At 44.3% G+C, this 72,089-nt stretch overlaps 2 protein-coding genes across 2 annotated transcripts; both read right to left on the minus strand.

The window, feature by feature from the left end:
• Window positions 1–19,485: 19,485 nt before the first annotated feature.
• LOC109783431 (uncharacterized) lies at window positions 19,486–37,598 on the minus strand. Its single transcript, XM_073506122.1, has 5 exons — window positions 37,450–37,598; window positions 22,820–22,942; window positions 22,041–22,119; window positions 20,402–20,466; window positions 19,486–19,940 (listed from the first exon to the last, which is right to left on the minus strand). The coding sequence occupies exons 1-5, from the start codon at window positions 37,596–37,598 to the stop codon at window positions 19,862–19,864; spliced, it is 495 nt and encodes a 164-aa protein (XP_073362223.1). The 3' UTR covers window positions 19,486–19,861.
• Window positions 37,599–40,353: 2,755 nt separating this feature from the next.
• LOC109766401 (heavy metal-associated isoprenylated plant protein 39) lies at window positions 40,354–41,626 on the minus strand. The gene is made up of 3 exons (XM_020325167.4): window positions 41,375–41,626; window positions 41,106–41,181; window positions 40,354–40,998 (listed from the first exon to the last, which is right to left on the minus strand). The coding sequence occupies exons 1-3, from the start codon at window positions 41,381–41,383 to the stop codon at window positions 40,586–40,588; spliced, it is 498 nt and encodes a 165-aa protein (XP_020180756.1). The 5' UTR covers window positions 41,384–41,626; the 3' UTR covers window positions 40,354–40,585.
• Window positions 41,627–72,089: the final 30,463 nt, after the last annotated feature.

The following is a 72,089-nucleotide window of genomic DNA, read 5'->3' on the forward strand; positions in this document are numbered from 1 at the left end:
AAGTGAGTGGGAGCTCTGTAGCATTTCTGATATTATATGTGGATGACATATTGTTGATTGGAAATGATATAGAATTTCTGGATAACATAAAATGATACTTGAATAAGAATGTTTCAATGAAAGACCTCGGTGAAGCTACTTATGTATTAAGCATCAAGATCTATAGGGATAGACCGAGACGCTTAATAAAGACTTTCACAAAACACATAACTTGGAAAAGTTTTGAAGAAGTTCAAAAATAGATCAGTCAAAGAAAGGGTTCTTGCCTGTGTTGCAAGGTGTGAAGTTGAGTAAGACTCAAAACCCGACCATGGCAGAAGATAGAGAGAGAATGAAAGTCATCCCTATGCCTCAGCCATAGGTTCTATAAAGTATGCCATGCTGTGTACCAGACCTGTTGTGTACCTTGCCATGAGTTTGGCAAGGGGGTACAATAGTGATCCAGGACTAGATCACTGGACAGCGGTCAAAATTATCCTTAGTTATCTAAGAGGACTAAGGAGATATTTCTCGGTTATGGAGGTAATAAAGAGTTCGTTTTAAAGGGTTACGTCGATGCAAGATTTGACACCAATTCGGATGACTCTGAGTCTCGATCTGGATACATATTGAAAGTGGGAGCAATTAGTTAGAGTAGCTCCATGCAGAGCATTGTAGACATAGAAATTTGCAAAATACATACAGATCTGAATGTGGCAGACCCATGGACTAAACCTCTCTCACAAGCAAAACATGATCACACCTTCGTACTCTTTGGGTATCAATCACATGGCGATGTGAACTAGATTATTGACTCTAGTAAACTCTTTGGGTATTATTGACATGACGATGTGAACTATGGGTATTAATCACATGGCAATGTGAACTAGATTATTGACTCTAGTGCAAGTGGGAGACTGAAGGAAATATGCCCTAGAGGCAATAATAAAGTTGTTGTTTTATATTTCCTTATTCATGATAAAGGTTTATTATTCATGCTAGAATTGTATTGATCGGAAACTTAAATACATTGTGAATACATAAACAAATACCGTGTCCCTAGTAAGCCTCTACTAGACTAGCTTGTTGATCAAAGATGGTTAAGGTTTCCTAACCATAAACATGTGTTGTCATTTGATAACGGGATCACATCATTAGGAGAATGATGTGATGGACGAGAGCCATCTGTTAGCTTAGCATATGATCGTTCAGTTTATTGCTATTGCTTTCCTCATGTCAAATACATATTCCTTCGACTATGAGATTATACAACTCCCGAATACCGGAGGAATACCTTGTGTGCTATCAAACATCACAACGTAACTGGGTGATCATAAAGATGCTCTGCAGGTATCTCCAAATGTGTTTGTTGAGTTGGCATAGATCGAGATTAGGATTTGTCACTCCGAGTATCGGAGAGGTATCTCTGGGCCCTCTCGGCAATACACATCATAAGAAGCCTTGTAAGCAAATGACTAATGAGTTAGTTATGAGATGATGTATTATGGAACGAGTAAAGAGACTTGCCGGTAACGAGATTGAACTAGGTATAGAGATACCGACGATCGAATCTCGGGCAAGTAACATGCAGATGGACAAAGGGAATTACGTATGTTGTCATAAGGTTCGACCGATAAATATCTTCGTAGAATATGTAGCAGCCAATATGGGCATCCAGGTTCCACCATTGGTTATTGACCAGAGAGGTGTCTCGGTCATGTCTACATAGTTCTCGAACCCGTAGGGTCCACACGCTTAACATTCGTTGACGATATAGTATTATATGAGTGTTGGTGACCGAATGTTGTTCGGAGTCCCGGATATGATCACGGACATGACGAGGAGCTTCGGAATAGTCCGGAGGTGAAGTTTGATAAATGAGATAATAGTGTTTTGTCTCCGGAAGAGTTCCGGAATTCACCAGAAGGGGTTTCAGATGTTTCCCGAAATGTTTTGGTGCGAGAGCAATTTATTTGGGCCAAGGGGTAAAGCCCACGGGGCTTTTGGTAAGTACAAAAGGCAGTTTTGCGAAGGCTAGGGGCCAGACGCCGGGAACCCTGGCGTCTGGCCCTGGAGTCCGAGAAGGACTCTTGCCTTTCGGTGAAATCCGAGTTTGAGGAGGCTTTTACTCCAAGTTTCGACCCTAGGGCTCAACATATAAATAGAGGGCAATGGCTAGCATCCAAGTCACATCAAGATTTGTTGGGGATCGTTGCAGAAAGTAAAAAATTTCTACGCATCACCAAGATCAATCTATGGAGTTTACTAGCAACGAGAGGGGAGTGCATCTTCATACCTTTGAAGATCGCGATGCGGAAGCGTTGCAAGAACGCGGTTGGAGGAGTCGTACACGTAGCGATTCAGATCACGGCAGAATCCGATCCAAGCACCGAACAACGGTGCCTCCACGTTCAACACACGTGCAACCCGGTGACGTCTCCCGCGCCTGATCCAGCAAGGAGGAGGGAGAGGTTGAGGAAGAAGGCTCCAACAGCAGCACGACGGCGTGGTGGTGGTGGAGTGGCAGTTCTCCGGCAGGGCTTCGCCAAGCTCACGCGGAGGAGGAGAGGTGTTGGGGAGGGGAGGGGCTGCACCTTGGATGTGGTGCTGCAGCCCTCCCTCCACCCCTCTATTTATAGGGAGAAGGGGGAAGGGGGCCGGCCCCTCTAGATGAGATCTAGAGGGGGGGCGGCGGCCAAGGGGGAGGGGGCTTGCCCCCCAAGCAAGGGGGGCGCCCCCCTTTAGGGTTCCCCCCAACCCTAGGCGCATGGGCCCTAGGGGGATGGCGCCCAGCCCACTTAGGGGCTGGTTCCCTTCCACCTACAGCCCATAAGGCCCTCCGGGGCAGGTGGACCCTCCCGGTGGACCCCCGGAACCCCTCCGGTGGTCCCGGTACAATACCGGTATACCCCCGAATATTTCCGGTGACCGTATGATGACTTCCCATATATAAATCTTCACCTCCGGACCAATCCGGAACTCCTCGTGACGTCCGAGATCTCATCCGGGACTCCGAACAACATTCGGTAATCACATACAAACCTTCCTTATAACCCTAGCGTCATCGAACCTTAAGTGTGTAGACCCTACGGGTTCGGGAATCATGCAGACATGACCGAGACACCTCTCTAGCCAATAACCAACAGCGGGATCTGGATACCCATGTTGGCTCCCACACGTTCCACGATGATCTCATCGGATGAACCACGATGTCGAGGATTCAAGCAATCCCGTATACAATTCCCTTTGTCAATCGGTACGTTACTTGCCCGAGATTCGATCGTCGGTATCCCAATACCTCGTTCAATCTTGTTACCGGCAAGTCACTTTACTCGTTCCGTAATGCATGATCCCATGACCAACTACTTGGTCACATTGAGCTCATTATGATGATGCATTACCGAGTGGGCCCAGAGATACCTCTCCGTCATACGGAGTGACAAATCCCAGTCTCGATCCGTGCCAACCCAACAGACACTTTCGGAGATACCTGTAGTGCACCTTTATAGCCACCCAGTTACGTTGTGACGTTTGGTACAGCCAAAGCATTCCTACGGCATCCGGGAGTTGCACGATCTCATGGTCTAAGGAAATGATACTTGACATTAGAAAAGCTTTAGCAAACGAACTACACGATCTAGTGCTATGCTTAGGATTGGGTCTTGTCCATCACATCATTCTCCTAATGATGTGATCCCGTTATCAATAACATCCAATGTCCATGGTCAGGAAACCGTAACCATCTATTGATCAATGAACTAGTCAACTAGAGGCTCACTAGGGACATGTTGTGGTCGATGTATTCACACATGTATTACGATTTCCGGATAACACAATTATAGCATGAACAATAGAAAATTATCATGAACAAGGAAATATAATAATAATCATTTTATTATTGCCTCTAGGGCATCTTTCCAACAGTCTCCCACTTGCACTAGAGTCAATAATCTAGTTACATTGTGATGAATCGAACACCCATAGAATTCTGGTGTTGATCATGTTTTGCTCATGGAAGAGGTTTAGTCAACGGATCTGCGACATTCAGGTCCGTATGCACTTTACAAATATCTATGTCTCCATCTTGAACATTTTCACGAATGGAGTTGAAGCGACGCTTGATATGCCTGGTCTTCTTGTGAAACCTGGGCTCCTTGGCCAGGGCAATAGCTCCAGTGTTGTCACAGAAGAGAGTCGTCGGGCCCGACGCATTGGGAATAACTCCTAGGTCGGTAATGAACCCCTTCATCCAGATTGCTTCATGCGCTGCCTCCGAGGCTGCCATGTACTCCGCATCACATGTAGATCCCGCCACGACGCTTTGCTTGCAACTGCACCAGCTGACTGCCCCACCATTCAAAATATACATGTATCCGGTTTGTGACTTAGAGTCATCCAGATCTGTGTCGAAGCTAGCGTCGACGTAACCCTTTACGACGAGCTCTTCGTCACCTCCATAAACGAGAAACATATCCTTAGTCCTCTTCAGGTACTTCAGGATATTCTTGACCGCTGTCCAGTGTTCCATGCCAGGATTACTTTGGTACCTTCCTACCAAACTTACGGCAAGGTTTACATCAGGTCTGGTACACAGCATGGCGTACATAATAGACCCTATGGCCGAGGCATAGGGGATGACACTCATCTTTTCTCTATCTTCTGCCGTGGTCGGGCATTGAGCCGTGCTCAATCTCACACCTTGCAATACAGGCAAGAACACCTTCTTGGACTGATCCATATTGAACTTCTTCAATATCTTGTCAAGGTACGTGCTTTGTGAAAGACCAATGAGGCGTCTCGATCCATCTCTATAGATCTTGATGCCTAATATATAAGCAGCTTCTCCAAGGTCCTTCATTGAAAAACACTTATTCAAGTAGGCCTTTATGCTTTCCAAGAATTCTATATCATTTCTCATCAATAGTATGTCATCCACATATAATATGAGAAACGCTACAGAGCTCCCACTCACTTTCTTGTAAACACAGGCTTCTCCATAAGTTTGCGTAAACCCAAACGCTTTGATCATCTCATCAAAGTGAATGTTCCAACTTCGAGATGCTTGCACCAGCCCATAGATTGAGAGTTGGAGCTTGCACACCTTGTCAGCATTCTTAGGATCGACAAAACCTTCTGGCTGCATCATATACAATTCTTCCTTAAGGAAACCATTAAGGAATGCCGTTTTGACGTCCATTTGCCATATCTCATAATCATAGAACGCGGCAATTGCTAACATGATTCGGACGGACTTCAGCTTCGCTACGGGTGAGAAAGTCTCATCGTAGTCAACCCCTTGAACTTGTCGATAACCCTTAGCAACAAGCCGAGCCTTATAGATGGTCACATTACCATCCGCGCCTGTCTTCTTCTTAAAGATCCATTTATTTTCTATGGCTCGCCGATCACCGGGCAAGTCAGTCAAAGTCCATACTTCATTTTCATACATGGATCCTATCTCGGATTTCATGGCTTCAAGCCATTTGTCGGAATCCGAGCCCGCCATCGCTTCTTCATAGTTCGAAGGTTCACCATTGTCTAACAACATGATTTCCAGGATAGGGTTGTCGTACCACTCTGGTGCGGAATGTGTCCTTGTGGACCTATGAAGTTCAGTAGTAACTTGATCCAAAGTTCCTTGATCATCATCATTAACTTCCTCTCTAATCGGTGCAGGCACCATAGAAACATTTTCTTGAGCTGCGCTACTTTCCGGTTCAAGAGGTAGTACCTCATCAAGTTCCACTTTCCTCCCACTTACTTCTTTCGAGAGAAACTCTTTCTCTAGAAAGGATCCATTCTTGGCAACAAAGATCTTGCCTTGGGATCTGAGGTAGAAGGTATACCCAATAGTTTCCTTAGGGTATCCTATGAAGACGCATTTTTCCGACTTGGGTTCTGAAGGAAATATGCCCTAGAGGCAATAATAAAGTATTATATATTTCCTTATATCATGATAAATGTTTATTATTCATGCTAGAATTGTATTAACCGGAAACATAATACATGTGTGAATACATAGACAAACAGAGTGTCACTAGTATGCCTCTACTTGACTAGCTCGTTAATCAAAGATGGTTATGTTTCCTAGCCATAGACATGAGTTGTCATTTGATTAACGGGATCACCTCATTAGGAGAATGACGTGATTGACTTGACCCATTCAGTTAGCTTAGCACCCGATCGTTTAGTATGTTGCTATTGCTTTCTTCATGACTTATACATGTTCCTATGACTATGAGATTATGCAACTCCCGTTTACCGGAGGAACACTTTGTGTGCTACCAAACATCACAACATAAATGGGTGATTATAAAGGTGCTCTACAGGTGTCTCCAAAGGAACTTGTTGGGTTGGCGTATTTCGAGATTAGGATTTGTCACTCCGATTGTCGGAGAGGTATCTCTGGGCCCACTCGGTAATGCACATCACTATAAGCCTTGCAAGCATTGTGACTAATGAGTTAGTTGCGGGATGATGTATTACGGAACGAGTAAAGAGACTTGCCGGTAACGAGATTGAACTAGGTATCGAGATACCGACGATCGAATCTCGGGCAAATAATATACCGATGACAAAGGGAACAACGTATGTTGTTATGCGGTTTGACCGATAAAGATCTTCGTAGAATATCTGGGAGCCAATATGAACATCCAGGTTCCGCTATTGGTTATTGACCGGAGAGGTGTCTCGGTCATGTCTACATAGTTCTCGAACTCGTAGGGTCCGCACGCTTAACGTTACGATAACAATTTTATTATGAGTTTATGTATGTTGATGTACCGAAGGAGTTCGGAGTCCCGGATGAGATCGGGGACATGACGAGGAGTCTCGAAATGGTCGAGACGTAAAGATCGATATATTGGACGACTATATTCGGACTTCGGAAAGGTTCCGAGTGATTCGGGTATTTTTCAGAGTACCAGAGAGTTACGGGAATTCGTATTGGGCCTTAATGGGCCATACGGGAAAGGAGAGAAAGACCCCAAAGGGTGGCCGCACCCCTCCCCATGGGCTAGTCCGAATTGGACTAGGGAGGGGGCGCGCCCCCTTCCTTCTTTTTCCTTCCCCCTTCCCTTCTCCTACTCCCACAAGGAAAGGAGGAGTCCTACTCCCACCGGGAGTAGGACTCCCCCCTTGGGCGCGCCACCTCCCCTTGGCCGGCCCTCTCCTCCTTGCTCCTTTATATAGGGGAGCAGGGGGTACCCCAAGGACACACAATTGATATACGATATTTTAGCCGTGTGCGGTGCCCCCCTCCACCATATTACACCTCGATAATACCGTTGCGGAGCTTAGGCGAAGCCCTGCGTCGGTGGAACATCATCATCGTCACCATGCTGTCGTGCTGACGAAACTCTGCCTCGACACTCGGCTGGATCGGAGTTCGAGGGACGTCATCGAGCTGAAGGTGTGCAGAACTCGGAGGTGCCGTGCGATCGGTACTTGATCGGTCGGATCGTGAAGACGTACGACTATATCAACCGCGTTGTGATAACGCTTCCGCTATCGGTCTACGAGGGTATGTGGACAATACTCTCCCCTCTCGTTGCTATGCATCACCATGATCTTGCGTGTTCGTAGGAATTTTTTTAAAATTACTACGTTCCCCAACAGTGGCATCCGAGCCTGGTTTTATGCGTTGATGCTATGCACGAGTAGAACACAAGTGAGTTGTGGGCGATATAAGTCATACTGCTTACCAGCATGTCATACTTTGGTTCAGCGGTATTGTGAGATGAAGCGGCCCGGACCGACATTACGCGTACGCTTACGCGAGACTGGTTTCACCGTTGGGAGCACTCGTTGCTTAAAGGTGACTGGCGGGTGTCTGTCTCTCTCACTTTAGTTGAACCGAGTGTGGCTACGCCCGGTCCTTGCGATGGTTAAAACAGCACCAACTTGACAAACTATCGTTGTGGTTTTGATGCGTAGGTAAGAACGGTTCTTGCTAAGCCCGTAGCAGCCACGTAAAACTTGCAACAACAAAGTAGAGGACGTCTAACTTGTTTTTGCAGGGCATGTTGTGATGTGATATGGTCAAGGCATGATGCTATATTTTATTGTATGAGATGATCATGTTTTGTAACCGAGTTATCGGCAACTGGCAAGAGCCATATGGTTGTCGCTTTATTGTATGCAATGCAATCGCCATGTAATTGTTTTACTTTATCACTAAGCGGTAGCGATAGTTGTAAAAGCAATAAGTTGGCGAGACGACAACGATACTACGATGGAGATCAAGGTGTCGCGCCGGTGACGATGGTGATCATGACGGTGCTTCGGAGATGGAGATCACGAGCACGGTGCTTCGGAGATGGAGATCACGAGCACGGTGCTTCGGAGATGGAGATCACAAGCACAAGATGATGATGGCCATATCATATCACTTATATTGATTATATGTGATGTTAATCTTTTATGCATCTTATCTTGCTTTGATTGACGGTAGCATTATAAGATGATCTCTCACTAAAATTTCAAGATAAAAGTGTTCTCCCTGAGTATGCACCGTTGCGAAAGTTCTTCGTGCTGAGACACCACGTGTTGATCGGGTGTGATAGGCTCTACGTTCAAATACAACGGGTGCAAAACAGTTGCACACGCGGAATACTCAGGTTAAACTTGACGAGCCTAGCATATGCAGATATGGCCTCGGAACACGGAGACCGAAAGGTCGAGCATGAATCATATAGTAGATATGATCAACATAGTGATGTTCACCATTGAAACTACTCCATCTCACGTGATGATCGGACATGGTTTAGTTGATTTGGATCACGTAATCACTTAGATTATTAGAGGGATATCTATCTAAGTGGGAGTTCCTAAGTAATATGATTAATTGAACTTAAATTTATCATGAACTTAGTCTTGATAGTATTTTTGCAAACTATGTTGTAGATCAATAGCTTGCGTTGTTGCTTCCCTGTGTTTATTTTTGATATGTTCCTAGAGAAAATTATGTTGAAAGATGTTAATAGCAAACATGCGGATTGGATCCGTGATCTGAGGATTATCCTCATTGCTGCACAGAAGAATTATGTCCTTAATGCACCGCTAGGTGACAGACCTATTGCAGGAGCAGATGCAGACGTTATGAACGTTTGACTAGCTCAATATAATGATTACTTGATAGTTTAGTGCACCATGCTTAACGGCTTAGAATCGGGACTTCAAAGACGTTTTGAACGTCATGGACCATATGAGATGTTCCAGGAGTTGAAGTTAATATTTCAAGCAAATACCCGAGTTGAGAGATATGAAGTCTCCAACAAGTTCTATAGCTAAAAGATGGAGGAGAATAGCTCAAGCAGTGAGCATGTGCTCAGATTGTCTGGGTACTACAATCGCTTGAATCAAGTGGGAGTTAATCTTCCAGATAAAATAGTGATTGACAGAATTCTCTAGTCACCATCACCAAGTTAGTAGAACTTCGTGATGAACTATAGCATGCAAGGGATGACGAAAGTAATTCCCGAGCTCTTCGTGATGCTGAAATCGACGAAGGTAGAAATCAAGAAAAACATCAAGTGTTGATGGTTGACGAGACCACTAGTTTCAAGAAAAGGGCAAAGGGAAGAAGGGGAACTTCAAGAAGAACAGCAAGCAAGTTGCTGCTCAAGTGAAGAAGCCTAAAGTCTGGTCCTAAGCCTGAGACTAAGTGCTTCTACTGCAAAGGGACTGGTCACTGGAAGCGGAACTACCCCAACTATTTGGTGGATAAGAAGGATGGCAAAGTGAACAAAGGTATATTGGATATACATGTTATTGATGTGTACTTTACTAGTGTTTATAGCAACCCCTCGGTATTTGATACTGGTTTAGTTGCTAAAGTAGTAACTCGAAACGGAAGTTGCAGAATAAACAGAGACTAGTAAAAGGCGAGGTGACGATGTGTGTTGGAAGTAGTTCCAAGATTGATATGATCATCATCGCACACTCCCTATACTTTCGGGATTAGTGTTGAAACTAAATAAGTGTTATTTGGTGTTTGCGTTGAGCATGAATATGATTTGATCATGTTTGTTGCAATATGGTTATTCATTTAAATTAGAGAATAATTGTTGTTCTGTTTACATGAATAAAACCTTCTATGGTCATAGACCCAATAAAATGGTTTGTTGGATCTCGATCGTAGTGATACACATATTCATAATAATGAAGCCAAAAGATGCAAAGTTAATAATGATAGTGCAACTTATTTGTGGCACTGCCGTATAGGTCATATTGGTGTAAAGCGCATGAAGAAACTCCATACTGATGGGATTTTGGAATCACTTGATTATGAATCACTTGATGCTTGCGAACCGTGCCTCATGGGCAAGATGACTAAAACGCCGTTCTCCAGAACTATGGAGAGAGCAACAGATTTGTTGGAAATCATACATACAGATGTATGTGGTCCGATGAAAATTGAGGCTCGTAGCAGGTATCATTATTTTCTGACCTTCACAGATGATTTGAGCAGATATGGGTATATCTACTTAATGAAACAGAAGTCTGAAACATTTGAAAAGTTCATATAATTTCAGAGTGAAGCGGAAAATCATTGTAACAAGAAAATAAAGTTTCTACGATCTGATCGTGGAGAAGAGTATTTGAGTTACGAGTTTGGCCTTCAGTTAAAACAATGTGAAATAGTTTCACTACTCACGCCACCTGGAACACCACAGTGTAATGGTGTGTCTGAACATCGTAACCGTACTTTATTAGATATGGTGCGATATATGATGTCTCTTACCGATCTACCACTATCGTTTTTGGGGTTATGCATTAGAGACAGCTGCATTCACGTTAAATAGGGTACCATCTAAATCTGTTGAGACATCTTATGAACTGTGGTTTGGCAAGAACCCAAAGTTGTCGTTTCTTAAAGTTTGGGGTTGCGAAGCTTATGTGAAAAGGTTTCATCCTGATAAGCTCAAACCCAAATCGGAGAAATGTGTCTTCATAGGATACCCAAAGGAGACATTTGGGTACACCTTCTATCACAGATCCGAAGGCAAGACATTCGTTGCTAAGAATGGATCCTTTCTAGAGAAGGAGTTTCTCTCGAAAGAAGTGAGTGGGAGGAAAGTAGAACTTCATGAGGTAACTGTACCTGCTCCCTTATTGGAAAGTAGTTCATCACAGAAATCTGTTCCTGTGACTCCTACACCAATTAGTGAGGAAGTTAATGATGATGATCATGTAACTTCAGATCAAGTTACTACCAAACCTCGTAGGTAAACCAGAGTGAGATCCACACCAGAGTGGTACGGTAATCCTGTTCTGGAGGTCATGTTATTTGACCATGACGAACCTACGAACTATGAGGAAGCAATGATGAGCCCAGATTCCACAAAATGGCTTGAGGCCATGAAATCTGAGATGGGATCCATGTATGAGAACAAAGTATGGACTTTGATTGACTTGCCCAATGATCGGCGAGCCATAAAAATAAATGGATCTTCAAGAGGAAGACAGACGCTGATAGTAGTGTTACTATCTACAAAGCTAGACTTGTCGGAAAAAGTTTTTTGACAAAGTTCAAGGTGTTGACTACGATGAGATTTTCTCACTCGCAGCGATGCTTAAGTCTGTCCGAATCATGTTAGCAATTGCCGCATTTTATGAAATCTGGCAAATGGATAAACAAAACTGCATTCCTTAATGGATTTATTAAAGAAGAGTTGTATATGATGCAACCGGAAGGTTTTGTCAATCCTAAAGGTGCTAACAAAATATGCAAGCTCCAGCGATCCATCTGTGGACTGGTGCAAGCATCTCGGAGTTGGAATACACGCTTTGATAAGTTGATCAAAGGATATAGTTTTATATAGACTTGCGATGAAGCCTGTATTTACAAGAAAGTGAGTGGGAGCACTACAGCATTTCTGATAAGTATATGTGAATGACATATTGTTGATCGGAAATAATGTAGAATTATTCTGCAAAGCATAAAGGAGTGTTTGAAAGGAGTTTTTCAAAGAAAGACCTCGGTGAAGCTGCTTACATATTGAGCATCAAGATCTATAGAGATAGATCGAGACGCTTGATAAGTTTTTTTCAATGAGTACATTCCTTAACAAGATTTTGAAGTAGTTCAAAATGGAACAGTCAAAGAAAGAGTTCTTGCCTGTGTTACAAGGTGTGAAATTGAGTAAGACTCAAAGCCCGACCACGGCAGAAGATAGAAAGAGAATGAAAGTCATTCCCTATGCCTCGGCCATAGGTTCTATAAAGTATGCCATGCTGTGTACCAGATCTATTGTATACCCTACACTGATTTTGGCAAGGGAGTACAATAGTGATCTAGGAGTAGATCACTGGACAGCGGTCAAAATTATCCTTAGTGGAATAAGGATATGTTTCTCGATTATGGAAGTGACAAAAGGTTCGTCGTAAAGGGTTACGTCGATGCAAGTTTTGACACTAAATCTAGATGACTCTAAGTCTCGGTCTAGATACATATTGAAAGAGGGAGCAATTAGCTAGAGTAGCTCCGTGCAGAGCATTGTAGACATAGAAATTTGCAAAATACTTACGGATCTGAATGTGACAGACCCGTTGACTAAAATTATCTCACAATCAAAACATGATCACACCTTAGTACTCTTTGGGTGTTAATCACATAGCGATGTGAACTAGATTATTGACTCTAGTAAACCCTTTGTGTGTTGGTCACATAGAGATGTGAACTATGGGTGTTAATCATATGGTGATGTGAATTATTGATGTTAAATCACATGGCGATGTGAACTAGATTATTGACTCTAGTGCAAGTGGGAGACTGAAGGAAATATGCCCTAGAGGCAATAATAAAGTATTATATATTTCCATATATCATGATAAATGTTTATTATTCATGCTAGAATTGTATTAACCAGAAACATAATACAAGTGTGAATACATAGACAAACAGAGTGTCACTAGTATGCCTCTACTTGACTAGCTCGTTAATCAAAGATGGTTATGTTTCCTAGCCATAGACATGAGTTGTCATTTGATTAATGGGATCACCTCATTAGGAGAATGACGTGATTGACTTGACCCATTCAGTTAGCTTAGCACCCGATCGTTTAGTATGTTGCTATTGCTTTCTTCATGACTTATACATGTTCCTATGACTATGAGATTATGCAACTCCCGTTTACCGGAGGAACACTTTGTGTGCTATCAAACGTCACAACGTAAATGGGTGATTATAAAGGTGCTCTACAGGTGTCTCCAAAGGTACTTGTTGGGTTGGCGTATTTCGAGATTAGGATTTGTCACTCCGATTGTCGGAGAGGTATCTCTGGGCCCACTCGGTAATGCACATCACTATAAGCCTTGCAAGCATTGTGACTAATGAGTTAGTTGCGGGATGATGTATTACGGAATGAGTAAAGAGACTTGTCGGTAACGAGATTGAACTAGGTATCGAGATACCGACGATCGAATCTCGGGCAAGTAACATACCGATGACAAAGGGAACAACGTATGTTGTTATGCGGTTTGACCGATAAAGATCTTCGTAGAATATGTGGGAGCCAATATGAACATCCAGGTTCCGCTATTGGTTATTGACCGGAGAGGTGTCTCGGTCATGTCTACATAGTTCTCGAACCCGTAGGGTCCGCACGCTTAACGTTACGATGACAGTTTTATTATGAGTTTATGTATGTTGATGTACCAAAGGAGTTCGGAGTCCCGGATGAGATCGGGGACATGACGAGGAGTCTCGAAATGGTCGAGACGTAAAGATCGATATATTGGACGACTATATTCGGACTTCGGAAAGGTTCCGAGTGATTCGGGTATTTTTCAGAGTACCAGAGAGTTACAGGAATTCGTATTGGGCCTTAATGGGCCACACGGGAAAGAAGAGAAAGACCCCAAAGGGTGGCCGCACCCCTCCCCATGGGCTAGTCCGAATTGGACTAGGGAGGGGGGGCGCCCCCTTCCTTCTTTTTCCTCCCCCCTTCCCTTCTCCTACTCCCACAAGGAAAGTAGGAGTCCTACTCCCGGTGGGAGTAGGACTCCCCCCTTGGGCACGCCACCTCCCCTTGGCCGGCCCTCTCCTCCTTGCTCCTTTATATACGGGGGCAGGGGGGCACCCCAAGGACACACAATTGATATACGATATTTTAGCCGTGTGCGGTGCCCCCCTTCACCATATTACACCTCGATAATACCGTTGCGGAGCTTAGGCGAAGCCCTGCGTCGGTGGAACATCATCATCGTCACCACACCGTCGTGCTGATGAAACTCCTCAACACTCGGTTGGATCGGAGTTCGAGGGACGTCATCGAGCTGAACGTGTGCAGAACTCGGAGGTGCCGTGCGTTCGGTACTTGATCGGTCGGATCGTGAAGACGTACGACTACATCAACCGCTTTGTGATAACGCTTCCGCTGTCGGTCTACGAGGGTACGTGGACAATACTCTCCCCTCTCGTTGCTATGCATCACCATGATCTTGCGTGTTCATAGGAATTTTTTTGAAATTACTACGTTCCCCAACAGGTTCGAGCTTTTCAGGTTGTAGTTTCTTGACATAAGCATCGCATCCCCAAACTTGCAGAAATGACAGCTTAGGTTTCTTCCCAAACCATAATTCATACGGTGTCGTCTCAACGGATTTCGACGGAGCCCTATTTAAAGTGAATGCGGCAGTCTCTAAAGCATATCCCCAAAATGATAGCGGTAGGTCGGTAAGAGACATCATAGATCGCACCGTGTCCAACAGAGTGCGATTACGACGTTCGGACACACCATTACGCTGAGGTGTTCCAGGCGGCGTCAGTTGTGAAACAATTCCACATTTCCTTAAGTGCGTGCCAAATTCGTGACTCAAATATTCTCCCCCACGATCTGATCGTAAGAACTTTATTTTCTTGTCACGTTGATTCTCAACCTCATTCTGAAATTCTTTGAACTTTTCAAAGGTCTCAGACTTGTGTTTCATTAAGTAGACATACCCATATCTACTTAAGTCATCAGTGAGGGTGAGAACATAACGATAACCACCGCGAGCCTCAACGCTCATTGGACCGCACACATCAGTATGTATGATTTCCAATAAGTTGGTTGCTCGCTCCATTGTTCCGGAGAACGGAGTCTTGGTCATTTTGCCCATGAGGCATGGTTCGCACGTGTCAAATGATTCATAATCAAGAGACTCCAAAAGTCCATCTGCATGGAGTTTCTTCATGTGTTCTAAACCAAGGTGACCAAGGCGGCAGTGCCACAAGTATGTGGGACTATCATTATCAACCTTACATCTTTTGGCATTCACACTATGAATATGTGTAACATCACGTTCGAGATTCAATAAGAATAAACCATTGACCAGCGGAGCATGACCATAAAACATATCTCTCATATAAATAGAACAACAATTATTCTCAGATTTAAATGAGTAGCCATCTCGCATTAAACAAGATCCAGATACAATGTTCATGCTCAAAGCTGGCACTAAATAACAATTATTGAGGTTTAAAACTAATCGCGTAGGTAAATGTAGAGGTAGCGTGCCAACAGCGATCACATCGACCTTGGAACCATTCCCGACGCGCATCGTCACCTCGTCCTTCGCCAGTCTCCGCTTATTCCGTAGCTCCTGTTTTGAGTTACAAATATGAGCAACCGACCGGTATCAAATACCCAGGAGCTACTACGAGCGCTGGTAAGGTACACATCAATAACATGTATATCACATATACCTTTGGTATTACCGCCTTCTTATCCGCTAAGTACTTGGGGTAGTTCCGCTTCCAGTGACCGTTCCCTTGCAATAAAAGCACTCAGTCTCAGGCTTGGGCCCATGCTTTGGCTTCTTCCCGGCAACTGGCTTACCGGGCGCGGCAACCCCCTTGCCGTCCTTCTTGAAGTTCTTCTTACCCTTGCCTTTCTTGAAACTAGTGGTTTTATTGACCATCAACACTTGATGTTCCTTTTTGATCTCCACCTCCGCTGATTTCAGCATTGAATATACCTCAGGAATGGTCTTTTCCATCCCCTGGATATTGAAGTTCATCACAAAGCTCTTGTAGCTAGGTGGGAGCGACTGAAGGATTCTGTCAACGACCGCGTCATCCGGAAGATTAACTCCCAGCTGAGATAAGCGATTGTGTAAGCCAGACATTTTGAGTATGTGCTCGGTGACAGAACTATTCTCCTCCATCTTACAACTGTAGAACTTGTCGGAGACTTCATATCTCTTGACCCGGGCATGAGCTTGGAAAACCATTTTCAGCTCTTGAAACATCTCATATGCTCCGTGCTGCTCAAAACGCTTTTGGAGCCCCGGTTCTAAGCTGTAAAGCATGCCGCACTAAACCAGGGAGTAATCATCAACACGTGCTTGCCAGGCGTTCATAATGTCTTGGTTTGCTGGTACGGGTGCTTCACCTAGCGGTGCTTTCAGGACATATGCTTTCCTGGCAGCTATGAGGATGATCCTCAAGTACCGGACCCAGTCCGTATAGTTGCTACCATCGTCTTTCAGCTTGGTTTTCTCTAGGAACGCGTTGAAGTTGAGGTTGACATTAGCGTGGGCCATTTGATCTACAAGACATATTGTAAAGGTTTTAGACTAAGTTCATGATATTTAAATTCATCTAATCAAATTATTAATGAACTCCCACTCAGACAGACATCCCTCTAGTCATCTAAGTGATACATGATCCGAGTCAACTAGGCCGTGTCCGATCATCACGTGAGACGGACTAGTCATCATCGGTGAACATCTTCATGTTGATCGTATCTGCTATACGACTCATGCTCGACCTTTCGGTCTCTTGTGTTCCGAGGCCATGTCTGTACATGCTAGGCTCGTCAAGTCAACCTAAGTGTATTGCGTGTGTAAATCTGGCTTACACCCGTTGTATGCGAACGTTAGAACCTATCACACCCGATCATCACGTGGTGCTTCGGAACAACGAACCTTCGCAACGGTGCATAGTTAGGGGGAACACTTTCTTGAAATTTTAGCGAGGGATCATCTTATTTATGCTACCGTCGTTCTAAGCAAATAAGATGTAAAACATGATAAACATCACATGCAATCAAATAGTGACATGATATGGCCAATATCATTTTGCTCCTTTTGATCTCCATCTTCGGGGCGCCATGATCATCATCGTCACCGGCATGACACCATGATCTCCATCATCATGATCTCCATCATCGTGTCTTCATGAAGTTGTCTCGCCAACTATTACTTCTACTACTATGGCTAACGGTTAGCAATAAAGTAAAGTAATTACATGACGTTCCAGTGGACACGCAGGTCATAAATAAATTAAGACAACTCCTATGGCTCCTGCCGGTTGTCATACTCATCGACATGCAAGTCGTGATTCCTATTACAAGAACATGATCAATCTCATACATCACATATATCATTCATCACATCCTTCTGGCCATATCACATCACATGACATTTGCTGCAAAAACAAGTTAGACGTCCTCTAATTGTTGTTGCAAATTTTTACGTGGCTGCTATAGGTTTCTAGCAAGAACGTTTCTTACCTATGACAAAACCACAACGTGATATGCCAATTTCTATTTACCCTTCATAAGGATCCTTTTCATCGAATCCGATCCGATTAAAGTGGGAGAGACAGACACCCGCTAGCCACCTTATGCAACTAGTGCATGTCAGTCGGTGGAACCTGTCTCACGTAAGCGTACATGTAAGGTCGGTCCAGGCCGCTTCAACCCACGATGCCGCCGAATCAAGATAAGACTAGTAACGACAAGTAAATTGACAAAATCGACGCCCACAACAACTTGTGTTCTACTCGTGCATAGAAACTACGCATAGACCTAGCTCATGATGCCACTGTTGGGGGTCGTTGCAGAAATTAAATTTTTTTCTACGCATCACCAAGATCAATCTATGGAGTTTACTAGCAACGAGAGGGGAGTGCATCTTCATACCTTTGAAGATCATGATGCGGAAGCGTTGCAAGAACGCGGTTGGAGGAGTCGTACACGTAGCGATTCAGATCGCGGCAGAATCCGATCCAAGCACCGAACAACGGTGCCTCCGCGTTCAACACACGTGCAGCCCGGTGACGTCCCCCGTGCCTTGATCCAGCAAGGAGGAGGGAGAGGTTGAGGAAGAAGGCTCCAACAGCAGCACGACGGCGTGGTGTTGGTGGAGTGGCAGTTCTCCGGCAGGGCTTTGCCAAGCTCACGCGGAGGAGGAGAGGTGTTGGGGAGGGGAGGGGCTGCGCCTTGGATGTGGTGCTGCAGCCCTCCCTCCACCCCTCTATTTATAGGGAGAAGGGGGAAGGGGGCCGGACCCTCTAGATGAGATCTAGAGGGGGGGCGGCGGCCAAGGGGGAGGGGGCTTGCCCCCCAAGCAAGGGGGGCGCCCCCCTTTAGGGTTCCCCCCAACCCTAGGCGCATGGGCCCTAGGGGGGATGGCGCCCAGCCCACTTAGGGTCTGGTTCCCTTCCACCTACAGCCCATAAGGCCCTCCGGGGCAGGTGGACCCTCCCGGTGGACCCCCGGAACCCCTCCGGTGGTCCCGGTACAATACCGGTATACCCCCGAATATTTCCGGTGACCGTATGATGACTTCCCATATATAAATCTTCACCTCCGGACCAATCCGGAACTCCTCATGACGTCCCGGATCTCATCCGGGACTCCGAACAACATTCGGTAATCACATACAAACCTTCCTTATAACCGTAGCGTCATCGAACCTTAAGTGTGTAGACCCTACGGGTTCGGGAATCATGCAGACATGACCGAGACACCTCTCTAGCCAATAACCAACAGCGGGATCTGGATACCCATGTTGGCTCCCACACGTTCCACGATGATCTCATCGGATGAACCACGATGTCGAGGATTCAAGCAATCCCTTATACAATTCCCTTTGTCAATCGGTACGTTACTTGCCCGAGATTCGATCGTTAGTATCCCAATACCTCGTTCAATCTCGTTACCGGCAAGTCACTTTACTCGTTCCGTAATGCATGATCTCGTGACCAACTACTTGGTCACATTGAGCTCATTATGATGATGCATTACCGAGTGGGCCCAGAGATACCTCTCCGTCATACGGAGTGACAAATCCCAGTCCACTACAAGAAATATGTCAACTTGTGACCCTCACTATTGGTCTCTGAAAGGTCATTGTTTTTCATTTGCGACCTTTTTTGACCAAAAACAGATGGTCAAAAGCTGGCGGTGGTAAACTGAAATTCACGACCTTCTTCGGGATAAGGTCGTATACGTTTACGACCAAAACAAAAGGTCGTGGAACCCATGACCTTCTGTTTTGGTCACTGGCTGTCTGCCTAGGCCACGTCGGATCCGACGTGGCAATCTGACGTGGAAAATTGTGACCAATTGAATTGGTCGTTGGTAAGATTCAGCCCAGTCCAATTCGGTGTTCTACGTGGGACAAGCCCATTAATTCAGTCTTTTATATATTTTTCCCTATTAATTTTGGTCAGCTACATGGGCCAGGCCCAACATTATAGCCTTTTTATTTTTGGGCTGTAGCCTTTGTTTTTCTTTTTTTATGCACCCCAATTGTCAAATTCTGGTAAATAGGTCCCAAATGTGGCGTTTTGGTTCGTGGGACCCTGCTATCAAGGTCATGTTCTTCAGATTTCAATATACCAATACAGAAAACTGACACAATACTTTAAGTAACAACAAGAAGCAATCTGCTACATCATATAACATACGTACAATGTGATTAGCATCAAGTTTACAATTGGATAACAACTCTACAAGTGTACAGTCTACCACATGATTATCACATGAGCCCTACAAGTGTACAGTCTACCACATGAGTCTACCACATGAGTCTACAAGTGTAGAGTCTACATCATATAACACACATACAAATAGGATCAGCCTAAAGGGCTTCATTACTCCCAGAACTAGCTCCAATGAGCTAGAACTATGCTTCTTCCAACTTCTTTGTCCCGATGCTCGCGAAGAAACATGAAAGGCCAGCATCTGCACGTTATAGAACAAAATGATTAGGAACAAAATAAGAGTAAATCTGACAGCATATTTACTTTGCAAGGAACCACAACATATTTCTGCAGAAAAAGAACATGTATGCAAACCAACCACCAAACAAATAACGAGCTGGTTCATCTTATACCAGAATAAAAAGAACACCGACAAGGAATAGAAGCATTCCTTGGTTTTCAAGCACACCAATTCATAGACATGATTTGGATATGGAAAAGAAAAACATAGCAACAAGATATAATCATAGAAAGTCGGCCATCCTACTATTCAATAAATGGTTCAGATTTCACCGTAACAAAACACTTAACAAGCTCAACACTTGTATTTTTGCTTGCTGCAATCTAAACAACATCACCACAAGTTCTATGATGCATCCAAACTAGTGAACTTTGTGCATAGATCAAATCGAATCGAAGAGAGAAGGGGAAGGGAAGGGCTACCTTGAGGATCGAATCGAATCAGCCTGCTTCTTCCTGCCATCTTCTTGTGAACAGCCTTCTTCTTCCTGCCATCAGCAGAAAGCTTTTTAAGAAGTACAACAGGAGAAACGTTTCATACAACGGAAAGTGGGACTTGATCAACATCCACTAACTTCACAAAAGAAAACACCTATCCAGGCAATAATTTCCCCCTGATTAAATAAGACAGCATGCCTGTTAAAAAAAACTAGGCTCATTTACTTCTTCATGGGATTCAGATAAAAAACGGTTCAAAAGGGACCTATCCAAGAACCACATGTTAAGATCTAGAGAATGGACGTAAATTATTTGACCATCGACATTCCCTGATCAAGGTAAACTGTAGCTAACTAGCTGATTGACCAATCAGAAAATGTATAAAGTAACCACCAATGCAACAGATTATGTTCTACTTCTAACGCATTCATTCATAAGCGAAACATGGTGAACTGGAATATAGAACTCATCGACATAGGGAGACTTGATCCACATCCAACAAATAGACACGAGCTAGATTTGAGGAAGTCAGTCAAACAAATCTGTAAAAGTAAGCATTCATGCCTGCTGGATTTGTAAGCAATTAGTTGATCCACCAAACGGGAAAGAGCATTGACAGCATTAAATTGCAGAAGCAAAACTACCAGCAACCCAAAATCACCCAAATCACTAGTTGATTAGCAACAAACAAGATGCGCGTGCGTGGTAATTCGAAGAAGAAACGGCCCTGCCGACAACGGCGCCGCCCATGACAAGGAGCTGCCCTGTACAATCCACCAATTAGTATACATTACATGACAGGTTATTTACTACTCCATAAGTACATAAGTAGTATTTGTATCAGTACAACTACACTGGCACGTAGTACAAACATGGTATCTCAGCATTCACTTGTAGGTGGCATCTGTATATACCTAGAGGTTAGCTCATCTTTTTATGTCAAGAATAGAAATCATATAGATTTCCTTGAATAACATAGGAGAAGAAAAATGTTCAGCAAATATGTATCACAAATTTAATGATGAGACAAGGCTAGATGAAGACATTTTCTAATTGACAAGCACCCAAATATATACAGGCACCAGTTCAGGAAATTCATGACTTGGACAGTGTATTAATAGTAGATATAACGAACTAATGTACTTGTACTTGATCTAGTTGAATACATGCAGAATAAGGTCATGGTATAATTTGAATAGGATCAATAAGCCATTTATGTTGCCTTTCATCCAAATTTGATGTATTTCCATGCTAAGGTGCATACGATTGTATTTCCGTGAGGGGGGTTATTTCATATCCCTTAATTTTAATACATTGGCATGATAACATGCTAGCTTTGGCAACATTAAGACAATCAATTAATCTGCACCGAGCAAACATGAATAGGATTGAAGGAATAAATTTTGTTCAGATTCAATTATGTATAACACATTCACAACAGATTTAATTGGAAGCAACTTAAACTGCTGCATGAAGGAAACGTCTGTGGACCGCTCCGCCATGTAAACAGCTGAATTTGAATAAATATAAACATGTAACAAAATGGAAATGTTATGATATCTCTATTGCATGAGTTTTTATCATCAATCGCATCTTGACTCGGCAGATCTACCCGACTTCGTACCCGAAAGTCCCCATCACCAGCGTAGACACATGGCTGTGTCGTCTTCGTGCTGGATCTCGGCCAGACCAAAGTCAGCAACCTGCACAAGACAGAAAAAGCCCCATCACGCTCTGAGATGAACATTCAGAATATATCTTCCAAGCACATGTACGCATGCATGTCCCAGTTGAATAAAAGACTTCATTTTAATAGTTGGATTCCGGAGACAATTCTTAGTGCTTCAAATCATTCAGTTATCTGAATTAACAGTACAGAAAAGAATTAAAGATCTCAATGACAGTAGTAATTGGAGGGATAAATCAACACTTGTTCTAAGGACAATAAGATGATTGGTGCCAGGCAGCGTGGGGTCTCATCAGTCACCAAGCCGAACATCAGTGGCTTATCTCCTCTAAAAGTGCAACCTTATTTTGCATCTACACTAGCCCCTAATCGTGCAACAATTTACAGTAATTTGAGGAGTATTTGCTAGGATCATGATGACAATTTTAGATTAAATTGCAGTGTTTGTCATCCACAGTTGTATGGTTCTATCTAGGATTACATAAAAACAGAGAAAACAGGGAGCTACCCAGCATCCATGACTAGAGCTAGTAGTAGGAACACATGGTACAGTAGTAGAGCCGCAGCACAACTACTGTCAGCCGGCAAGGCATGCATTGTACTACCTACTCATGGTTCAGAGAGCCATCTCGCTGAACCTGAACCTGAATGGTCTTGGCAATCCCTGACAGAACTTGAACTATCAGATGCGCATGATTGGGAGTAGTAGTACGTACAGGAGGATGTTGAGCGGTAGGCCCCTGTCAGCGAAGTCGGCTGCGAAGTTGCGGCCTGGCGCATGGTCTCGGCGGCGGTGAGGTTCCAAGCAGCTATGACGACGTGGGTGTTGGAAATATGCCCTAGAGGCAATAATAAATGGTTATTATTATATTTCTTTGTTCATGATAATAGTCTATTGTTCATGCTATAATTGTATTGTCCGGAAATCGTAATACATGTGTGAATACATAGAACACAATATGTCCCTAGTAAGCCTCTAGTTGACTAGTTCGTTGATCAACAGATAGTCATGGTTTCCTGACTATGGACATTGGATGTCATTGATAACGGGATCACATCATTAGGAGAATGATGTGATGGACAAGACCCAATCCTAAGCATAGCATAAAAGATCGTGTAGTTTCGTTTGCTAGAGCTTTTCCAAATGTCAAGTATCTTTTCCTTAGACCATGAGATCGTGCGACTCCCGGATACCGTAGGAGTGCTTTGGGTGTGCCAAACGTCACAACGTAACTGGGTGACTATAAAGGTGCACTACGGGTATCTCCGAAAGTGTCTGTTGGGTTGGCACGGATCGAGACTGGGATTTGTCACTCCGTGTGACGGAGAGGTATCTCTGGGCCCACTCGGTAATGCATCATCATAATGAGCTCAATGTGACTAAGGCGTTAGTCACGGGATCATGCATTGCGGTACGAGTAAAGAGACTTGCCGGTAACGAGATTGAACAAGGTATTGGGATACCGACGATCGAATCTCGGGCAAGTAACATACCGATTGACAAAGGGAATTGCATACGGATTGATTGAATCCTCGACACCGTGGTTCATCCGATGAGATCATCGTGGAACATGTGGGAGCCAATATGGGTATCCAGATCCCGCTGTTGGTTATTGACCGGAGAGGCGTCTCGGTCATGTCTGCATGTCTCCCGAACCCGTAGGGTCTACACACTTAAGGTTCGGTGACGCTAGGGTTGTAGAGATATATGTATGCGGAAACCCGAAAGTTGTTCGGAGTCCCGGATGAGATCCCGGACATCACGAGAGGTTCCGGAATGGTCCGAAGGTGAAGAATTATATATAGGAAGTCAAGTTTCGGCCACCGGGAAAGTTTCGGGGGTTACCGGTATTGTACCGGGACCACTGGAAGGGTCCCGGGGGTCCACCGGGTGGGGCCACCTATCCCAGAGGGCGCCGTGGGCTGAAAGTGGAAGGAAACCAGCCCTTAGTGGGCTGGGGCGCCCCCCTTGGGCCTCCCCCCATGCGCCTAGGGTTGGGAACCCTAGGGGGAGCTTCCCCCTTGCCTTGGGGGGCAAGGCACCCCTTCCCCCCTTTGGCCGCCGCCCCCCTTGGAGATCCCATCTCCCTGGGCCAGCGCCCCCCAGGGGGCCTATATAAAGGGAGGGGGGAGGTAGGGCAGCAACACACAGCCTTGGGCGCCTCCCTCCTCCCCTGCAACACCTCTCTCTCTCTTGCAGAAGCTCGACGAAGCCCTGCCGGAGACCCGCTACATCCACCACCACGCCGTCGTGCTGCTGGATCTCCATCAACCTCTCCTTCCCCCTTGCTGGATCAAGAAGGAGGAGACGTCGCTGCACCGTACGTGTGTTGAACGCGGAGGTGCCGTCCGTTCGGCACTCGGTCATCGGTGATTTGGATCACGGCGAGTACGACTCCGTCATCCACGTTCATTGGAACGCTTCCGCTCGCGATCTACAAGGGTATGTAGATGCACTCCTTTCCCCTCGTTGCTAGTATACTCCATAGATGCATCTTGGTGAGCGTAGGAAAATTTTAAATTATGCTACGATTCCCAACAGTGGCATCATGAGCCAGGCCTATGCGTAGTTACTATGCACGAGTAGAACACAAAGCAGTTGTGGGCGTTGAGTTTGCCAATTCTTCTTGCCGCTACTAGTCGTTTCTTGTTTCGGCGGCATTGTAGGATGAAGCGGCCCGGACCGACCTTACACGTACGCTTACGTGAGACTGGTTCCACCGACTGACATGCACTAGTTGCATAAGGTGGCTAGCGGGTGTCTGTCTCTCCTACTTTAGTCAGAACGGATTCGATGAAAAGGGTCCTTATGAAGGGTAAATAGAAATTGGCAAATCACGTTGTGGTCATACGTAGGTAAGAAACGTTCTAGCTAGAAACCTACAAACCACGTAAAAAACTTGCAACAACAATTAGAGGACGTCTAACTTGTTTTTGCAGCAAGTGCTATGTGATGTGATATGGCCAGAAGATGTGATGAATGATATATGTGATGTATGAGATTGATCATATTCTTGTAATAGGAATCACGACTTGCATGTCGATGAGTATGACAACCGGCAGGAGCCATAGGAGTTGTCTTTATTATTTTGCATGACCTGCGTGTCATTGAATAACGCCATGTAATTTACTTTACTTTGTTGCTAAACGCGTTAGCCATAGAAGTAGAAGTAATCGTTGGCGTGACGACTTCATGAAGACACAATGATGGAGATCATGATGATGGAGATCATGGTGTCATGCCGGTGACGAAGATGATCATGGTGCCCTGAAGATGGAGATCAAAGGAGCATAATGATATTGGCCATATCATGTCACTATTTGATTGCATGTGATGTTTATCATGTTTTTGCATCTTATTTGCTTAGAACGACGGTAGTAAGTAAGATGATCCCTTATAATAATTTCAAGAAAGTGTTCACCCTAACTGTGCACCGTTGTGAAGGTTCGTTGTTTCGAAGCACCACGTGATGATCGGGTGTGATAGATTCTAACGTTCGAATACAACGGGTGTTGACGAGCCTAGCATGTACAGACATGGCCTCGGAACACACGCAATACACTTAGGTTGACTTGACGAGCCTAGCATATACAGACATGGCCTCGGAACACGGAGGACCGAAAGGTCGAGCATGAGTCGTATAGAAGATACGATCAACATGGAGATGTTCACCGATCTTGACTAGTCCGTCTCACGTGATGATCGGACACGGCCTAGTTAAAGTCGGATCATGTATCACTTAGATGACTAGAGGGATGTCTATCTGAGTGGGAGTTCATTAAATAATTTGATTAGATGAACTCAATTATCATGAACTTAGTCTAAAATCTTTACACTATGTATTGTAGATCAAATGGCCAATGTTGTCCTCAATTTCAACGCGTTCCTAGAGAAAACCAAGCTGAAAGATGATGGCAGCAACTAGACGGACTGGGTCCGGAACCTGAGGCTCATCCTCATAGTAGCCAAGAAAGATTATGTCTTAGAAGCACCGCTAGGTGAAGCACCAATCCCAGAGAACCAAGACGTTATGAACGCTTGGCAATCACGTGCTGATGATTACTCCCTCGTTCAGTGCGGCATGCTTTACAGCCTAGAACCGGGTCTCCAAAAGCGTTTTGAGAAACATGGAGCATATGAGATGTTCGAGGAGCTAAAGTTAGTTTTTCAAGCTCATGCCCGGGTCGAGAGATATGATGTCTCCGACAAGTTCTTCAGCTGTAAAATGGAGGAGAACAGTTCTGTTAGTGAGCACATACTCAGAATGTCTGGGTTGCACAACCGCTTGTCTCAGCTGGGAGTTAATCTCCCGGATGACGCGGTCATTGACAGAATCCTCCAGTCGCTTCCACCAAGCTACAAGAGCTTTGTGATGAACTACAATATGCAGGGGATGGAAAAGACCATTCCTGAGGTATATTCAATGCTGAAATCAGCGGAAGGGGAGATCAGAAAAGAACATCAAGTGTTTATGGTGAATAAAACCACTAAGTTCAAGAAGGGCAAGGGTAAGAAGAACTTCAAGAAGGACGGCAAGGGAGTTGCCGCGCCCGGTAAACCAGTTACCGGGAGGAAGTCAAAGAATGGACCCAAGCCCGAGACTGAGTGCTTTTATTGCAAGGGAAGTGGTCACTGGAAGCGGAACTGCCCCAAATACTTAGCGGACAAGAAGAAGGCCGGCAACACCAAAGGTATATGTGATATACATGTAATTGATGTGTACCTTAGCAGTACTCGTAGTAGCTCCTGGGTATTTGATACCGGTGCGGTTGCTCATATTTGTAACTCAAAACAGGAACTACGGAATAAACGGAGACTGGCGAAGGACGAGGTGACGATGCGCGTCTGGAATGGTTCCAAGGTCGATGTGATCGCCGTCGGCACGCTACCTCTGCATCTACCTACGGGATTAGTTTTAAACCTCAATAATTGTTATTTAGTGCCAGCTTTGAGCATGAACATTGTATCTGGATCTCGTTTAATTCGAGATGGCTACTCATTTAAATCCGAGAATAATGGTTGTTCTATTTATTTGAGAGATATGTTTTATGGTCATGCCCGCTGGTCAATGGTTTATTTTTGATGAATCTCGAACGTGATGTTACACATGTTCATAGTGTGAATACCAAAAGATGTAAAGTTGATAACGATAGTCCCACATACTTGTGGCACTGCCGCCTTGGTCACATTGGTGTCAAGCGCATGAAGAAGCTCCATGCAGATGGACTTTTGGAGTCTCTTGATTACGAATCATTTGACACGTGCGAACCATGCCTCATGGGTAAGATGACCAAGACTCCGTTCTCCGGAACAATGGAGCGAGCAACAAACTTATTGGAAATCATACATACCGATGTGTGCGGTCCAATGAGTGTTGAGGCTCGCGGAGGATATCGTTATGTTCTCACTCTCACTGATGATTTAAGTAGATATGGGTATGTCTACCTAAACACAAGTCTGAAACCTTTGAAAAGTTCAATGAATTTCAGAGTGAAGTCGAGAATCAACGTGACAGGAAAATAAAATTCTTACGATCAGATCGTGGTGGAGAATATTTAAGTCACGAATTTGGTACACACTTAAGGAAATGTGGAATAGTTTCACAACTCACGCCGCCTGGAACACCTCAGAGAAATGGTGTGTCCGAACGTCGTAATCGCACTCTATTGGATATGGTGCGATCTATGATGTCTCTTACCGATTTACCGCTCTCATTTTGGGGTTATGCTTTAGAGACTGCCGCATTCACTTTAAATAGGGCACCGTCTAAATCCGTTGAGACGACACCGTATGAATTATGGTTTGGGAAGAAACCTAAGCTGTCGTTTCTAAAAGTTTGGGGATGCGATGCTTATGTCAAGAAACTTCAACCTGAAAAGCTCGAACCCAAGTCGGAAAAATGCGTCTTCATAGGATACCCTAAGGAAACTATTGGGTATACCTTCTACCTCAGATCCGAGGGCAGATCTTCATTGCCAAGAACGGGTCCTTTCTAGAGAAGGAGTTTCTCTCGAAAGAATTGAGTGGGAGGAAAGTGGAACTTGATGAGGTGATAGTCACCCCTTCCGAACCGGAAAGTAGCGCAGCGCGGGAAAATGTTCCTGTGGTGCCTACACCGACTGGGGAGGAAGTTAATGATGATGATCATGAAGCTTCGGATCAAGTTACTGAACTTCGTAGGTCCACAAGGACACGTTCCGCACCAGAGTGGTACGGCAACCCTGTCCTGGAAATCATGTTGTTAGACAACGGTGAACCTTCGAACTATGAAGAAGCGATAGAGGGCCCGGATTCCGACAAATGGCTAGAAGCCATGAAATCCGAGATAGAATCCATGTATGAAAACAAAGTATGGACTTTGACTGACTTGCCCGATGAGCGGCGAGCCATGGAAAACAAATGGATCTTTAAGAAGAAGACGGACGCAGATGGTAATGTGACCATCTACAAAGCTCGACTTGTCGCTAAGGGTTATCGACAAGTTCAAGGGGTTGACTACGATGAGACTTTCTCACCCGTAGCGAAGGTGAAGTCCGTCCGAATCATGTTAGCAATTGCCGCATACTATGATTATGAGATATGGTAGATGGACGTCAAAACGGCATTCCTTAACGGCTTCCTTAAGGAAGAGTTGTATATGATGCAGCCGGAAGGTTTTGTCGATCCTAAGAATGCTAACAAAGTATGCAAGCTCCAGCGCTCAATCTATGGGCTGGTGCAAGCATCTCGGAGTTGGAACATTCGCTTTGATGAGATGATCAAAGCGTTTGGGTTTACACAGACTTATGGAGAAGCCTGTGTTTACAAGAAAGTGAGTGGGAGCTCTGTAGCATTTCTCATATTGTATGTGGATGACATACTATTGATGGGAAATGATATAGAATTCTTGGAAAGTACAAAGGCCTACTTGAATAAGTGTTTTTCAATGAAGGACCTTGGAGAAGCTGCTTATATATTAGGCATCAAGATCTATAGAGATAGATCAAGACGCCTCATTGGTCTTTCACAGAGTACGTACCTTGACAAGATATTGAAGAAGTTCAATATGGATCAGTCCAAGAAGGGGTTCTTGCCTGTATTGCAAGGTGTGCAATTGAGCACGGCTCAATGCCCGACCACGGCAGAAGATATAGAAGAGATGAGTGTCATCCCCTATGCCTCGGCCATAGGGTCTATTATGTATGCCATGCTGTGTACCAGACCTGATGTAAATCTTGCCGTAAGTTTGGTAGGAAGGTACCAAAGTAATCCCGGCAAGGAACACTGGACAGCGGTCAAGAATATCCTGAAGTACCTGAAGAGGACTAAGGATATGTTTCTCGTTTATGGAGGTGACGAAGAGCTCGTCGTAAAGGGTTACGTCGACGCTAGCTTCGACACAGATCTGGATGACTCGAAGTCACAGACCGGATACGTGTATATATTGAATGGAGGAGCAGTAAGCTGGTGCAGTTGCAAGCAAAGCGTCGTGGCGGGATCTACATGTGAAGCGGAGTACATGGCAGCCTCGGAGGCAGCACAGGAAGCAGTCTGGATGAAGGAGTTCATTACCGACCTAGGGGTGATTCCCAATGCGTCGGGCCCGATGACTCTCTTCTGCGACAACACTGGAGCTATTGCCCTTGCGAAGGAGCCCAGGTTTCACAGGAAGACCAGGCATATCAAGCGTCGCTTCAACTCCATTCGTGAAAGTGTTCAAAATGGAGACATAGATATTTGTAAAGTACATACGGACCTGAATGTAGCAGATCCGTTGACTAAACCTCTCCCTAGGGCAAAACATGATCAACACCAGGACGCAATGGGTGTTCGATTCATCACAATGTAACTAGATTATTGACTCTAGTGCAAGTGGGAGACTGTTGGAAATATGCCCTAGAGGCAATAATAAATGGTTATTATTATATTTCTTTGTTCATGATAATAGTATATTGTTCATGCTATAATTGTATTGTCCGGAAATCGTAATACATGTGTGAATACATAGACCACAATATGCCCCTAGTAAGCCTCTAGTTGACTAGCTCGTTGATCAACAGATAGTCATGGTTTCCTGACTATGGACATTGGATGTCATTGATAACGGGATCACATCATTAGGAGAATGATGTGATGGACAAGACCCAATCCTAAGCATAGCATAAAAGATCGTGTAGTTTCGTTTGCTAGAGCTTTTCCAAATGTCAAGTATCTTTTCCTTAGACCATGAGATCGTGCGACTCCCGGATACCGTAGGAGTGCTTTGGGTGTGCCAAACGTCACAACGTAACTGGGTGACTATAAAGGTGCACTACGGGTATCTCCGAAAGTGTCTGTTGGGTTGGCACCGATCGAGACTGGGATTTGTCACTCCGTGTGACGGAGAGGTATCTCTGGGCCCACTCGGTAATGCATCATCATAATGAGCTCAATGTGACTAAGGCGTTAGTCACGGGATCATGCATTGCGGTACGAGTAAAGAGACTTGCCGGTAACAAGATTGAACAAGGTATTGGGATACCGACGATCGAATCTCGGGCAAGTAACATACCGATTGACAAAGGGAATTGCATACGGATTGATTGAATCCTCGACACCGTGGTTCATCCGATGAGATCATCGTGGAACATGTGGGAGCCAATATGGGTATCCAGATCCCGCTGTTGGTTATTGACCGGAGAGGCGTCTCGGTCATGTCTGCATGTCTCCCGAACCCGTAGGGTCTACACACTTAAGGTTCGGTGACGCTAGGGTTGTAGAGATATATGTATCCGGAAACCCGAAAGTTGTTCGGAGTCCCGGATGAGATCCCGGATGTCACGAGAGGTTCCGGAATGGTCCGGAGGTGAAGAATTATATATAGGAAGTCAAGTTTCGGCCACTGGGAAAGTTTCGGGGGTTACCGGTATTGTACCGGGACCACCGAAAGGGTCCCGGGGGTCCACCGGGTGGGGCCACCTATCCCGAAGGGCCCCGTGGGCTGAAAGTGGAAGGGAACCAGCCCTTAGTGGGCTGGGGCGCCCCCCTTGGGCCTCCCCCCATGCGCCTAGGGTTGGGAACCCTAGGGGGGAGCTTCCCCCTTGCCTTGGGGGGCAAGGCACCCCTTCCCCCCTTTGGCCGCCGCCCCCCCTTGGAGATCCCATCTCCCTGGGCCGGCGCCCCCCCAGGGGGCCTATATAAAGGGGGGGAGGGAGGGCAGCAACACACAGCCTTGGGCGCCTCCCTCCTCCCCTGCAACACCTCTCTCTCTCTCTCGCAGAAGCTCGACGAAGCCCTGCCGGAGACCCGCTACATCCACCACCACGCCGTCGTGCTGCTGGATCTCCATCAACCTCTCCTTCCCCCTTGCTGGATCAAGAAGGAGGAGACGTCGCTGGACCGTACGTGTGTTGAACGCGGAGGTGCCGTCCGTTCAGCACTCGGTCATCGGTGATTTGGATCACGGCGAGTACGACTCCGTCATCCACGTTCATTGGAACGCTTCCGCTCGCGATCTACAAGGGTATGTAGATGCACTCCTTTCCCCTCGTTGCTAGTATACTCCATAGATGCATCTTGGTGAGCGTAGGAAAATTTTAAATTATGCTACGATTCCCAACAGTGGGTGCCGCGCCCCGCGTGCCGCCAGCACCCGCGCCATCTCCACGCAGATCCCACTCGATGCACCTCCCAGTAGTAGCGAATCCAGTGAGTCAAAGCCAAACGGGTGAGAGAGAGCAGAGAGGAGAGGACCAAGAAAGGGAGAAGGGTGAGGAAAAGTACCTGTGACTATGGCGGTGAGGCCGGCTGCGGAGACCGAGCGCGTTGTCGGGAGCGGGAGGGAGGAGGACGTCAACGTGGGACGCCGGCCAGCCCAAGCCCCGTCGATGGAGAGCGCCTGCTCGATCCAGATCGAGGTCCTGATTGGCGTGGGGTTGCCTACGAATCTTGGGGGCGGCTCTGGGCATGGGCTCGATCTTGGGTCGGCCTCGACCTCGTCTACGGTGAGGGTCGTCGATGGTGGCGGTGGGGTGGGGTTGGGGGCGGCGGCAGATCGAGATCTGAGGGAAGGAGAAGGGGGGTGGGGTTGGGGGCGTGGGCGCAGGGCGCAGGGCGTGGGTGGGAGGGAGAAGGGGGCAGCGGCGGCTGGAGTGGGAGGGGAGTTAGGGCGGGACGAGCGCGGCGAGTGAGGCACCAGGGACGGGGTGGGTCGGCGGGCGGAGGAAGAGCGGCGTGGGGTTTACGTCCTACGGGCGCGGGCAGCGGAGTGTGGTGGCGCGCGGGCGTGGGCGGCGGGATCTGAATCGGGGGCGGGAGGTAGGTGGCGGCTGCGAGTGGATCTGAATCGGGGGAGAGAGGGGAGAGGAGTGGAGTTAGGGTTTGGGTTGGCCTGCTGAGAGGTGAGCGAGAGACGTTGGATTCGCCTAGTGTGGACGGTTCAGATCACATAGAGTGGGGTGATCCGTGAGAAGTGTTCTGATTGGTCTGAGAATCTGTGATTTAAAATAATTTCCAAGTACTAAAGATAGAGCTATTTTGTGAAGCAACTATCAAAAATATTTTGCAAAAGGGCATTATACAAATTTTCACTCAAGTTAGACCACATTTTATGGATGAGCACCAATTTGTATGCATTTCTGATCTTTCTAACTATTTTTAATCATTTTTCGAGTGTCCAAACTGAGTTTTTTTGTGAAGGACCTATAATATATTTGTTGCAAAATTGGACCAAATCATTTTTCTGAAATACTAGGACATATTTAATGCACAATTGACCAAATTATTGGGTGTAAAAGGTTTTGATACACCTCTGGTGAAAAAGACAAATTTTCGCTGTTGAAGTTGGAAGCGGGTCAAATTTGAACTGCGGCTGCCTCATAGTTTGCTATTTATTTTTTCCAAAAATCATTTCTAGGTACAAAAGTATCTATTTAATCAGAGAAACACCAAAAAAATTCCAAGATTCAACCACTAGCTAGGAACGGTCATTCCTGTCGTTTTGACCGCATTTTGAAACGGGCATAAAATATTCAAAAAAAATCAAAAAATTGGAAACCTTCGCATTGTGTCATCATATGTGACCAAGTTACCAGGAAAAATAATAAACTTGTAAGACGGTAATTCTTTTAAAAAAATGTTCTCACAAACGAGCTATCATCTGTGGAGATCAATGGCTTTCAAGCTAGTTGATCAATCTTATGGCCACATTCATTGCCTAGTTTGTTCAAATGATCTCATATTGTGCACAAGGGTGCATATTGGAATGGCAAACAATGTTGCCTAAGGAAATTTTCATTTTCTTTGGACGAAAAAGTCATTTTCCATTTTTCAAGTGCCCCAAGTGAGGTTTTTTTGTGAAGAACCTACCAAATAATTGTTGCAAAATTGTACCAAATCATTTTTCTAAAATACTAGGCCATATTTAATGCACAATCGACCAAATTATTGGGTGTAAAAAGTTTTGATCCACCTCTGATGAAAAAGACAAATTTTCGCCGTTTCAGCTGGAAGCGGGTCAAATTTGAACTGCGGCTGCCTCATAGTTTGCTATTTATTTTTTCCAAAAATCATTTATAGGTACAAAAGAATCTATTTAATCAGAGAAACAACAAAAAAATTCCAAGATTCAACCACTAGCTAGGAACGGTCATTCCCGCCGTTTTGACCGCATTTTGAAACGGGTATAAAAAATTCAAAAAACTCAAAAAATTGGAAAACCTTCGCATTGTGTCATCATATGTGACCAAGTTACCAGGAAAAATAATAAACTTGTAATACGACAATTCTTTTAAAAACGTGTTCTCAGAAATGAGCTATCATCTGTGGAGATCAATGGCTTTCAAGTCAAATGGTCAATCTTATGGCCACATTCATTGCCTAGTTTGTTCAAATGATCTCATATTGTGCACAAGGGTGCATATTGGAATGGCAAACAATGTTGCTTAAGGAAATTTTCATTTTCTTTGGACGAAAAAGTCATTTTCCATTTTTCGAGTGCCCCAAATGAGGTTTTTTTGTGAAGAACCTACCAAATAATTGTTGCAAAATTGGACCAAATCATTTTTCTAAAATACTAGGCCATATTTAAAGCACAATTGACCAAATTATTGGGTGTAAAAAGTTTTGATCCACCTCTGATGAAAAAGACAAATTTCCGCCGATTCAGTTGGAAGCGGGTCAAATTTGAACTGCGGCTGCCTCATAGTTTGCTATTTATTTTTTCCAAAAATCATTTCTAGGTACATAAGTATCTATTTAATCAGAGAAACACCAAAAAAATTCCAAGATTCAACCACTAGCTAGGAACGGTCATTCCCGCCGTTTTGACCGCATTTTGAAACGGGCATAAAAAATTCAAAAAAATCAAAAAATTGGGAAACCTTCGCATTGTGTCATTATATGTGGCCAAGTTCCCAGGAAAAATAACAAACTTGTAATACGGCAATTATTTTAAAAAAGTGTTCTCAGAAACGAGCTATCACGTGTGGAGATCAATGGCTTTCAATCCAAATGATCAATCTTATGGCCATATTCATGGCATAGTTTGTCCAAATGATCTCATATTGTGCACAAGGGTGTATATTGGAATGGCAAACAATATTGCCTAAGGAAGTTTTCATTTTCTTTGGACGAAAAAACCATTTTCCATTTTTTGAGTGCCCAAAAGGAGGTTTTTTTGTGAAGGTCCTCCCAAATAATTGTTGCAAAATTGGACCAAATCAATTTTCTAAAATACTAGGACATATTTAATGCACAATTGACAAAATGGTTGGGTGTAAAAAGTTTTGATCCACCTCTCGTGAAAAAGACAAATTTCCGCCGATTCAGTTGCAAGCGGGTCAAATTTGAACTGCAGCTGCCTCATAGTTTGCTATTTATTTTTTCCAAAAATCATTTCTAGTTACATAAGTACCTATTTAATCATAAATACATGGTTTGGTGGCAATATGTCGAGGTTTGTGCGGTGGCCGAGGGCCCCAACTCTAGAGCGCGTAAACTCGCATGCCCGCCGCGTGGTCACCGCGTGACCGTGGCGTTGCCATGTGTTCTGGGCGGCCTAGGCATGTCTAGTGGGTTAGGCACTCCCCAGGTAGGTGCTAGGAAGAAAATTACAACATAAGATTCTCACGAGGAGACCGATCGATGCTCAAACATGAATTAGCAGCGAAGTGTTTGATTAGCGTTACGGGAAATGTACATGGCTAATGGGCGTGAGTTTTGGCTGAGGATGATCAGTTACTAAGAAGACCGTCTTCACAAATTTTCAGCTCAAAAGGAGGTGCCTAGGTGGTATTTGCTTTGCAAAGTACCACACTGGACATAAATACGAATGTTGAAGCCGGGCTCAAAATAATGAATGGATTGAGTTGGCATTTGGTGGAGGATGGCTATTTGAGCATAGGAAAGCACCGTAGAAAATGGATACTATTTGGACATGCCAAAGTGGTACTTCCTTCACAAAGTGTTATTTTGAACAGAATAGAAAAATGAATATTGTTGAATTATTTTTGAACTAGGCAAGGAAGGTTTTTTACATATTTGACGAAGATATGACCCAAAGAATTTATGAGATTTGTTTGGGAATTTTGGGAATGACAGAAATATAGGTTGCTTCACAACCTGGGGCAAAAATTGCCACATGGACATGACACATAGGCAAAACTGATGAGGTGGCGCCTAGTCATAGCAACCCACCACAATTTACAAGGTTATGACCATCTATATTGGTCGTGATCAGCTAGAAATAAGGCAGCGGACCAGTGCTATCTGCTTTATGACCATTTCGTGTAAGGAAATTACGACCTTGCTGACCAAAATGGTCGTTATAGTTTAGGGTTTGGAGCCCCCCGAATAGCTTTTGACCTGGTCTGAAATGGTCATAGATCTATGACCAATTCTTCCAGGGTCACTGACAGAAGGTCACTAGTTGACATATTTCTTGTAGTGGTCTCGATCCGTGCCAACCCAACAGACACTTTCGGAGATACCTGTAGTGCACCTTTATAGCCACCCAGTTACGTTGTGACGTTTGGTACACCCAAAGCATTCCTACGGCATCCGGGAGTTGCACGATCTCATGGTCTAAGGAAATGATACTTGACATTAGAAAAGCTTTAGCAAACGAATTACACGATCTAGTGCTATGCTTAGGATTGGGTCTTGTCCATCACATCATTCTCCTAATGATGTGATCCCGTGATCAATGACATCCAATGTCCATGGTCAAGAAACCGTAACCATCTATTGATCAACGAGCAGTCAACTAGAGGCTCACTAGGGACATGTTGTGGTCTATGTATTCACACATGTATTACAATTTCCGGATAACACAATTATAGCATGAACAATAGACAATTATCATGAACAAGGAAATATAATAATAACCATTTTATTATTGCCTCTAGGGTATATTTCCAACAAGATTCACCAAGCCATGTGCCGGCAACCCCGGCCCTCTAGTTTATCCTCCGTCAAAGTTTCCGTTGTGCTTGGCGAAGCCCTGCGGTGATTGTTCTTCACCAACATCGTCACCATGCCATCGTGCTGCCGGAACTCATCTACTACTTCGCCTCTCTTGCTGGATCAAGAAGGCGAGGGCGTCATCGAGCTGAACGTGTGTTGAACGTTCGGTACTTGATCGTGATGGATTGTGAAGGTGTACGACTACATCAACCATGTTGATAAACGCTTCCGCTTAGCGAACTTCAAGGGTATGAAGATGATCTCCCCCTCTTGTAGCTATGCATCTCCATGGATAGATCTTGCGTGAGCGTAGAAATTTTTTGTTTTCCATGCAACGTTCCCCAACAGCATCCAGGGGGCTTGAACTTGGGCTAGGAGGGCCCATAGCCCAAGGGCGCCTAGGGAGGGTGACTAGGCACTTTGAGAACCATCTGAAGCCCTCCTTTGGCCACAAGCTTGCCCCCTAAGTCTTGCAACCGCCTTATTTTTTAAAGGTTTTACTGAGTGATGGATATCCAAAAAAAGATAAAACAGTGACAAGGCTCAAATTTTAGCGTCTAGAAACATGCCCCTTAAGAGTCATGTCCAATCTTGGAAGAGGCGCTTGTCCTACACAACCATGGCCACCACAAACTAGAGGGAAAACCAGCATGGCGTCAACGGCGATGGGGTCGGTCCTAAGTTATGCTTAGTCAGAAGTTGCTGACGTTCTTTGCCAGCGGCGGTTGGCCTTCGGGCGCGGGCCGGAGGCTCTAGATTTAGGCCTCCCTGCCCAGACCCATTTTACGGTGAAGACATCTACTCCCTCTTCATTGTCGCTGAGGTGCATGCTGAGGGTATGGCCATCCATGACGAGCCTTCTACCTGCAACATCGGGTGGTGGTTGGAGTGCCATCTGACATGATGGATCGGGACCACCCCTACCCGGATTCAGCCTGCAGCGGGTGACTACCAGGCATGGTGCCCGATGACCTCGAGACAGGCGATTGTGGGGGTCCAATCTGGATGCCTTGGACGGACTTCTGATGACCAGAGCTTGATAAGTTGTGGGAGCCTGGTGGGCTTTGGTCCATCGTGGCTCTCGAATCGTACGTGCCAGGTGGGCTTTGGTCCATTGTGGGAGCTTGGACGGTCGTCCGGTGGCCGGAGCGTGATAGGTTGTGGGAACCTCGTTGAAGGCATTGCTCAGATATGCTTGGGTTGGTTTTCTTCTCGGTGAAAACCTAGATTCTGGTCTTAGGTGGTTCGATCGAGCGACGACAGCGATTGAGCCTCGCTCCCTTCCTGAAGGCGATGTTATTGCAGAACCTCATCGTCCGTATGATGTCATGAGATGGTTGGTGCGGATATGGTCATTGTTGTAGTTTGTCGGTCACAGATTTGATCGCTTGAGTCTTTTTACTCACTTACGCATAATTTGTTAATGTCTTCGCTATTTGACGGTGTGTTTTTATGTGCGTGCGTTGATGTTGTCTATGTGCATCCTAACCATGTAGAGACTGGGCGTGTATTCATTGTGTTTGTATGTTCTTGATGCTTCATTTTTGAACTAATAAAATCCATCATTTGTCAAAAAATACAGCGGTATAGATATTGTTTTGGCCCAAATGCATGTGCCATTGGGCTGGACACTGGATGGGAAATCTTTTTCTTTGAAATATATATATGCTATGTATATGTCATATGTGTAACAGCCCACAATAAAGTGTGAGATAAATGTGACTGTTACAAGGACACTGTTAATTTTGTGAGACACCGGCCCCAACAGAAGACACGATATCTGAGTGGCACTCAAAGCAGTCGCGCGCGCTAATGATTCGCAGGTAGGTTGGTTAGTGTCCGGATTCTGAAACCCTGTCGTTCCTAGCCTTAGGATCTAAACGACAACAGTCGCGCATTTGTAGTATCCTTCCTGAATTTTTCTTCTGAGGATTTCGCTAATCAGTGTTTATCTGCGCACTGCGCTCCACTGTACAGAGCTCACAGCTCTCACATGCCTGAAACGTCGTGATCGCCCGATTGGACGGAGCACATAGCATTTTATTCCGGTAGGACAAATGGCTTTTGTTAAAACATTGCCTATGACCTGCAACTTCCGAATGCCATGCCCAGTTCCCTGCAGAAATGGCTTTTACTCCAGGGGACTCTCAGTTTTTTATGAAGTTCCCTTTGTATGCAACAAGTGACCTCCCCATATTGAGATGGATGTTTCTGTTTCAGGCTGCTGGAATGTTTGGAGGCAAAGAAATAAACTGCAACTTCTAGATCACAGAATCAAAAAGAAGAATGCAGACTGTTTCAAGAACAACCCCTTCAATTCTGTAATGTTGCTGGCCTGATTTAAGCATCTCATCTTGTTTCTCCATGTTTCCTCGGGCTGGAATTGGTTAAACGTTTTCTTTTTCGACGCTTTGTACTTGTAAATATTTACCTGGTTTATGCATATGTAGGAAAAATTCCGTAGAACAGTTAGTTTATGCATATGTAGGAAAAATTCCGTAGAACAACTGTTCTACGGTTCTTAGCTCAAAAAGAAAATGTATCCGACCCGATGGTTCCAGAATAGGTGATCTCATGCATTTATGTCGCTTCCATTGGAAAGCAGCAGTTGAGTCTGGCTTGGCTTATTGCTGGCGGTCCCTGGTTTTTGCTGTTTGTATTATGGTTTGTAGTACTCTTACGAAGGGTAATTTTAAGTTAGGTCATTGCGTACATGTGTGTAACTTACCACTGTGAATTTGGGTCCAAATGAGTGTGCCAAATGGTACATTCGGTCACTGATAGTGGTCTAGTGCTACTTGGACGTGGTTAATTCTATTGGACCAATCCTGGGCGAAAGGTATTGGCTGCTCATATGCTGTCCAATTTGATCAGCATCTCCTGTGCAATGATGTAGTTTTTGAACATTAATTAAATCTAGAATGCTAGCTATGCTTATCCACGACTGAGATGTTCAACAGTGTCGGCTTGGCAGTTTGTTCCTAGTGGCTTCTTCTTAACATATCTTCGTTTTGTTTCTTTGTCTTGATTACCAACATACATTCTTGCTCTTATGTCATAGATGGAGAGGTCAGCTACAACTCTTTCTTGGTTGGCATTATGTGCTATATTAAGATTTGAATATCAAACTGTAAAATCTAACATGACTGGCTTAGCCAGATTGCATTAGAAAAAAGAGGCATCAAAACTACGCCACTGGTCCCTCCATTCCAAATTACTCGAAGTTCCAAAAATTTCCCAAGACAAACTTCTTTAGTTTTGACCAAATGTATAGACGCTAATATTTACAACATCAAATATGCTCCGTCCGTTTCAAAATAAGTGTCGCTGACTTGTTTTGGGACGGAGGGATTATATAATATGAAAAAAACATCTTATGGCAAATCTAATGAAACTAATTTGATAGCGCGCGTAGATGTTAATATAGTTCCCTTTAACTTGAACGAACTTAAAGAAGTCTTTTTTTGCTTGATGCAGAGGCCGTGGTATTCCTCCTTTTTGAAAAAAGAAGAAGAAAATAATCTAAAGAAATTTGACTTAAGGAAAGACTAAAACTTCAAATAATTTATTTATTTTTGGGAATAAAACTTCAAATAGTTTAGGACGGAGAGAGTCCAACTTATGCACCGTTGGAGTATAATCGTTAACGTGATACTAATCCCTCGCAAAGAGAACATGAGACTAATCCATTTTGTAGTTTGAAGCCGCAAACCGCAAATCAGTGGATCTTCACATATGTAAGTATTAAACAAGTTGCTAATACGAGAAAACATCATTAATTTTTGTCTCGATTACTGTTGGTGGCCTTATATAGATGCAATACGTATATTTTACAGTGGTCTTGTATAAGTAAATGGAGAGAGTACATATTAAAAAACAAAATTGCCGTCACAAGTCATTACAGGTATAATTGTCCCATACAGCAAAGTTTTCCACGTGAATGCCCTCCCTGCCCATAACTGCATTCTGCACAGAAACGGCATACACGCCAGAAGAGAGCAGGTAGCGTCTTTGTACCACACGTACTCTGGCACAATCACATCACGCAGCGGTCGCGTTCTTAGCAGATGGCGCAGGAGTTGGGGTTCTCCTCCATGCTCTGCACCACGTAGTGGCTGTTCATGTAGGGGTTGTGGTAAGCCGAATAGGCCGATCTGTACTGGTTCATGAGCTCGGCCATGAGCTGCTCCTCCGTCGGCTGCGGCGGCTTCGCCTCGCCGTCGTCCTTCTTGGCCCCGTCCTTGCCGTCGCCGTCCTTCTTCTCCCCCTCGCCTTCCTTCTTGGCGTCGGCGCCGTCTTTCTTGCCGTCCCCGTCCTTCTTCTCGCCCTCCTTCTCGGGCTCCTTGGCCGGGCCGACCGAGTCGATGGACGCCGACCACGCCTTGCGCAGCTTGCTCACCACGTCCACCGGGTCCACCATGCCGATCACCGTCATCTTGCGGGCGGCCATGTCCACGGACAGCGCGTCTATGCCTGCACACACGAGACAGAACCCAACGTCGGTTCCTTTCTTGCTTCAGCTAGTAGCTGTTATTGTTCCTCACGAGCCATGCGAAAAAACAAAATAGTGCTGCTCGTACCGACGAGCGCCGACACGGCCTTCATGGCCTTCTGCTTATCCTTGCCGCTGTTCACCTCCAGCTTCACCACAATTTTCTGCAGCAAAACCAAACAGCTAGCGTGATCAGCATATGGATGGCGTTCTGCAGACCAGAGCTCGAGCAGGGGAGTACAGACAAGGAGCAAAGATCAGAAGGCTGTGCACAAAAGGGGCAGATATATAAGAGCAATACGTGTTGGATTCTAAAGCAAGATCCAAAGGAATTAAGCCCAGAATCCTGGCACGAACCTTCGACATGTCCCCGAGATGCGAGCTGAGGACCAGACCGGCCGGCGGCGGCGCAGTACAGACAGGCAGGGAGGGTGCGTATAGCTGGAACGGGACGGACAGGAGGGAATAACGAGACGAGTGAAGAGGAGGCGTGCGCGGGGTTAAAATGGCAGAAAAAGCAATGGTGCAGAGATGCCTCGAGGCGAAGCTGTAAATAAAGGTTGTAGCGACGGCTGGGGCGGGCGAGCGTCACGTATCAGCAAGGGGCAGAGAATTGGCGGGGGAAAGTGAAGTTGGTGAAGGCCAAATAGTTCTCCTCCTCCTCCCACTTGGGTGACGATTCTGGCCCCTCTTCTGCAGTTCTGCTTAAGCTCGCTCGTCTCTAGTGTGCAGTGCCAAAGATTTATTTTTTCTTTGCGGTGAGTGCTAACTATTTTTTTTTGCGGGGTAAAGGGAGATTCTATTATTTAAGGAGGCAAATCAGCCAAAACAAGTTTTACAATGTCACTCAACCCTGAGCCCAACCATACTGCAGTACGAGGGGTGCTCCTCCCATATGCAGCTAGTGGATGGCTGACTTTATTTTGCGAACGACTAATAGCAGTAATAGAAATCTCCCTAGGGTCATCAACAACCATCCTCTTGATCTCTTCCACCATCACACGGACCCTCGAGCGATCGATCGTCCTGGCGTTCAACATCATGACAGCTTCAACGCAGTCCATCTCGATCATAGTGGGCAACTCGGTACGGTGTAGCACGAGCTCGAGTCCCTCCTTGCAGGCCGCTAATTCAGCTTCCAGGCTATTATCACATGTGCGTATTTCTCTACATGCGGTGAAGATAATTTCCCCTCGCTCTGTACGTAGCACCATCCCTCCACCCGCAACTTCAGTGGTGGGTACATCGCTTCCATCGAAGTTTAGTTTTGTCCAACCGGCCGGTGATAAAACCCAACGCTGCTCATATCTTTAAAAGTATAAAAATAAATTAATTTTTATAAATATCAAATATTAAAATCATTTATAAAAATTAAGCGGTCATTTTTAAAATAAAATTTTGTAAACTTTTATCAAAATTATAAAAGTAATTATTTATAATATCAAACATATGTACCATATGAAAATATATTTCAATAACGAATCTAATGATATTGACGAGGGAAAGTGGTTTCACCGTATTCCTCTGTTGCACATATCATTGTTAGCCTTGTTTGTCTATGTATTTGTGCAGGTATGCCGTACGAGAGGCCTATATCTGGGCCACCTGCTCCCTTAGATGTCTCACCTGTGATTTTCCTATAATAAGACATATCACTACCTAAAATGAAAAATTCAACGACGCGCAAGACAAAATGATCAACAGAGAAAAGTGGCATCGACCAAGGCTGTTATATAAAGGCGTCCAACCAAGACGAAGGAGGATGGCTCTCCAACCTCTTCGACATCAGGAAGATCTCCTGAAGCGCAATAGCTAAATGATGGTGCGCAATATCGGTCAGCCAGAGACCACCGGTTACTGGATCCACGTGGTAGAACCTCCTCAGGGAATATAAGATTTTCATGAGGCTGATCCCTAACTTAGCACATTAGTGCAATCAATAGATCTGGTTTGAACATCTTGTCCTTTTGACAAAGGTAGTATATTAATATGCCGGAGATATCAATTACACCCAGCCTTTGCAACAGCAAAATGTCATAAAGACATTACAGATGCACACATCCCAAAAACAAAAAGAAGAAGAAAATGAAAGATCCCGCTACAGTGATCGATTCCTTGTAACTGCAGCACGAACCACCACCAAGACAACACCCGAAGTTCAAATTCTCCAAAAGCGACGCCTATAAGAAGGAACCAATGCACAAGCATCGTCATCGCTCGATCATAGGTCTTAAGTTTTCACATTGAAGAAAATCCGTACTCTCAAAACAATGCCTTCAACAAGGCCACTGCCAGGCACAACCAATTAAGGCTAGATCTTGAGATTACACCCTGAAAACTAAGACTCTGTCCTCTCCTGTGCTGTCGCCCCACTTGCCGATGCCGCTGGTACGAGTCACGAATTGCTAAAAAAGGTCCTCATCGCCTCAAAGACTCGATCCACCATTACTAGGCCTCAGACCTCAGCCACCATGACGTTCTCCATCACAGTCTTCACCATGGAAATCTACATGCGTCAAGCACTCAATGGAGATCTCCGGCAGAGCCTTCCGGAACTCGTCAACGTCCAGATCAATGAGGGCCAGCATCCAGTAGAACACTGTCTTGGTGCTAGAAGAACCCTAGGACCGCCGCTGATGGGGAATAGATCTGGGCAGGGAGCACGAGATCCGCCTCCACCATCCACTAGGGCTGCACCCCACGGTGCCCTCGCAGCAATGCTGGCACAGCTGCCGCTGGAACCCCCCGGGCCGCCGCCCCAGCGTTCCATCTCCACCGCCACGTCAGGCGCCCAGGGGCGCCGTCGTGCCTTGTCCAGGGTCCCCCACACGAGGCGAGGAGGAGAGCCCAGTGTCCGCTATCCGCCGGGCGAGCTTTGCTCACCGGCCTCCTCTATGGCAGCGGCGATGTAGGGGGAAGGGGGTCGGGGTGGCGGCTAGGGTTCGCCCGAGCCGCCCCCCTGGAGGCAAAGCGAGCGACGGGTGGGTACCCTTGTCCTGGTCATCCACGTCCAATTTGACGAGTTGGTACCCAACTCGTCGACTACATATTGTGCACCTTCATTGTAAACTCTTTGTGGTATAATCTCCTATAAGTCGGAGTAGATCCGTTACTTGCATAGCGGGGGGCGAACCTGGGTAAAACTTATGCCACGTGTCCATCTGGTAATCTGAGTTACATCATGTTTTCATACAAATCTTTGTGTGACTACTTATTGTTGCTATGTACACCGCGGAACACCTTGACAGCTGCCACCAACCATGGTGGCCTCACACTATTAGATTAGATCCGTGGCACCATCATTATCAACTTCTTCTTGGTCTACACCGCCGCCTTCACAAACTACATCCGCGTCAAACTATCTACTCTGCCTTTGTCAGCTGCCACGCCGACCAAATAGATGCGGTCATCACTATCGATTCTAACCCCTTTCATGCAAAGTGGCTAGGTCGGGTCAAAGGATGGGTGAGCCAGGAACATGGTGGGGCTATTGATAACCCACAAGTGTAGAGGGTCACGATAATCTGTGTTGGAAAGTATAACAACCCTAATTTATGTTTGGCACGATGGTAGAAGAGAATATTTATAAGCTTTAGAGTTATCTTACTCGAGAGAATTTATTAGTAGCAAATGTGTTGAAGCGATTGTTTTACGATTGCAGAAAAGTTAAAAATAAAACAAATACCCGACAGTTGCCAAGTATCAAGTATCTTAAAGAGATTACCGATTATAAAAAATGTAGTCATGAGGGTGGATAATGAGACATTGTATGACTATAATCAATCATATTCCCTCCATCCTCAAATAAGTGGACATATAAAAATCTTAAGGAAGATGGTGGAGTGGAATAGAAAACGCATTGGGAAGGTGCAAGCCACCATCTCTCTCCTCTTTAATTACCCCTCCTCCAATGAGCTAAGTGCATGTAGAAAGTGAGAAGACCATGTGTTGAATGTTATTGGTTTTTACCGTGTGATGACAGCACTGGTAAAACGAGGTGCTATACAAACGGTTTTTAACCCCTTTCCGCGACGGCATTTGGAACCGTCGCCAAGTGAGTGTGGGCGATAGGGGGGTCCTTCCCACACGACCCAGAAACCGTCGGGGATAGGCCCTCCTGGCTCACAGGCTGGGGCAAAATGTGGTCGTGTGCGATCTGGCGGGGCATCGAAACCCAATTGTTTCCGTTCGTATGTAGATCCCACACGGTGAATCCCAGAAAATCATTTCCGTTCGTATTTATATCACACACATTTTTTGTGTGGAAACGTTTGCGCAAGGTGGCCTAATGCAAACAGTTCTCTGCCGAAAGCCGTGTGTGATTGTTAGTTGATCGAACACGCCTACTTTCTAGAAACTGTGCGGGTTGTTTGAGTTCATCGCCTACGGTGCTGTCTGAGTAACCGTCTGTAATATTAATCCCGAATAAGCAGGGTAATTAGCCTATTATTGATAATCCATGTACTAATCAAATTTATATTTCTTATAAAACACACCAGATACATATCCGTATAACACCAACCAGGATTTCATAATCGAATTACATCAGAGAGCTTCAGCACTCAGTTACGCCATTACACAACAACACCAAGTTTCACATGCAACATCAAAAACCTTTGGAAAGTAGCATCATACACGGTAAATAGATAAATGAATCTCATCTGGGAAACTGCAGAAGCGGAAGGCAAATATTGAGCCTTCAGTGATGTTGAATGTCCTTGCAACTTTAGGCCAGTGGCTATGGATAATTGCCCGCCCAACCTTCGTCCTCTTCAGCAAGACTTCAATATTGTACCGTGGGTGTTAAATGAATACCTTCCTCGCCTCTTGACCATGCAGGTGGTTTGAGAGGTAATCATCGGTGAACTGCTTTGAAAAGTACTGAAAACAAAGATATGCATAAATCGCTGTTATAAATTTTGAAATGGTGCAAGGGGTAAAAACAAGGTCAAAGAGTTAGTACCATCCTATAGTTGACTAATGTCTTCTTCATTGTGCAAACAAAGATCTTACTATTATTCATCGCAAGTTTCTTCATCCTAACAATATTTCTGAGTTTCTTGACTTGACTGATATTCATGGACATCTCATTTCCCCATATGCAAAATGGGTCGAGCAGTGGGTCTAAGCCTCTGACAATAGGACCTACATGTGCAAGAACAAATTGTAAGAAACCTAAATATTAGAATGATTCCTGCAACTGCACAATAATGTGCTATTAGCCAAAGGACCATGCTTGAACAAACCTCGATGGTAAACCGCAGTGTCTCCCATTTTTCCCCTGCAACACACATAAGGAAGATCTTGATCAGGTTAACGGAGAGTTTCCATACTATCAGTAGAATATGTATTGAGTACAACCAAATTTGATTTATTTCACATGCATAACACTACAAAATTGTACCCACAACAAATGAAAATCAAATTGCAGAATTGAACCAAACAGTTAAATGGACAGCAGACCAAATGAACCAAAATAGTTAATTGAGCACGACATTGCAGAATAGAAACATGTACTAGAAGATAAGACAGTTAATAAAACAAAGAATGCTTGAGAACAGTACTACGAAATGTAGCAATTGTTGGACCAAAGTGTTAACTGAACATTACATTTCAGAGGACCAAACTGTTAACTGAACATCAGATTGCATATTAACATTACAGAGGACAAATCACTAGAAGGCACTGGCGGTGGCCTCGAGAAAATAGCACGAACTGTATTTTAAAGTAGACAACCGCGTGGCGGTGTCGATGGTGGCCTCGAAGACGAGGTGCTCCTCCAAGATCTGGCAGTCGGCACGCATGGCAGCCATAGTGACCTCGTGCGCGCGCGCGGCCGCATGCTACTGAGCTCCATGTTATACTGCGTGCAAAATGGCTGTGGGCGGCGCTTAATTGGAGGAGGGGGACAGTGATTTCGGTGGAAGATGTAGCGCCGTCGGTTGGGGCATGTGGGACGGGAAAGAAGGAGGATGGTGTGGGTGGGGTGTGGATTACCTGACCATATCGACGAGGCTACGCAGCAAGAAGAAGGGTCGGCGGCGAGGAGGCCGCATAGCAAGAAGAAGGGTTGCCGGCAAGGAGGCGGCGCTACAAGAAGAAGGGTCGGCGGCGAGGAGGTGGCGCTGCAAGAGGAAGGGTAGCCGACGAGGAGGCGGCGCTACAAGAAGAAGGGTCGCCGGCGAGGAGGCTGAGCTGCCAGTAAGCAGCAGTGAAGGTTTGAACTTGGAAAGCAAAGAGAAACAGTGGAAATGTGGATTTTGGTGGGAGAGAGGGAGCGGGGAGATAGATATTTCCGCGGTGGCAAATTTTTTTCGCTCGGTGCCGCGAGAAACTGGCGCGCAAGTGTGGTTCAAGCGGGGGCGGTGGACTGTAGACGACGAAGCTTCCTGCGTAAGCCAGACAAGACGGTGCGCCAAGATATTTTATATCGCATCCCACACAATTCTTTCTAGTAAACTGTTTGTGGTATACCTGATTATTTCATTATGTTTTGAAAGACAAAATGGTGTTACGGAGGGAAAGGATGGTGTTTGAATTGCTAGAACATTTACGTACAGTGAACATGCAACTAGTACATGAGTGTCGTGTTTAAATTTGGAATTATTCTGGGTTCGTTTAGCATTTTTATGCATTAATTGAGTTTCTCGGCATTTAATGTGCATAATTCAAATTTGAACTACAAGCACATGCTCCAGTGCACCAAAGTTTGTTGAAAAATCACATGTGTGTCTTTGGGTGAATTTATAGGTCCCATGCTAGAAATGGGAATGAAATTCAAACATCTGGGCGTCGTGGCTCGGCCGGAAAGTTTGAGAAACTTGGTTTTTTAATTCCTGTAAATCCAAAACACGCCTGAAAATCATGAAACTTGGCATGGTGTCATGACATGTCACCAACATGCTGCGGTAAATTTTTGGGCCGAACTGGGACAAGTTTTGGTATAAGCTTCTTGCAAACCAGAGCTTCCCTCAAGAAGGCTTGTGGTTCCCAGAGGGAACGTGTCACCTCCGTGTGCGAAATGACATACGTACACTGCCTTTTCACCTTAATTTTTTTACACAGGCAGATTAGACCAAATAGAAGTATCGTGCTAAATTTTGGAATTATTCCGGATTCGTTTGACCTTTTTTCATACATTAATTAAATTTCTGGGCATTTAATGTGCATAATTCACATTTGAACTACAAGCACATGCTCTAGTGCATCAAAGTTGGTTGAAAAATCACATGTGTGTCCTTGGGTGAATTTCTAGGTCGCATATGCAAGAAATGGGAATGAAATTCAAACATCTGGGCGTCGTGGCTCGGCCGGAAAGATTGAGAAACTTGTTTATTTAATTCCTGTAAATCCAAAACACGTCCGAAAATCATGAAACTTGGCATGGTGTCATGACATGGCACCAACATGCTGCGGTAAATTTTTTGGCCGAATTGGGACAAGCTTTGGTGTAAGCTTCTTGGAAACCAGAGTTTCTCTCAAGAATGCTCGTGGTTCCGAGAGGGAACGTGTCACCTCCATGTGCGAAGCGACATACGTACACTGCCTTCTTCCGCCTTAATTTTTTATATATAGGCAGATTAGACCAAATAGAAGTATCGTGCTAAATTTTGGAATTATTCCGGGTTCGTTTGGCCTTTTTTATACATTAATTGAGTTTCTGCGCATTTAATGTGTATAATTCAAATTTAAAGTACAAGCACATGCCCTAGTGCACCAAAGTTGGTTGAAAAATCACATGTGTGTCTTTGGGTGAATATCTATGTCCCATGCAAGAAATGAGAATGAAATTCAAACATCTGGGCGTCGTGGCTCGAGCGGAAAGATTGAGAAACTTGGTTTTTTAATTCCTGTAAATCCAAAGCATGCCTGAAAATCATGAAACTTGGCACGGTGTCATGACATGGCACCAACATGCTGCGGTAATTTTTTTGGTCGAATTGGGACAAGCTTTGGTGTAAGCTCTTGCAAACTAGACCTTATCTCAAGAAGGCTCGTGGTTCCGAGAGTGAACGTGTCACCTTCGTGTGCGAAACGACATACGTACACTGCCTTCTCCTGCCTTAATTTTTTTACACAGACAGGTTAGACCAAATAGAAGTATCATGCTAAATTTTGGAATTATTCCGGGTTCGTTTGGCCTTTTTTATACATTAATTGAGTTTTTGGGCATTTAATGTGCATAATTTAAATTTGAACAACAAGCACATGCTCCAGTGCACCAAAGTTGGTTGAAAAATCACATGTGTGTCCTTGGGTGAATTTCTAGATCCCATGTAAGAAATGGGAATGAAATTCAAACATCTGGGGGTCGTGGCTCGGCCGGAAAGATAGAGAAACTTGATTTTTTAATTCCTGTAAATCCAAAACACGCCTGAAAATCATGAAACTTGGCATGGTGTCATGACATGGCATCAACATGCTGCGGTAATTTTTTGGCCGAATTGGGACAACCTTTGGTGTAAGCTTCTTGCAAACCGGAGTTTCTCTCAAGAAGGCTCGTGGTTCTGAGAGGGAACGTGTCACCTCCGTGTGCGAAATGACATACGTACACTACCTTCTCCCGTCTTAATTTTTTTATACATGCAGATTAGACCAAATAGAAGTATCGTGCTAAATTTTGGAATTATTCCGGGTTCGTTTGGCATTTTTTATATACTAATTGAGTTTCTGGGCATTTAATATGCATAATTCAAATTTGAACTACATGCACATGCTCCAGTGCACCAAAATTGGTTGAAAAATCACATGTGTGTCCTTGAGTGAATTTCTAGGTCCCACGCAAGAAATGGGAATGAAATTAAAATATCGGGGCGTCATGGCTCGGTCGGAAAAATTGAGAAACTTGGTTTTTTAATTACTGTAAATCCAAAACACGCCTCAAAATCATGAAACTTGGCACGGTGTCATGACATGTCACCAACATGTCGCGGTAATTTTTTTGGTCGAATTGGGACAAGCTTTGGTGTAAGCTTATTGCAAACCGGAGCTGCTCTCAAGAAGGCTCGTGGTTCCGAGAGAGAACGTGTCACCTCCATGTGCGAAACGACATACGTACACTGCCTTCTCCCGCCTTAATTTTTTTACACAGGAAGATTTGACCAAATAGAAGTATCGTGCTAAATTTTGGAATTATTCCGGTTTCGTTTGGCCTTTTTTATATATTAATTGAGTTTCTGGGCATTTAATGTGCATTATTCAAATTTGAACTACAAGCACATGCTCCAGTGCACCAAAGTTAGTTGAAAAATCACATGTGTGTCCTTGGGTGAATTTCTAGGTCCCATGTAAGAAATGAGAATGAAATTGAAACATCTGGGTGTCGTGGCTCGGCCGGAAATATTGAGAAACTTGTTTTTTTTTTTAATTCCTATAAATCCAAAACACGCCTGAAAATCATGAAACTTGGCATGGTGTCATGACATGGCACCAACATGCTGTGGTAATTTTTTTTGCCGAATTGGGACAAGCTTTGGTGTAAGCTTCTTGCAAAGCGGAGCTTCTCTCAAGAAGGCTCGTGGTTCCAAGAGGGAATGTGTCACCTCCGTCTGCGAAACGACATACGTACACTGCCTTCTCCCGCCTTAATTTTTTTACACAGACAGATTAGACCAAATAGAAGTATCGTGCTAAATTTTGGAATTATTCCGGGTTCGTTTGGCCTTTTTTATACATTAATTGAATTTCTGGGCATTTAATGTGCATAATTCAAATTTGAATTACAAGCACATGCTCCAGTGCACCAAAGTTGGTTGAAAAATCACATGCGTGTCCTTGGGTGAATTTCTAGGTCCCATGCAAGAAATGAGAATGAAATTCAAACTTCTGGGCATCGTGGCTCGGCCAAAAAGATTGAGAAACTTGGTTTTTTTATTCCTGTAAATCCAAAACACGCCTGAAAATCATGAAACTTGGCATGGTGTCATGACATGGCACCAACATGCTGTGGTAATTTTTCTGTCCGATTTGCGAAGGCGCACACATTAACAATCAACAAAGTCATTTTGGAACAAGTGCTGTCACGTAACAAATCGGAAGCACAAGTATTATTGAAACCGTGGGCGTTCTACTTACCAATTACGTGCCGCCACGCGTCCCCTTTTTTTATTGGCTAGGAGGTGTCGTGCGGGGTAGCTATTTGAGTACGGGAGGCGTGCGATCAGACCCCTACGCGTGCTCATCGGGAGGAGATCCCTTTGATCTCTACGCGCCGCGCACCTCCCTCCCAACATCGCCATTAATGGCGCATGAGCCCCTGTTCTACGGCGTGGCTATGTCTCACTAGACTGAGATTTAAGAGAGAAAAATGAAAATCTGAAAAGAAAGTTTTGCATGGATCTTGATGTAAGATCCGACGGACCTATATAGCATTGACTGCGACTTATAGCGAGCATGATGAATGTAAGGACGATGACAGTGGATAATAATTGTCTTACATATTTAGGAACATAATTAAAAAAAGCCACATGCGGCAACGCCCAAAATACACAAGGGCAAAAGAAGAAGGAAGACAACGATCTGGATCGCTGATCTCTGATACGTCTCAAATGTATCTATAATTTTTTTATCGTTTCATGCTATTATATTATCGGTTTGGATGTTTGATGGGCTGTAATACGCTCTTTTATATTATTTTTGGGACTAACCTATTAACCGGAGGCCCAGTGCCAGTTTCTGTTTTTTTGCCTATTTTAGAGTTTTGCAGAAAAGGAATACCAAAAGGAGTCCAAACGGAATGAAACCTTCGCGATGATATTTCTTGGACCGAAAGCAAACCAGAAGACTTGGAGTTGAAGTCTGGAACTCCGCGAGGTGGCCACGAGGCAGGAGGGCGTGCCCAGGGGGTAGGCGCGCCCCCAGCCTCGTGGGCCCCTCGGAGCTCCACCGACGTACTTCTTTTGCCTATATATACGCTTATACCCTAGAAACATCAGGAAGAGCCACAGAACCACTTTTCCACCGCCGCAACCTTCTGTACCCGTGAGATCCCATCTGGGGGACTTTTCCGGCGATCTGCCGGAGGGGGAATCAGTCACGGAGGGCTTCTACATCAACACCATTGCCTCTCCGATGAAGCGTGGGTAGTTTACCACAAACCTTCGGGTCCATAGTTATTAGCTAGATGGCTTCTTCTCTCTCTTTGATTCTCAATACAAAGTTCTCCTCGATGTTCTTGGAGATCTATTCGATGTAATACTCTTTTGCAGTGTGTTTGCCGAGATCCGATGAATTGTGGATTTATGAACAAGATTATCTATGAATATTATTTGGTTCTTCTATGAATTCTTATATGCATGATTTTATATCTTTGCAAGTCTCTTCGAATTATCGGTTTAGTTTGGCCTACTAGATTGATCTTTCTTGCAATGGGAGAAGTGCTTAGCTTTGGGTTCAATCTTGCGGTGTCCTTTCCCAATGACAGTAGGGGCAGCAAGGCACGTATTGTATTGTTGCCATCGAGGATAAAAAGATGGGGTTTATATCATATTGCTTGAGTTTATCCCTCTACATCATGTCATCTTGCTTAATGCGTTACTCCGTTCTTATGAACTTAATACTCTAGATACATGCTGGATAGCGGTCGATGTGTGGAGTAATAGTAGTAGATGCAGAATCGTTTCGGTCTACTTGACACGGACGTGATGCCTATATTCATGATCATTGCCTTAGGTATATTCATAACTATGTGCTTTTCTATCAATTGCTCGACAGTAATTTGTTCACCCACCATAATACTCGCTATCTTGAGAGAAGCCACTAGTGAAACCTATGGCCCCCGTGTCTCTTTCTTATTATATTGCATCTCTTTTATTTACATCGCATCTCGTTTAGTATTTTGCAATCTTTACTTTCCAATCTATACAACAAAAATACCAAAAATATTTACTTTACTATCTTTATCAGATCTCACTTTTGCGAGTGACCGTGAAGGGATTGACAACCCCTTTATCACATTGGTTGCAAGGTTCTTGATTGTTTGTGCAGGTACTAGGTGACTTGTGCTTTGTCTCCTACTGGATTACTACCTTGGTTCTCAAAACTGAGGGGAAATACTTACGCTACTTTGCTGCATCACCCTTTCCTCTTCAAGGGAATACCAACGCATGCTCGAGAGGTAGCAAGAAGGATTTACGGCACCGTTGCCGGGGATATCTACGCCAAGTCAAGACATACCAAGTACCCATCATAAACTCTTCTCCCTCGCATTACATTATTTGCCATTTGCCTCTCGTTTTCTTGTCCCCCACCTCTAAAATGATTTTCGAAAACCTGTGCCTTTTCTTCGCCCCTTTTCCGTTCGTCTCTTTTCGCTTGCTTCTTGTGTTCTTGGGTGATTAGTGTGCCTGTTTGCTTTGATGGCTCTGCCAAAAATCATTGATCCTCACCTTAGAAGGTTGGAAGAAATTGAAAACAACGTTAGAAGCTTTATGTCTTTGCAATTTGAGCATAATAATTTCTTCAGAAACGAGCTTAAAGAACAAATAAGTTTTATGGAGTACATGAATAAAGAGCTCGATGATATGTCTAAGGAATTCTATGGTTTGAAATCTCAGTTTGCTCATCTTGAAAATTTAGTAGGCCAAATTTCGGATAGGCAAGCCACCTTAGTTAATAAGATGGCCGCTAAACCGAAAGATCTAGATAATAATAAAGATGAAGATCTAAAAGTGATTGATGTGACTCCTATTAAACCTTTGTTTTCCAATATGAATCTTGATAAAGACGGGACTGGAGATGAGTCAACTTTAGTTAAAAGGCGTCCCAATGATTCGGAGTTTTTAGATCTTGATGCAAAAATTAATAAAAGTGGGATTGAAGAGGTCAAAACTTTACATAGTAATGAACCCACTATTTTGGATTTCAAGAAATTTAATTATGATAATTGCTCTTTGATAGATTGTATTTCCTTGTTGCAATCCGTGTTAAATTCTCCTCATGCTTATAATCAAAATAAAGCTTTTACTAAACATATCGTTGATGCTTTAATGCAATCCTATGAAGAAAAGCTTGAACTAGAAGTTTCTATCCCTAGAAAACTTTATGATGAGTGGGAACCTACTATTAAAATTAAGATTAAAGAAATGCTATGCTTTGTATGATTTGGGTGCTAGTGTTTCCACGATTCCAAAAACCTTGTGTGACGTGCTAGGTTTCTGTGAATTTGATGATTGTTCTTTAAATTTGCATCTTGCGGATTCCACCATTAAGAAACCTATGGGAAGGATTAATGATGTTCTTATTGTTGCAAATAGGAATTATGTGCCCGTAGATTTCATTGTTCTTGATATAGATTGCAATCCTACATGTGCTATTATTCTTGGCAGGCCTTTCCTTAGAACGATTGGTGCAATTATTGACATGAAAGAAGGAAATATTAGATTCCAATTTCCGTTAAGGAAAGGCATGGGACACTTTCCTAGGAAGAAAATTAAATTGCCTTATGAATCTATTATGAGAGCCACTTATGGATTGCATACCAAAGATGACAATACCTAGATCTATTCTTGTTTTTAGGCCTAGCTAGGGGCGTTAAACGATAGCGCTTGTTGGGAGGCAACCCAATTTGATTTTTGTATTTTTGCTTTTTACCCCTGTTTAGTAATAAATAATTCATCTAGCCTCTATTTAGATGTGGTTTTATGTTTAATTAGTGTTTGAGCCAAGTAGAACCTTTGGGAAGACTTGGGTGAAGTCTTTGCGATCTTGCTGTAAAAAACAGAAACTTTTACGCTCACAAGATTAGCTGCCATTTTTTATTGGAGAGTGCTTTTAGGTTGATTCTTTTTGCAGATGATCAATAGACAAATTCCTCACGTCCACCAATTTATTTCAGAATTTTTGGAGTTATAGAATTATTCGAATGATACAGATTGCTACAGACTGTTCTGTTTTGACAGGTTCTGTTTTTCGTGTGTTGTTTGCTTATTTTGATGAATCTATGAGTAGTATCGGGGGGTATGAACCATAGAGAAGTTGGAATACAGTAGGTTTAACACCAATATAAATAAAGAATGAGTTCATTACAGTACCTGATGCGGAGCATCCTATAGACATCACCATGTCAAGAGTCCATTTGGCAAGTGACACGTGCGACATCTACTTCACATACATAAAGGTGAATCTTCTCCTTTACACGTGTTCACTTGACCCCTTTGAGGATGGTATACTACTTGACATTCCTTCCATGTGCATGCATAGGTATTGTCGGAGCTTCACACTTAGCAAGGACGAGTTCATGAGGAAGAGAACATCTACACCATCCAAGAGGGAAGCCTGGAAGCAGAGAAGGAAGCGCCAAGAAGAAGGCAGCAGCTCCCAGGCGGCCCCGTGTCCACGGGCCCCTCCGACCCCGTGCCCACGGGCCTCCCAGGCTAGCGGTCCTGAAGACCCCGTGCGCACGGGAGTGTACCGTGCCCACGGGACCCCCGTGTCCATGGGCCTCATGGACCCCGTGCGCACGGGCCCTTGCGTCAGGTCTCTGGATACCCCGTGCGCACGGGCTCCACTTACCCCGTGCACACGGGGGCCCCTGTGTGATGCTGCGGGCTTTGCCCTTGTTTTACCATTTTGCCCCCACTTATCCCTCTCTTTGCCTAGGACTATATATATATACTCATTCATCTCCTCCATTTAGAGATAGCTAAGAATAGATCTAGACATTAGATCTTAGCTCATGTTCCTCCCCTTGTGGGATTCCTCTTGAGAGAGAAGATTCCATTGGAGTACAAGACCTCCATTGGAGAAGATCCCTAGTGGATAAAGCCCCCATCTAGGGAAGGATCTATCTAGATCATCAAGCCCTCATCTCCTTCATAGGATTTGGGATGAACTCTATCATGTATCTTGTTTCCCTTTGATTGTTCATGTACCTTGTGGATCTTGTGTGTTTGTTGGTCTAGTGGATGTGTGATTGGACTTGTTCTTGAGTGTTCCTCTTGTTTTCCCTCTTGTGTTCATCTTGTTCTTGGGATTTCCCCTCCAATTCGTGAAAGATCTCCACTTTGGGTTCCACCCTACAACATCTTGGTATCTAGAGCCACGTTGATCACGAAATTGGAGCCCCCCTCTTTGTTTTTCTAGCCTAGTTTTGTTGATTTTGTCTCAATTTCGAAAATTCCCCACCAAAAATAGCCCCAATTTTTTTTTGTGATTTGTTGGTTTGATGAGGTTCTGTTGGTTTTGATCCATGGATTTTCTTGGTTTCAAGTGGATCTAGCTTTCCTCCACCTTCCCCTACCTTCCATCCTTCGATTTTGACCCCAATTTCGAGATTACCCACGGATCCGGAGCAGTTCGTCCGCTCACAAAGCACCCCGTGCACACGGGCCATCGGGACCCCGTGCACACGGGACAGACAGACCCCGTGCGCACGACCCTTCCAGTGCGCTTCGGCCGCTGCCCCTTCGACCTCCCACCCTCCCATACCCCCAGCTAAACCCCAGCAATGAGATCCATCCATTTGGAGCCCAGATCGTGAAGGACTCCGTCAAACTCGCGTGTCCCAGGTGACCCCGTGCCCTCGATGTGTGTACCGTGCACACGGGACCCCGTGCCCACGGGCCCTAGACCCCGTGCGCACGGCCGCCCTACATCAGCCGCGTGCACTTCACCGTTTTGGCCATAACTTCCACATCCGGAGTCCGATTTTCGCGTTCTTTAGCTCGTTGAGTAGCTATTGACATCCCCCATCCATCTATATAGGCTCCAACATCATTTGACTCCATCAAAATTTTGACATTTTGGCATCTTTACCTAGGCCTTCCACCATATCATCCGCAAAACCACCATAGCCTTCTGCAACCTAATCCGTTTCGCTCCATTTAGCATTTGTGGTTGTCTGAGGGGTGATGTGAGTCTCCTAAGGTGTTTCGGCTACTTAGGGATGGTTGCTTCTTCATCAACCACCACCACCACTTCTGCATTGCCATCTCCGCTACCACCATTTGACATTTGCCTTTGGAGATTTTGAGCTTGCGGTTTTTACCTTTCCTAAGGTGTTTCGGCTACTTAGGGACGTGTCTAAATCATCTTGGTATCTACATCAAGAACACCGCCACTCATCATCGCCACGAGGTCATCTTCGACATCGACCACTACACCATTTTGACAACCTAACCGTAAGCAAGAACGGTAACCTCTATATCATCTTGGTATCGTGGTATCCCATCATTGTACATTCTTGCAATTACATTGTTAACCCCTTAGCCCATGTTTGCGTCACTTACCTATCGAGACTAGCCTTTGAGTATTTCCGGCAACGTTACTTGTGCACATTAGTGATCATTGGTCTACACCTTCCATTGCATACATACCATATCATATTGGTATCATCTTGGTATCATATCATCTCTTGTGTCACAAGATTGTTCCCGCATATACACAATTGCTATCTTGGTTTGTGCATTTCGGATAGTGGCCATATAAAAAAACAGAATAAGCTTTTAAGCAAAAGAAAAAGAGAGCAAAGAGCTTATAAGCAAGTGCCATAGCATCATACCACATTGCACATAAGATTGTCATATCCGATCATCTTGGATCATCTTGAGAAGAACAACGGGAACATCATACACATAGCATACTTGGGATAGAAAGCTCATACATTTTGCATCTTATAGGTTGTGCACAAGTGTCGTATCCGCCTATTGAGCAATCGTGCTAGCGTCTCTCTTGAGTTGTGCAACACGAGCGTTTTCCGTGGATTCCACATTTTGTGCTCATTCCTTGGTTGCACGACCCCATTTATCTATCCGTGTGTGTGTGTGTGTGTGTGTGTGTTTCCGTGTACCACCCATTGCTATTGGTCTACTTGTTTCACTTGCAAATTTGTGAATCTTTTCCAACATTATTGACTCTTGCTAACATTTTGCATGAAATTTGTGCCACTTGTCCTAACCAAGCCACTCGATAAGCTTTACTTTGTAGGTGTGAGTGAACAAGTCCGATACCAATTCCACTATTCTTTCATTTCACATTGAGTGATACGAGATACATCCTCAACTTTGGGAAAAGGTAGCTTGGTATTGTTTATCTCATTTCCTACTCACCTTTGCTTGAGTCCTGTGATGGATAGGCAAAGCACATCATCTCCGGTCTACAACCACGACGACGAGTTCGATGCTATGAAGAACGTCATCGACGCCAAGATGGACAAGCAAATGGAGGAGCTCTAGGCCCTCATCAGGAACCACAAGCGGTCTTCCTCATCTTCGAGAAGACGCTCAAAGTGCAAAGACTTCCGTGCTACCATCTCCGGCAAGTACACACAAGCATCGACATCGACAAGACCATGAAGAGCGACCTACTGGACGAGAGTTGGCTTCTCTGCCACCCCCGTGCACACGGGCCCTCGACCCCCATGCACACGGGACCCCGTGCACACGGCCTCCAGCACCCCCGTGCGCACGGGCCATACAGTACATCAACATCGACTACAAGGCTGCGGCTCCTTCAACACCTTTGGCATCTTCGCCAAGTGACTTCAAGGCATCTTCGCCTTCGGATGTACGGCATCTTCGCCTACTCCACGAGCTCAAGTCCACCACTCCCTCGAGCTACTACGACGTCGACATCACCGAGGAGATTCCATTCTTTGGTACTAATGACCCCGATGAATACCTCGAGTGGGAGTGCAAGATGGACGACTACCTCAAGCTACATCAAGTACCCTCCGAAGTTCAAGTGAAGTGCGCCACAAGTACCTTCCACGACTACGCGTTGATTTGGTGGCTTCACCCACCTTCGAGGAGCTTCGACATGAGTTGGTCCAAGACGAAGAACGTGATGCGGTGAGAATTTGTGCCTTCCACCTACACGGAACATCTTCAACGCCAATTGGAGAATACCATACAAGGATCCAAGTCCCTCGACGAGTACTTCAAGAGCATGAAGGAAGCCTTGCGACGTGCCGGCGTGGACGACCCCATTTGGATGAAGTTCTACTTCATGATGGGATTGAACAATGACATCTCCAAGACTATCTTCCTCGAGAACTACAAGTCCCTCGACGACAACTACATTGGTGCTCTCAAGGCGGAGCAAGAACTCAAGAAGGCCAAGTCTACTCGACCCCGAGCTCACTTCGCGACGACCATGCTACAAGACGGCGAGAGTGATGATGTGCCATCTCCGGCCTTCATCTATGACGAGAGTGATGTTGTGCCATCTTCAGCCTTCATCGACGATGAGAGCGATGATGTGCCATCTTCGGCCTTCATCCACGACGAGAGTGGTGATGTGCCATCTTCGGCCTTCATCCACGGCGACGACTACGAGACGGTTGAGCATGGGATTTTCCCTTCGACCACGGTGACGTCTGATGACTTGAGTGACTTTAGCCACCATATTGAGATTGAGAGTGACTTCACCACTAGCCCCATATCTCATGAGTTGCCCCAATTCCCATGTGAGGAGAGCCACCGCCACCACCACTTGAGTGATTTGAGTGACTCCACCATATGCGACATTGAGTGCACCTACCTTGAGGGAGTGAGTAAGCCACCGCCACATAGAGAGAGTGAGGTAGTTGATGAGGCATATGAGGCCATTTCGCTTTCTAACAACTTAACCTCTACCTCTATTGTGTCTTCTCCTTTGGTGCTAGGTCCCATCTATGATGACGCGCTGATCTTCGATGACTTCGTCCTTCCTTTGGACAAGACGATGGCCTTGGTGGACTATGATGTACCCCCCACATGGTTCCATCAAGATGAAGATGACCACCATTTGGTCTGTCCCACCTCACCTACACCACTTGAGTGGAATGAACAAGGTAACATAGGTGAAGGTGATGCTCTAGTCCCACTAGTGGACATTCTTGACATTGATTGCTTGCATGATGTTGATCCACCTATTACCATGCTTCATGCTAGTATGATTTCCCCATGCGATGATTTACCCATTTATGATGAGTTTGATGATTGCCATGTGGAGTCTATTAGTCGTGATGCCATGTTACATAGGATTTCTTGTGATAATTCTCTCGGTCACATCATGTTTGACAATCCGCTTGACTTGTCATATGCTATGCATGAGATCAATCATATGTCTTATTTGCAATCTCATCATAGTGACTATGCATATGCCATTAAAATAAACCCAATTTGCACATATGGCATAGATGACAAGCACATGGTTATTGGCATTTGTTTTTCTTGTGATGATATTGATATGCTTCCTTTACATCCTTTATCTCATATGCCATGCCATGACCACCTAGCTTCGGATATGCATTGTTTTGGATGTTGTCCATTTTCTCCATATGATGTTTCCGATATTGCTCATGAGGAGACCCCCATAGTTTCCTCATACATTTTAGGAGATTTTGATCCATCCCATCCATTGCATGATCCTCATACTTGTGTGCACCATATGCTCCCCATGAATAAAAATTCTATTGTTGTGCCACACACTTGCTATAGTTTGCATCCTCATCATGTTGAACACAATAACTATCATTGCATGATGGATGACATGTTTCTCTACCGTGCCTCAAATTTCTTTGAGCATTCTTTATCTTGTGCTAACGCTCACGTTCACATACACATCATGATGGATGGTGTGTACATTTACCATGCACACACGTTCTTTCGCTTGTCTCTTTTGTGTAGGTACCCATGAATACTTGTCAACCTCACAATCCCATGAGTTGACAAAACGAGCTCTAGAGAGCAACGATGATTTGGGATACCATGGAGTTTCATTCCCACCACTCCCTTCGCGCATCTCTTCTACATGGCCATCACATGGCTATGGGTTATTGTCAATTACATATTATATGCCCATCTTGCCATGTTCACTTTGCATGATATTATCATTCCTATACCTTTGCCATGCATTTGTGACCCATGCTTTGCATTACACATGATGATTGATTCTAGTACTTGTATGTGTATTTGCAAGATTGGTGGAGATATCACTTGTTATTGCCATGTTTGCTTTGTGCCCCATACCTATGATGATACTATGATCTTGCTTTGTGTTCGTGCTTGCGATATGTCATGTGCATTGCCTATATCCACTATTTGCTCACATGACATGATTGCCATCATTTCCTCTAGTGTGTTGCATCTTCGCTCCACTAGTTGGCACGACATGATTACCATGATTGACTTGTTTGCATCACACATGTTGAACAAATTCTCTTTCCATTGTGTTAAGTGCCACGATATCTTCACTACACCCTATGCACATTATGCTTGGATTGTCTTGCACTTGCCCCATGTGTTTAGACATCTCATTATACTTGGTGTTGTGAATGATTCCTATGCCTACCATAGACCTTTCATTGAGTGCTTTATGCATACTTGCTATGACCTTGAGGTAGATGCATGTTCACTTCTCAAGCATATTTGCATCTCTACCTCCCATTTGCATACTTGTTTCCATGATGTCCTTGATTGTGCTCAACTTATATGCTTAAATGCCATGCCACACTTCTTTGTCAAACCATATGCTATGCTTGATGACAACACTTGTTGGGTGAATCACCTCTTGAATGCTTGGTTTTGCTCTTACGCCAACCACATTTGTTTTTCCAAGTGCTTGTTATCTTTTCTCCTTTTGAAGGAATTACAAGACGGTGCAACATTGGAGAGTGCCCATTTGGAACTACAAGATGATGAACGCTTGGTGATCGTCAACTTCTACACGACAACATCATCTCTTTCCCATGGTGATTTGGATTTCGATCCGTGGTCGGATCTTTCCCAAGGGGGAGGGGATGATGCGGAGCATCCTATAGACATCACCATGTCAAGAGTCCATTTGGCAAGTGACACGTGCGACATCTACTTCACATACATAAAGGTGAATCTTCTCCTTTACACGTGTTCACTTGACCCCTTTGAGGATGGTATACTACTTGACATTCCTTCCATGTGCATGCATAGGTATTGTTGGAGCTTCACACTTAGCAAGGACGAGTTCATGAGGAAGAGAACATCTACACCATCCAAGAGGGAAGCCTGGAAGCGGAGAAGGAAGCGCCAAGAAGAAGGCAGCAGCTCCCAGGCGACCCCGTGTCCACGGGCCCCTCCGACCCCGTGCCCACAGGCCTCCCAGGCTGGCGGTCCTGAAGACCCCGACGCACGGCAGTGTACCGTGCCCACGGGACCCCCGTGTCCACGGGCCTCATGGACCCCGTGCGCACGGGCCCTTGCGTCAGGTCTCTGGATACCCCATGCGCACATGCTCCACTTACCCCGTGCACACGGGGCCCCCTGTGTGATGCTGCGGGCTTTGCCCTTGTTTTACTATTTCGCCCCCACTTATCCCTCTCTTTGCCTAGGACTATATATACTCCTTCATCTCCTCCATTTAGAGATAGCTAAGAATAGATCTAGACATTAGAGCTTAGCTCATGTTCCTCCCCTTGTGGGATTCCTCTTGAGAAAGAAGACTCCATTGGAGTACAAGACCTCCATTGTAGAAGATCCCTAGTGGATAAAGCCCCCATCTAGGGAAGGATCTATCTAGATCATCAAGCCCTCATCTCCTTCATAGGATTTGGGATGAACTCTACCATGTATCTTGTTTCCCTTTGATTGTTCATGTACCTTGTGGATCTTGTGTGTTTGTTGGTCTAGTGGATGTGTGATTGGACTTATTCTTGAGTGTTCCTCTTGTTTTCCCTCTTGTGTTCATCTTGTTCTTGGGGATTTCCCCTCCAATTCGTGAAAGATCTCCACTTAGGGTTCCACCCTACAACAGTACCTGTAACATCCCAATTTTCATTTTGGATGTTATACATAGGTTATCATATGCATATCATATTTTATTTGCATTTTGGTTGTGATCCTAGAAATCTTAAGCAACTCAAGGACCCAAGGAGAGAATTGGAGATTTCATACATTTTCATATTTGAATTTTTCTCAAATTTGAAAAGAGGATCAATTTGATTTTAATATTATTCTCTCCAAATATTTCTAATACTAAAAATAAAAGAGAGAAGATAATATGACTTCTTCAAAAAGAGAGGAATATTTTATTTAGATTTTATTCGCTATTTTATTCGAGTTGAAAAAATTGCATTTTTTAAAATTGCATTTTTAAGCCAGTAAAATGTTCACCTCTATCTAAATATTTTATTTAGACGGTGAAAATTGTTTTTGGCATTTTTAGATTTTTTATGTTTTATTAGGATTTTTATTCGGGCGAAATTTTATTTAAAAAAAATCTTTTCCCGCATGACTGGGTCGAAGCCCAGCCGTGCAGGCCGGCCCACTCCCGCACCGCCTCCTTCCTCCCGCCGTGCGAGGCACGGACGCCGAGGGGAGTCCCAGCCGGACTCCGCCCCGCGCCGCCCCCTTCCCCAAGGCGCCGCCACCCCCCGGCCTTTATATACCGGAGCCCGACCCCCCCTCTCCTCAATGCCCACCGCCGCTAGCCACCGCCGTCGTCGTCGCCGCCCGCCGCCGCCGCTTCTTGCCGCCGCCGCCTACTGCTGCTGCGCGCGCCGCCGTCGCCCGCTGCCCGCGCCGTCGCTCGCCGTTGCCGCACGCCGCCTCGCCGGAGACGCCACCGCCGCCGTTGACCCCGCCGTCGTTGACCGGTATAAAACCGCCCAGGTTCACCGGTCCGTTTTGGTTTTTTCGGTTTTTCTTTTTAGATCAGTTTTGTTTTTTTCGGGTTCGCTAATTAGCGAATGTTCACCCGCTAGTTCGTTTTAACGAATGTTTTCGTTCATTTAGTTCTGTTAGCGAACTATCGTTCGTTAGTGTTTTTCTTTTTATTTTATTTTCGGCCAGGGACCTATCCGTGATTATTTTATTCACAAGTTAGTCCTTGATCTTTAAACCGTCACAACCTTTTGCTCGTTTATCAAAATCCAGAGAAACCAACGCGAAAATCTTCCTCTCGAACCCCTCTTTCCAGATAAACAACTTGAACATGATTTTGACAATCTAAAATTGGGCTTCAAGCAGATTTGATTTCGAACTTCTTTTGATCGTAGCTTGAGTTTCGTAGCTCCGATTTGATTGATTCTTTTTGCAAATTGAAGCTCTTCAGTTGAACTTTCAGTTTGGATCTTTTTTGTTGAGTTTTACCCTTGCATCTTATGCTTGAGTGCTTATGTATGCTATTTTTTGTTTGCGATAGAGTTTCTGGAGTGTGAAGCGTGCTACTACGAGTCACTAGGGTTTTCAGATCGTCAGCAAGGCAAGTAAGACTTTGATCATACCCCTTTATTACCCAGTTTTTATGCATTAGTTTCAACCTTCAAACATTGCATGGATAGGATCTGATTAACATGTGGGTATTGGGAAGTAGTTGATGAGGTAGAACCTATTGCCTTTTGTTTCAAACCTTGGGAGTTACTTCTACGTTATGCTTAATGGTTAACTTAAGGTGGCTACTTTAATACACATCTTGGTGGATTGGTTGCGGGCACCTGGAGAATCTAGTGTTGTCCTAGGATATCCCGGAGTACCCGTGTGATCATCCTATGGTTCGCCACCCAGGGTCAAAGGGATCATAAGATTATTCATGCTAGAAACTTCCATGTGCAGCCACAAGCCATTATGGGCTCTGGCATAGTTGAGTATGTTGTGTGACCTCTTTCAGTGGTAGGCTAGCAGATGTAGGGGATGTAGGTGGTACTGTCTACCCAGAGTAAAGAGTTAATGCTTCTGAAAGACTGTGTCTCGGTCATCCGTTTCTCAAACACCATGTAGTGCGAGAAATCCAACGGAGGAAAAGTGCGCAAACCTCTGCAGAGTGTACAAACTAATCATGATTAGCCGTTTCCCCAGTTATGGAAATCTTGAGTATCTGGTTCTTGAATTATTGTTTTGATCTCATCACTTTACTTAATTAATCTGTTGGGTTGATGATTATTAATTTGGGATTGAGTTGGAGGAACCTTCTCAATGTTTAACAACCAACTTTGTAGTTAAATAAAATATATTCCTTTGTTGTAGGAAAATAATTGCTTTATGCAAAATAAACTTAGAAGCCTCTACCAGCCATATATGCATGTAGTATAGCCGTTATCTTGTTCATTGCTCTACAGTGTTATTTTGCCAGCATATTCCATGTGCTGACCCGTTTCGGGCTGCAACGTATTATGTTGCAGACTTTTCAGACGAAGAGTAAGGTGCGCTAGGTCGTTGTCGTGCACTCAGCTATGCCGTTGGAGTTGATGGACTCATTTACCTTCGATGCTTCCACAGTTATCTTATTTACATGGCCTTAAGCCATATTATTGTAATAAGTTCTCTTTTGAGACATTTCAATGTAATAAGTGTGTGATTGAACTCTGTTATAAACCTTTCAAGTACTGTGTGTGTCAGGATTACCGATCCAGGGATGACACTTATACACAGAGATTTGACCGTCTGAGGTCGGATCGCTACAGTACCTTAAAGTGGTGGTTTATCTTCTTTTACTAATGGAGCTCATGAGATTTTCTGTTGAAGTTTTGTGTTGTGAAGTTTTCAAGTTTTTGGGTAAAGATTTGATGGATTTTGGAAAAAGGAGTGGCAAGAGCCTAAGCTTGGGGATACCCAAAGCACCCCAAGGTAAAATTCAAGGACAACCAAAAGCCTAAGCTTGGGGATGCCCCGGAAGGCATCCCCTCTTTCGTCTTCGTCCATCGGTAACTTTACTTGAGGCTATATTTTTATTCACCACATGATATGTGTTTTTGCTTGGAGCATCTTGTATGATTTGAGTCTTTGCTTTTTAGTTTACCACAATCATCCTTGCTTACACACCTTTTGGAGACACACGCATGAATCAGAACTTATTAGAATACTCTATGTGCTTCACTTATATCTTTTGAGCTAGATAATTTTGCTCTAGTGCTTCGCTTATATCTTTTTAGAGCACGGTGGTGGTTTTATTTTATAGAAATTATTGATCTCTCTTGCTTCACTTATATCATTTTGAGAGTCCTTTAGAACAGCATGGTAATTTTCTTTGGTTATGAATTTAGTCCTAATATGATGGGCATCGGAGATGGGTATAATAAAAACTTTCATATAGAGTGCGTTGAATACTCTGAGAAGTTTGATTCCTTATTATTGTTTTGAGATATGAAGATGGTGATATTAGAGTCATGCTAGTGAGTAGTTGTGAATTTGAGAAATACTTGCGTTGAGGTTTGTGAGCCCGTAGCATGCACGTATGGTGAACCGTTATGTAACGAAGTTGGAGCATGAGATATTTTTTGATTGTCTTCCTTATGAGTGGCGGTCGGGGACGAGCGATGGTCTTTTCCTACCAATCTATCCCCCTAGGAGCATGCGCATAGTACTTTGTTTCGATGACTAACAGATTTTCTCAATAAGTATGTGAGTTCTTTATAACTAATGTTGAGTCCGTGGATTATACACACTCTCACCCTTCCACCATTGCTAGCCTCTCTTGTGCCGCGCAACTTTCGCCGGTACCATAAACCCACCATATACCTTCCTCAAAACAGCCACCATACCTACCTATTATGGCATTTCCATAGCCATTCCGAGATATATTGCCATGCAACTTTCCACCTTTTTGTTTATTATGACACGCTTCATCATTGTCATATTGCTTTGCATGATCATGTAGTTGACATCGTATTTGTGGCAAAGCCACCTTTCACAATTCTTTCATACATGTCACTCTTGATTCATTGCACATCCCGGTACACCGCCGGAGGCATTCATACAGAGTCATATTTTGTTCTAGTATCGATTTGTAATTCTTGAGTTGTAAGTAAATAAAACTGTGATGATCATTATTATTAGAGCATTGTCGCGTGTGAGGAAATAAAAAAAAAGAGAAAAAAGAGAAAAAAGAGGAGGCAAAAGAAAACAAAAAAATGAGAGAAAAAGAGAGAAGGGGCAATGCTACTATCCTTTTACCACACTTGTGCTTCAAAGTAGCACCATGATCTTCATGATAGAGAGTCTCCTATGTTGTCACTTTCATATACTAGTGAGAATTTTTCATTATAGAACTTGGCTTGTATATTCCAATGATGGGATTCCTCAAATGCTCTAGGTCTTCATGAGCAAGCAAGTTGGATGCACACCCACTTAGTTTTCTTTTGAGCTTTCATACACTTATAGCTCTAGTGCATCCGTTGCATGGCAATCCCTACTCACTCACATCAATATCTATTGATGGGCATGTCCATAGCCCGTTGATACGCCTAGTTGATGGGAGACCATCTTCCTCCTTTTTGTCTTCTCCACAACCACCGCTCTATTCCACCTATAGTGCCATGTCCATGGCTCACGCTCATGTATTGCGTGAAAGTTGAGAAAGTTTGAGAATACTAAAGTATGAGACAATTGCTTGGCTTGTCATCAGGGTTGTGCATGATTTGAGTATTTTGTGTGATGAAGATGGAGCATAGCCAGACTATATGATTTTGTAGGGATAAGCTTTCTTGGCCATGTTATTTTGAGAAGACATAATTGCCTTGTTAGTATGCTTGAAGCATTATTGTTTTTATGTCAATATTAAACTTTTTTCTAGAATCTTTAGGATCTGAACATTCATGCCACAATAAAGAAAATTACATTGATAATTATGTTAGGTAGCATTCCACATCAAAAATTCTGTTTTTATCATTTACCTACTCGAGGAAGAGCAGGAATTAAGCTTGGGGATGCTTGATACGTCTCAAATGTATTAATAATTTTTTATTGTTTCATGCTATTATATTATCTGTTTGGATGTTTATGAGCTTTAATATGCTCTTTTATATTATTTTTGGGACTAACCTATTAACCGGAGGCCCAGTGCCAGTTTCTGTTTTTTTGCCTATTTTAGAGTTTTGCAGAAAAGGAGTACCAAACGGAGTCCAAACGGAATGAAACCTTCGCGATGATCTTTCTTGGACCGAAAGCAGACTAGAAGACTTGGAGTTGAAGGCTGGAACTCCGCGAGGCGGCCACGAGGGAGGAGGGCGCGCCCAGGGGGGTAGGCACGCCCCCACCCTCATGGGCCCCTTGGAGCTCCACCGACGTACTTCTTTCGCCTATATATACTCTTATACCCTAGAAACTCAAGAAGAGCCACGAAACCACTTTTCCACCGCCGCAACCTTCTGTACCTGTGAGATCCCATCTGGGGGCCTTTTCCGGCGATCTGCCGGAGGGGGGATCAATCACGGAGGGCTTCTACATCAACACCATTGCCTCTCCGATGAAGTGTGAGTAGTTTACCACAGACCTTCGGGTCCGTAGTTATTAGCTAGATGGCTTCTTTTCTCTCTTTGATTCTCAATACAAAGTTCTCGATGTTCTTGGAGATCTGTTAGATGTAATACTCTTTTGCGGTGTGTTTGCCGAGATCCGATGAATTGTGGATTTATGAACAAGATTATCTATGAATATTATTTGGTTCTTCTCTGAATTCTTTTATGCATGATTTGATATCTTTGCAAGTCTCTTCGAATTATCGGTTTAGTTTGGCCTACTAGATTGATCTTTCTTGCAATGGGAGAAGTGCTTAGCTTTGGGTTCAATATTGCGGTGTCCTTTCCCAGTGACAGTAGGGGCACAAGGCACGTATTGTATTGTTGCCATCGAGGATAAAAAGATGGGGTTTATATCATATTGCTTGAGTTTATCCCTCTACATCATGTCATCTTGCTTAATGCGTTACTCAGCTCTTATGAACTTAATACTCTAGATGCATGCTGGATAGCGGTCGATGTGTGGAGTAATAGTAGTAGATGCAGAATTGTTTCGGTCGACTTGACACGGATGTGATGCCTATATTTATGGTCATTGCCTATATTCCCTCTCAGGAGTTGTTCAGGAGGAAGTGCCTGTTGTGAAGGATTACCCGGATGTATTTCCAGAGGAACTACCAGGCATGCCACTGGATCGAGAAATAGAGTTTTTGATAGAGCTGTTACCAGGCATCGAACCAATATCAAAGAGGCCATACCGGATGCCCGCAAATGATTTGGAGGAGATTAAGATGCAGATTTAGGAGTTATTGGAGAAAGGTTACATTCGACCAAGTTCATCACCGTGGGGAGCCCCAGTGCTCTTAGTTGAGAAGAAGGATGGATCTTTGAGAATGGTTGTTGATTATCGGGCCTTGAATGAAGTGACGATCAAGAACAAGTACCCACTACCGATGATCAATGATTTTTTTGGCCAGCTGCAAGGAGCTAAATTCTCCAAGATTGATCTTCGATCAGGATACCACCAGCTGAAGATCCAAGAACAGGATATACCTAAGACAACTTTTACCACAAGGTACGGGCTATATGAGTACACGGTTATGTCATTTGGATTGACAAATGCCCCTGCCTATTTCACGAGTATGATGAATAAGGTGTTCATGGAGTTCCTGGATAAATTTGTTGTGGTGTTCATTGACGACATATTGGTATACTCGAAGAATGAAGAGGAACACAAGGAGCATTTGCGTTTAGTTCTCGAGAAGCTCAGGGAACACCAGTTATATGCCAAGTTCAGCAAATGTGAATTTTGGTTGAAGGAAGTTGGATTCCTTGGACATGTTATATCAGGAGAAGGCATAGCAGTAGACCCTACCAAGGTTCAGTCTGTCACTGAGTGGTTGGCACCCACCTTAGTTGGAGAGATCCGCAGTTTTCTTAGACTCGCGGGATATTATCGGAGATTCATTGAGAATTTTTCCAAGATTGCGAAGCCCATGACGGAGTTATTGAAGAAGGACACCAAGTTCAAGTGGACCGAAGAGTGTGAGGCTAGTTTTCAAGAGTTGAAGAAGCGACTAGTTACAGCCCCAGTGCTAATTCTTCCGGATATACGCAAGGATTTCCAAGTGTATTGTGATGCTTCTCGCCAAGGACTTGGAGGTGTACTTATGCAAGACGGAAGAGTTGTTTCATATGCGTCACGACAACTTTGACCTCATGAGTTGAATTATGCCACGCATGATTTGGAGTTAGCAGCCGTGGTACATGCGCTCAAGACATGGAGACATTTTCTTATTGGAAACCGCTGTGATGTGTACACGGATCACAAGAGTTTGAAGTACATTTTCACTCAGAAGGAGCTAAATCTCAGGCAAAGGAGATGGTTGGAGCTTATAAAGGATTATGATATGAAGTTGCACTATCATCCAGGAAAGGACAATGTCGTAGAAGACGCTTTGAGCCGAAAGAGTTATGTCAATACCCTCATAAGCGGAGGATTACCACAGGAGTTAGTTGACGATCTCAAGGAACTTCGTTTGGAGATAGTTCCAAGAGGTTTTGTTGCAGCAATGGAGGTTTAATCTTCATTATTGGGAAAGATTCGAGAAGCCCAGAGGGATGACAAGGAAATTGCTGAGATAAAGGAGAAGATGAGCAAAGGAAAAGCCAAGGGTTTTCGTGAGGATGAGCACGAAACGTTGTGGTTTGAGGATCGTGTATATGTACCCAATAATGCAGAGATCAGGAAGTCAATACTTCAGGAGGCCCATGACTCACCATATTCAGTACACCCCGGAAACACCAAGATGTATTTGGGTTTGAAGGAACGATTCTGGTGGACAGGTATGAAGAAGGATATTGCCGAGTATGTAGCCGTATGTGATGTATGTCAGAGAGTGAAGGCAGAACATCAGAAGCCAGCAGGATTATTACAGCCTATGCCGATACCCGAATGGAAGTGGGATAAGCTTGGCATGGATTTCATTACCGGATTACCCAGGGCCCGATCGGGATATGATTCTATCTGGGTAGTAGTCGATCACTTCACCAAAGTGGCTCACTTTATCCCCGTGAAAACCACTTATATGAGTGTGAAGTTGGCCAAGATATATATGACCAGGATCGTATGTCTACACGGAGTTCCGAGAACCATCATATCAGATAGAGGAACATAGTTTACTTCAAAGTTTTGGAATCAGCTGCACCAGACTTTGGGTACCAGGCTAGAGTTCAGTACAACTTTTCATCCGCAGACAGATGGACAGACCGAGAGAGTCAATCAGATTTTGGAGGACATGTTGAGAGCTTGTGCGCTAGATTATGGATCTAGTTGGGATGATAATTTGCCTTACGTAGAGTTCTCATACAACAACAGTTATCAGGATAGTTTGAAGATGGCACCTTTCGAAGCTTTGTATGGAAGAAGGTGCAGGACACCGTTAATGTGGGATGAAGTGGGAGACTGTTAGTTGTTTGGACCATATTTAATCAAATAATCTGAAGAGAAGGTCAAGTTGATTCGAGATAGACTGAAGGTAGTTCACTCCAGGAAGAAGAGTTATGCGGATACAAAACGCAAGGAGGTAGTCTATGAAAAATCGGAGACAGAGCATATCTTCGTGTGTCACCTCTGTGAGGAGTTAAGGGAAAGTTAGCCCCGAGATTTGTAGGACCATACCGAGTTTTGGAGCATATGGGAGAGGTGGCCTACAAGTTGGAGTTACCTGAAGGTTTGTCAGGAGTTCATGACGTGTTTCACGTTTGCCAGTTGAAGAAGTGACATGTAGAGATGGCCGATATTCCTCTGAGAGATACAGTGCCCCTGGAAGCAATTCAGTTGGATAATGATCTAACCTACAAGGAGAAACCCGTCAGGATTCTCGAGTTTGCCAGCCGAGTTACCCGCAGCAAGGTTACCAAGTTTTGCAAAGTTCAGTGGAGCCACCGTACCGAGGATGAAGCCACCTGGGAACGGGAAGAAGACCTACGGAAAGACCACCCACACCTATTTTCTAGCCAACCCGAATCTCGAGGGCGAGATTCATCTTAAGGGGGTAGGTTTGTAACATCCCAATTTTAAATTTGGATGTTATACATAGGTTATCATATGAATATCATATTTTATTTAAATTTTGGTTGTGATCCCAGAAATCTTAAGCAACTCAAGGACCCAAGGAGAGAGTTGGAGATTTCATAAATTTTCATATTTGAATTTTTCTCAAATTTGAAAAGAGGATCAATTTGGTTTTAATATTTTTCTCTCCAAATATTTCTAATACTAAAAATAAAAGAGAGAAGATAATATGACTTCTTAAAGAATAGAGTAATATTGGAGGAAAAAATTTAAAATCAAATAAATATTTTATTTGCTATTTTATCTGATTTAGAAAAATATGCATTTTTGAAAATTGCATTTTTAGCCCAGAAAAATGTTCACCTCGT

Source organism: Aegilops tauschii, chromosome 1 (assembly GCF_002575655.3).
Source record: "Aegilops tauschii subsp. strangulata cultivar AL8/78 chromosome 1, Aet v6.0, whole genome shotgun sequence".
In the NCBI taxonomy this organism is placed as follows: domain Eukaryota; kingdom Viridiplantae; phylum Streptophyta; class Magnoliopsida; order Poales; family Poaceae; genus Aegilops; species Aegilops tauschii.

What these genes read in the sequence shown, in the direction of transcription:
- LOC109783431 (XM_073506122.1), bottom strand. Translation starts at nt 37,598, where the DNA reads ATGGACCAAAGCCCACCAGGCTCCCACAACTTATCAAGCTCTGGTCAT. An exon ending in CTGGTGATGGGGACTTTCGG is followed by an intron (nt 20,467 to 22,040) that starts GTACGAAGTCGG and finishes TGCTGATGGCAG; the next exon opens with GAAGAAGAAGGCTGTTCACA. An exon ending in GATTCGATTCGATCCTCAAG is followed by an intron (nt 19,941 to 20,401) that starts GTAGCCCTTCCC and finishes TATAACGTGCAG; the next exon opens with ATGCTGGCCTTTCATGTTTC.
- LOC109766401 (XM_020325167.4), bottom strand. An exon ending in GGCCGTGTCGGCGCTCGTCG is followed by an intron (nt 40,999 to 41,105) that starts GTACGAGCAGCA and finishes TCGTGTGTGCAG; the next exon opens with GCATAGACGCGCTGTCCGTG.